General features: G+C 41.6%; 3 protein-coding genes across 5 annotated transcripts in view; 2 read left to right on the top strand and 1 right to left on the bottom strand.

The window, feature by feature from the left end:
• Window positions 1-3,376, top strand: part of LOC308172128 (leucine-rich melanocyte differentiation-associated protein) — a gene marked incomplete at both ends in the record, with an annotated part of 6,773 nt that extends 3,397 nt beyond the window's left edge. Inside the window, 2 exons of the mRNA XM_080547038.1 lie at window positions 1,507-1,584; window positions 3,232-3,376. Of these exons, the coding sequence (XP_080403164.1) occupies window positions 1,507-1,584; window positions 3,232-3,376 (223 nt within the window). The remainder of the gene's footprint in view (window positions 1-1,506; window positions 1,585-3,231) is intronic.
• A 10,464-nt stretch (window positions 3,377-13,840) lies between these two features.
• frem1a (Fras1 related extracellular matrix 1a) lies at window positions 13,841-41,707 on the top strand (the record flags this gene model as incomplete). The annotated part of the gene is made up of 36 exons (XM_080547037.1): window positions 13,841-14,083; window positions 15,982-16,076; window positions 16,190-16,500; window positions 16,697-16,893; window positions 17,128-17,451; window positions 18,357-18,465; window positions 18,631-18,762; window positions 19,773-20,117; window positions 20,328-20,470; window positions 21,022-21,218; window positions 21,306-21,396; window positions 21,862-22,029; window positions 22,518-22,726; window positions 23,102-23,195; window positions 23,395-23,647; window positions 23,820-24,023; window positions 24,716-24,901; window positions 26,006-26,202; window positions 26,566-26,785; window positions 28,633-28,777; window positions 30,190-30,335; window positions 32,479-32,673; window positions 32,802-33,066; window positions 33,453-33,870; window positions 34,185-34,386; window positions 34,957-35,101; window positions 35,872-36,001; window positions 36,902-36,974; window positions 37,109-37,258; window positions 38,447-38,658; window positions 38,890-38,937; window positions 39,465-39,656; window positions 40,051-40,182; window positions 40,338-40,453; window positions 40,556-40,641; window positions 40,971-41,707. 36 exons carry the CDS (start codon window positions 13,841-13,843, stop codon window positions 41,171-41,173), a joined length of 6,576 nt encoding a protein of 2,191 aa, XP_080403163.1. The 3' UTR covers window positions 41,174-41,707.
• Window positions 41,708-43,412: 1,705 nt separating this feature from the next.
• aco1 (aconitase 1, soluble) lies at window positions 43,413-60,426 on the bottom strand. Of its 3 annotated transcripts, none has more exons than XM_080546620.1 (21): window positions 60,284-60,426; window positions 56,493-56,615; window positions 55,989-56,157; window positions 54,558-54,695; window positions 54,357-54,426; window positions 53,815-53,998; window positions 52,778-52,917; window positions 52,368-52,539; window positions 52,016-52,116; window positions 51,659-51,775; window positions 51,000-51,159; window positions 49,840-49,975; window positions 49,127-49,211; window positions 48,888-49,044; window positions 48,573-48,697; window positions 48,371-48,475; window positions 48,131-48,273; window positions 47,739-47,886; window positions 47,061-47,183; window positions 46,222-46,407; window positions 43,413-45,273 (listed from the first exon to the last, which is right to left on the bottom strand). In XM_080546620.1, exons 2-21 carry the CDS (start codon window positions 56,587-56,589, stop codon window positions 45,157-45,159), a joined length of 2,673 nt encoding a protein of 890 aa, XP_080402746.1. In that variant the 5' UTR covers window positions 56,590-56,615; window positions 60,284-60,426; the 3' UTR covers window positions 43,413-45,156. The 3 variants fall into 3 exon arrangements, with proteins under 3 accessions (XP_080402746.1, XP_080402744.1, XP_080402745.1); XM_080546618.1 differs by lacking the exon at window positions 60,284-60,426 and adding an exon at window positions 57,565-57,697; XM_080546619.1 differs by lacking the exon at window positions 60,284-60,426 and adding an exon at window positions 57,574-57,666.
• Window positions 60,427-65,000: the final 4,574 nt, after the last annotated feature.

Raw genomic sequence — 65,000 nt, 5'->3', positions numbered from 1 at the left:
GCTTTGGAATAAGGCGTCTGCTAAATGCCAAAAATGTAAATGCAAATGCAAATTTGTCCCTCTCACTGCATGTGGATATCGTGGCCTTATCAATCAGACACACATACCTGTAGACTACAGACACAGAGGTGGAGAAAATATTGTGGTTCTAATAGACAGAGCAAAACTATGGCTTCAGTAAAACAAATGTTATGAGCCAACAGTAACAGTAGGCCAGTGTTTAAAAGGTTCATACTGCCATGGCAACGGTGGTCTTGCTCATTGCTGCTGCTGCAATTTGTGAAGACCTGTGAAGTGCTGCCAAAAGCCACCACAAGGTGGTGACAAGAACTGTGAATAATTATTGACGGTGCTTACACACACACACACACACACACACACACACACACACACACACACACACACACACACACACACACACACACACACACACACACACATGAACATGTAACTCTTTTAGAGACTGTATTGTTGGACTTGCCTACTTGCCTTTATCAGTATAGCATGTCGATAACTCCTATTTGACAAGTCAACGTTTATTGGTCATATGAACAGGATACAGGTTCCAGGATAAAGGTATTCCTCTCAGAAAATATGTTACTAGCAGATCACAGGCATGTAGAATTCACATTGTAAATGAATTGGTGTGTCCAATGTTTCATGTCAATGTTACGTTCTTTTGTCACTGCATGCCAGAACAAAGGAATATGGATGAACTGTCCAGACTGTGAAGGTGTCTTGAGGATAAGATTGGAATATTATGATAATGGTTAGTTTGGTGGAGTTTGGTCAACATACATCTCTCTCCCTGTAGTACAGAGGTCAGACAGCAGTGAGCTCTGCACTACAGGGAGAGGACGGCATTTTCAACAAACTCCACCGAACAAGTTTCAATGTAGGGAATCATTAATGTATGTATGTTAACTGTATGTTTCAATGTAGGGAATCATTTGGGGATTCTGTGTAAACTGCTCCATTAATTGACATACCTGTATAAATAAATCTGGAATAAAAATGTGCGGGGGTACTTTACTCCTTAAACTCGTGACCTTAGAATTATAAGGTTCTATCTCCATTTAGGGTAGTTCAGAGATATTGAGCGTCAAAGTTTTTACATTCCATTATGTTCTGTGAGATGGAGCCTTTGTATTTTATTAATTACTAACAAAAAAATGTCAACATTTTAAAAATAACACCACGCAGGCATTAATAAACACCTAATGGGTCAGATTAATCAGATTATGTAAAAAACAAAAGTTTTACAAAAATGGACCTTATAATTCTAACGTCACAAACGTTACATGTTTATGTATAATTATGTCCCATCATTCCTCCATTATGGTCTAACAATGTCATTATTTACCTTCTGTAGTAGTGTAACAACACTAGCTAGTAGTAGTTTGAGCAACAGTGACTGAATCCTACTAGCACCATATTTGCATGTCTTGGTTCTTTTGAATGAAACAGTGATGTCGTGTGACTCCATGTTGTTACTATCTCTATTAGGATTCTCAGCATGATGAACAACGAGGCAGCACCCAGTTACTTCAACGGAGGGACTTTGACTCAGTACATAGATTATAGGTGAGTAATAATAATAATAATAAACATACAGTGGGAGAAAAAAGTATTCAACACATCAACAATTTGTTATACAGTATAGACCAGACATTGGTATTAACTCAATAAAGCTACACAGCTATAGAAAATTGTATCAATCCATAAAGGTTATGTGCAATAAAAGGGAAAGACGTATCACACGCTACCTGAAATGTATTTAATACTTGGTGGAGAAGCATTTGTTTCGAATGACAGCTTCAAGACGCTTCCTGTACGAAAAAACTAATCTCTCACAGTGATCAGGTGGGATTTTGGTCTATTCTTCAACACAGACCGTCTTTAAATCTTGAAGATTCTGAGGGGCCCGCTGGTGAATCTTGATCTTCACTTCCTTCCACAAATGCTCTTTTGGATTTAAGTCTGGCGATTGACTAGGCCAGTCCAACACCTTTATTTTCTTCCTTTTGAACCAATTAAGAGTCTCCTTTTCAGTATGTTTTGCATCGTTGTCCTGCTGAAAGGTCCACCTGTGTTTCATCCTCATCGACCTGGTGGATGGCAACAGATTGTTCTCAAGAATTTCCTGGTTCATGGCTCCATTCATTTTCCCTTCGATAATTTGGATTCCACCAGTACCATGTGAAGAGAAACAGCCCCATAACCATGATGCTTCCAACTCCAAACTTCACTGTAGGTATGGTATTTTTTAGGATCATATGCTGAGCCATTTGTCTTCAAAACATGGCGCGTCATATTGTTGCCGAAAAGTTACAGTTTTGTCTCATCTGACCAGACTACATTCTCCATAGGCTTCTCCAAATGTTCTGTAGCAAACTTCAAACAAGCTTCAACATGCCTTTTCTTCAGTAACGGAGTCTTCTTGGGTGATTGCGAATGGAGATAGTGGTGGTGGAGTGCATTGTCTATTGTTTTCTTTGTGACAACTGTACCTGCTGCTTCCAGGTCTTTCTGGAGCTCTGCTCAAGTGGCCCTTGGCTCATGGGATACTCTTCTGAATAACTTTCTGGCTGCCCGGTCAGAAATCTTGCGATGAGCTCATGTAGCCGGTTGATGGTCGAGTGATGGTCCTTCCACTTGTGGATAATGGCCTCGATGGTGCTTATAGGAACATTTAGGAGTTGAGCAATCTGTCAGTAACCAGTGCCATTACTATGCTGCTACTATACATGCATGAGGCAGCCTCAGGTCTTAAACCCCTTGGCTCGGTTTATCACTCTGCTCTAAAATTAATTTCTAGGAACCGTTCTCACACCCACCATTGTCTTTTGTATCAGTCTGGGTTGGACGTCTTTGAGATATACTTTAACAGTGAAAAAAAAAAAAAAACAGCGTTGGGAGTGACACTTACTACTGTTAAATAATGTGGTTGCCTTACCTTACACTTGGATAAGCAGTTTGGGACATCAACGTGCCAATGTTTGCAGCCGTGTTGAAAGCAAGCGAGTCTTGTTTTAAATATGTATCTAAATATGTACCTAAAAATGCCAGGCTAATGGAATTGTCCACTGCTCTTGTCAGACCTGATCAAACTGCTTTTTGTCACAGGAGTTGCATGTGTCACAATTTCAATCACCTTTCACTACTGGTAATAATGTAATGTTCCTATATCTTCTTGACCACTAAGGCAATCCTCATCCTCTGTCTACCCAGGCAATATGTGATCAGTCAGATTCCATGCCTGAATACCCTGGATGACACAGATGTTCTGAGGAAGGAGAGAGCCCAAGCTAAGAAGACCTATAGGATACAGAAGGCCAGGGAAGGCAGTAAAAGGAGGAAGGAACTCCACCAGTGAACCCTATTGCATCTGGACTCATCAGTGCCTGGTGTTTCTGAATGAATTATAAAAAGATCCATTCTAGTCAGGTTAACTGCCATTTTGTAAGACAATGACCTTTAGTACTTTGGACTAATTACAAGAATACTTAATTCACCTTATTCCTGCCAAAGAACTCCCACCAAATGTGACAGGTTCTGGTTAAAAGGCCCTCAAGTAGGCATGGTCATTTTTCAGATTATGAAAATCCGCATTTTCAAACTTTAGGACGTGTTCAAAAGCAAGGACTGTGTGATCATCTAATTGTGTGTAGTAGCATGTTGATGTTCTATCAGCATGTTGTGATGTGCTAAACATGCAGTTAGATGTTCATAGCGATGTTCCTTTTTAGCGCTAGCCTACTAGCAGCTGTTTTGCGTGTGTTTTGATTCAGAACGCGTTTCTCCGCTATTTGGTTGGAGGTTAACCAACATTAAAATAAGCATATCTTCTTCAGATTTCAATGTATGACACATCATTTGGAAGTTTAGAATCTGTACTTTTATAATCTGGAAAAACAGAAAAATGACCTTGCCCATTTTCACCAGACCCTGTCATATACACACACACACACACACATATATATATATATATATATATATATATATATATATATATATACATACATACATACATACATACATACATACATACATACATACATACATACATACATACATACATACATACATACATACATACATACATACTGTATATACACCGATGAGCCAAGACATGATGACCACTGTCTGGTGAAGTTACATTAACTTCAATTATCTTGTTACAATGGCACCTGTCAAGATGTGGGATATATTAGGCAGCAAGTGAAGTGTCGGTTCCTGAAGTTTATGTGTTGGATGCAGGAGAAATGGGCAGGACAAAAGACCTGAGCGAAAGGGCCAAATTGTTATGGAGGAAACTAGATACAGCTAACTTTAACAGCCCAATGGGATCCTATGATTTAGATTTTATTTGATTTATTGACAAAAAAAATACAAATACATAGGCCAAGCAATGATCCTACTTGTAATTGTCAGGGATGGAGCGATAAAGTCTGTGACTTGTTTCCGTCGTGGTCCCTGGTGTTAAAAAGGTCCACGAGGGGATGGGGCCGTACCAACAGCCACTCCCATACAGTACAACAGAACAGACAGACAAACAGGTCCTTGATTAGGATGTGCGACGACGAAGCGCATCAAAAACAACAAACAAAAAAGTAAAACAATAAAACAATAAAAACGTATTGTGTAACTTGTTTATATTATTGTCTATTAGGAGCTCAATTAGGAGTGCCAGAGTAACTGGTCTGTTTACTTACAAACAAACTGTCTAGTCTCTAGTAGGCTGTATATCAATGATTTCCTTTTGTTTTCATTTTCAGACAATGCATGGATAATACAGAATGTTCACAGAATGTTTACATGAACGTTTTCAAATGTTCTAGGAGTATTCCCTCCCATTGCAACACTACTTAAAACACACCTCCACCCACTCCCAGAATATAATGACAAAGATGTTGTCCCAATCACCAGACCTGGGAGCACTTAAAGAACCCTTTGATGTTGGATGTCAGTGTTTGGGTCTTTCCGTTCCGACTGGCCCCTTTTATTTTTGGTCAGCTGATCCTTCTCCTCCCGATGACTGCAATGGGGGCTTCCCCACCTCCTTCTTCCTCTCTCTCCTTGCTCTTTCCCTTACTCTCTCCCTCTCTGTGAGGGGTGGAGACTGCCATAGTGAGCCAGGGTTTCTGTATTTTAGATAGTTGCTGTTGGAATTGGAGGAGCCCACATTGAGGGAGCTCCTGATGAGAGAGAAAGGGAGACAGAGCAGATCAGGTAAGGGCACGTCTTTCACTCTGGTTTGCTGGTTGATTAGCAGGGTTACTTGCAGAGTATTACATATTATTCTCCTAGAGACATACTGTGCAATGATCTGACTAGGACTTTAAAAAGAATTTGTGCTGGGGAATAAAGAAAAGGTTGGTTTTGGATGATTGCATGATTGGATGATTACACCGCTGTAAGTTTATTTGGAATTCAAATCTTCAAGTTACCACAACATTGAGAATGGCAGTCTTGTGCAACCCCCTCCTCTCCTTCAGACACACACATAAACACACTCTACTGTATGAAGAGAATGTGTTTTCTTTGTGGGGGAATCACATTTTTCAAAGCAACAACCAAAATCACAACAATGTGGTTGTGCAAAGTTTGAAGAGTCCAAGGCATTGTTTGTTCAAATGTAATATGTACTCATCTTCTTTCTTATGCTTGTGTTACTAGTTAGGAGAGATGGTTAGGAGTCGGATGATAGATGTGCGACCACAACATCATTTATTATACAGTGACTTTGAAATTGTAGTATTTTGAATTTTAGTATAGAAACAACAAATAGTATGATATTGCTCATTTTCATATGATTCCTCATATGGATGTATACTGTAATTCTCAAGCCACTCAATGAAACTTAAACTTGTTGATAGTTCAGTTTTTGTTGTAATTCAAATATTCAGAGATAGCTGTAATGATCTCAATAACTAACACACACACACACACACACACACACACACACACACACACACACACACACACACACACACACTCATGCCTGCAAAACATCGTTACTTGCTTTTGGACTCAATGCTGGGTGGCTGCCAAATGGAGGTTGGGGATGTTTAGAGTAGGAGATTTTTTTCCCTGCTTCTCTTTCTTTGGAAATTGCTGGCTGGTGAGGACCCTGTCATTAGTGAGATGAGAAGCACTGGTGCTGCTGTTAGCTGCGGCAGCTGATCGGCAGGTATTCTCAGCTGTGGAGATGACCCACTGGTCAAAGGGAAGCGCAACATTCCCCCTTTGCAAGACTAAAATTGCATGCTCTGTTGAATGTTGTCACAGGAGTGATTTGTTTGTTGCTCGTCTTTGAAGAGGCATAGTTGCAATTACTTATCCTGAGGTGATGGACTCTTTGGACTCCTTACTCCTCCTTACTAAAGATTAACAATAATATCCTTTTTGAGTTTAAATATTAACCCATTGGTCAGTTATTAAGATGCCTTTAGAACTAAATTGACTGATTTCCCCACAACTTTGACCACATCATGCCAACCCATTCAAAGCAAATCCTGATACTTACAGTTGGGCTTGGCATGCTGTCAGTGTCCACCCATACATGTCTGTCTCCCACCTAATCTTGATTACCGTAGTGGACGTTCAGTTTGGTAGAGGCCACCCACCCAGCTTGCCCAGGGCTAGGCTGCTGCAAATTGCAGGATTACATTAACCAATGTGTGGCCCACCCAGTAACCCCCCGCTGGCCAACTTACACAACCTAACCCTCAGATGATTGTTTTAGTATAAAAATAAATGGACATTCATTCTCAGTCCCCCAAACTGGTCTGGTATAGTGTTCTGCTTGAGGATGCCTTGCCTCTTCTTGCAGCCAAAACATGTCACAGCTAATTGTAGAATGCTCCTTTACACCAGTTTAATTGATAACAAGATACATCTACTTAAACTGATTCCAGGTTGTATGTTAGTCTTAAAGAAACATCTAGAACATCTAATTATGACACTGCAAGTGCAATGTCTGGCCTTGAAGAGCTGCAGGCTAGGGGTGATGACAGAGGTTTTGCATCAACGTCCCAGTGGGACCGTAAAGCTCAACCGTCATGGCCATTCTGCATTTGACTCTGTGCAGACACACATTTATGTCTGCATTGCACATGATTGTATTGTGAGCATTCTGTTAGAGAGGAAATGGTTGTCAAAATGACGAGTACTTGCTGATAAGAAACATTCAGTCCAAACAGTCAATTCATTCAAATAATGTGGTAAATACAATATATTATATAATAGAATCTACACATACAGAGGTCCTTGAGGACATGTTCCATACACAGGTTATTGCAATGCTGACTAATTGAACAAAGTTGACAGGAAACTAGGCCAGGTATAAGCTTTGGTTATCATTAACAAGTGACACATCAGGGTCTCTAGGGCATACTATTTTGGCTTGAACGTTGAACTCACACACTTCAAATGAAATTGAGATCCTATTGAGCTTCAAGCTAAATGTGTGCTATGTATCAAATCGAGCAAACAAGAACCATGATCAAAATGCAAATATGGACTAGACCAAAAACAAATGTTTATAGATTAAAGACCCACTTGGAGTTATGTTCGCTTAACAAATAAATGTCTGTGTGACCTAGTATATAAGCAATTTCTTTCTTGCAATTTCAGTGTTCCAAAGCCCAAACAAGGTCCCTTTCAACACTTATGCATTGAACTTGCGCCAGACCTCCCACTGCATGCCTTGAACAGAGGTGAACCTTGTAATCAGAGTCAGGGTTTGTAAAAACATGTTGCATCTTGCTGCTCTCTTAACAATGCCAGTGGTTTTGTCCTGGGAAGATCATGTTCAAGGACTTTGGGGAAAACAGTGTCTTAAAGGTGAAGCAGTAGTTTTGTATGTTACTGCCACTACTGGCCACACTATTTTTTTTTTTTTAAATGTGCTGTACATATGCTACATGTGCAGACATTTGCATATCCCTGTAAATAAACAAAATGCTAAATAGGTACGTGCCAGAGCCTAACCTCGACATCAGATTTCTCTTTAGAAAGCTCTTTGTTTGGACCAAGACAGCATTCTTCACTGAATGTTCTTCATCATGTGATCTTATTGCTTGATCACTACCGATTTATGATAATAATTTAGCTCTATTTTAAAGCAGAAATCATTTTATATATATATATATATTATATATAAGGCAGTTAACTATATGTGTAAGAGATCCAGAAGTACGTAAGTTTTCATTCAGCTTTTGAGCCATGAAAATATTATTTGTATATTATATATTACTATTTCAAGTGACTATACCTTCACCAAAAACGAATATGTTTTTCAGACATCTCTAGACATCTTATGAGAATTTTGTATCCATTGAATTTTAGAATCTCACCCTCTTGACCAAGACTATGATGATGTCATCTTATGGTCATTACATTACTGGCAGATGACTTAACAGCAGTCATGACTTGGTGTAAACGTTGACACAATATCTATCTATCTATCTATCTATCTATCTATCTATCTATCTATCTATCTATCTATCTATCTATCTATCTATCCATGTGTAACACCAGATTAAACACCAAGAGTGTCTACATACAGTGCCCTCTGTAAGTAATGGGACCTTAAGCATTTTTTAATCTTTTGGCTCTATACTCAAGAAGTTTGGATTTTAAATGCAAAACTTACTATGAGGTTAATGTGCAGATTGACAGCTTTTATTTATGGGTATTTGTGTACATGTTGGTTGCATTATTCAGAAATCACTTTCATTGACAGCTCTTTGGTCCAAAGGCAAATGCAAAACCTAGAATCAATACTAGACTTTGACAGCTCTCTTATGCTGCACAAATGATGTGACAGGACACGCCTAACTAACTGAAACACCTGTCAAGCCAATTATCCCATTACTTTTGGTTCCCTGAAATAGGGAGGCTATGTACACTGCTCAAAGAAATTAAGGGAACACTTAAATCACACATCGTGGATCTCGATGAACAAAAGCCAAACTGGCCATGCTGGATGATGTTGCAGGCAGCATAACGTTTGCCACGGTGTCTCCAGACTCTTTCAAGTCTGTCACATGTGCTCAGTGTGAACCTGCTCTCATCTGTGAAGAGAATAGATAGATAGATAGACTTTATTTGTCATTGCTACAGTACAGGTACCAAACAACGAAATTTAGGAGGGGAGGCTCCCCTGGTGTTTAGGAGAGGAAAAAGAAACACATTTTGGAAAAAGCATAGATGCATAAAATCACAAGAAGGTAAGGAGCTGGTTTACATCAATAGAGGCTATGTACACAATCCACTGTACTATACTGCACAGATAGTCAACTAGGGTTGTCATATTTCACAAGAAAGTATTTTTTCACATTATTTTAAAGTGTCACAGTTTGCAGGCTTGAAAATGTACATGTTTGTGCCTCAGCACTAGCTGCCATACAATCCGTCCGGACTGTCCTGGGCCCAGAACTTAGGCCTTTTCTGTGTTCAGGGCCTTGACGGCCCTGTGGTAGAAGCTGTCCTTCAGTCTGTTTGAATGGAGCGCCAATGGCAAACCTGCCAATTCTGGTGTTCTCTGGCAAATGCCAATCAAGCTGCACGGTGCTGGGCTGTGAGCACAAGTCCCACTAGAGGACGTCATGGAGTCTGTTTCTGACAGTTTGGTCAGAAACATGCACACAAGTAGCCCACTGGAATTCATTTTGTAGGGCTCTGGCATAAAATTGCCATTTTCCTTTTTGGCACTTCCTTTTGTTTTGAAATTTGGCTTCACCGGATCAAATTAGCATCACCCAGATAAGAAAATGTTCCTGTCTTCTTTATGTAAACATCTAGCCCTGCTACTCTCCCTCAATTAAATCCGTTTTTGATGAGTGTGAGAGGTATTGCATCCGTCAACTGCTAATCTTATACTCAAATAGGATGCGTGCTCTGGGCCATAAAACTCAATCAAATGAACCAATTATATAATTTGCAGGTACAGATATCAGCTGAGACTAAATTAAACTGGCCATTTACAATGTTGTGGTAAAATGTAGTAAGACTGTTCAGAATACAAAAATAAGAAAATGATGTTGTTTAAGTTCGATGTTGTTGTTTGCTAATGCACAGTATTGTGTTTTCACTAGGAAGCACCAGGCTTTTAGCACGAGCTGGCCACCTAGTAAGCCTTGTCACGCATTAGTACCACTGTTGAAAAGCGCCTAATGTACAGACTAGAGAGCAGAGTGAAGACCAAAGGTCCGTCTTCATACCTGAGGTAAAAGTAGCTGAATCAGTCTGAGAGAGCAGGTAGTCCACCACTGTCTGGCTCACATCAACCTGTAAATACATAAACACACTGTAAAGTACTCATCAGTATATAAGTGCTGTTTTTTTTCCCCCAAACCATTATCACTGCAGTGGGACAGAGCACTCCACTAATCTCACAAAGCCCTGAGGTTTAGCAGGCCTAGTACGATATGTTTACCCCACAGAGAGCCTCTTTGTGGGGATGCAGGATATGGGCCAGATGGTTGGAGTGGACAATATTGATGGAAAAGGTCTTGGTGTTAAGCTGCCTTGAATGCTGTAAGGAATTTGGCCTTTTTTTTTTTTCTTAATCGGGCCTAATCCTCTCTAAGTATGGAACCTCTTCAACCCAGAGAGGCTCCCCTTACAGGACACAGGAAATGGTATTTAAGGCACTTCCACGTGCTTATCTTACATCCTGGACTGATGTTTTAGTTGAGTTCCTTTGCAAGTAAAATTGGTGCCTTTTTTTGGTGCCGCATGAAATAAAAAAAGATAAAAATGAGCGCAGGAAAGATGTTTACCTATAGGACACCGGGACTGTAGTCCAAATCTCCACTTTCTCTGTGAGGTGTGAACTCATTAAATCCTGATGCTTTTCACAGTGTTGGGTTTTCACTATGACTGATTGCAGCCAGAGAAGTGTTTGTGGGCATCAACACTAAAAAGCACTTAAACCCGAGACGTGCGGTCATGGCAAGCCCATGTAAAGAAGCCCCAATGCTTCATAACAAGTGCAAATTAGCACAAATGCAATAATGTCATTGCAAGGGCACACTAGTGGTGGTGTTCAGATGGGAGTACTTATGACCTTCTTATCATTAGTCCAGTTCACTAGCCACAAGGCCACCATTCTGTTAGTAAATCAAGCTTAAACAGCTACAGAAACATTTATGTGGCTTGCCTCAGTTTTCTTTCCTACATTAATTACTCTGTGTCATTCAGAAACAAAATATACATCCCACTACTGGTTGAATACTTCTTGTCTTGGCTGCTCATGACTTGCTTTCCTCATTAAAAAAATGCTCATGTCAATGACTGAGAGATTTTAACCTCCTGTGACTCATCAAATTAATATATATTTTTAAATATTCACAAATTCATGATAAAGCATTCAAATATTCAATGTCTTGCTTTGGTTTATGTAGTAACTCTTCTGTCCTGACCAATATCTTGATAGAATTGTAGCCAGCAAAGTAAAAAAGTACAAAAGGAAATACTTTTAAGTAAAAAAGTTGCCAGCAGAGGTGGAAGAACAGAGTGATCTTGTTAAGGTTTGGAGTTTGACAGATAGAGAGAGGTCTGTTTCCCCTTTTCTGCTCTGTCTGCAAGCACCAGGTTCTTGAATCTGATGTGAGCTGCTACTGGGAGCCGGTACAGGCTGCGGAGGAGGGAGCTGACATGAACATTAGAGAGCTGACTTAGGAACACTTTGGGAGATTAGAGGGGCTGCCTCATTCTGGATGAGCTCCAGAGGTCTGAGGGCAGGGAGCCTGGACCGAAATGAGTTGCAGTAGTCTAGGCAGGAGATGACGAGTGCCTTGACCAGGAGTTGCACTGCCCTCTCCCATCAGGAATGGCTGTATCCTCCCTATGTAGTAAAGGAAGAATCCACAGGGCCTTCGGTGTGATGTTCGCCACACAGGACAGTGGTTTGGACTTGGCTGTCTGGGAGGGGGGATAGTGTAGTTCTCAACAGTGATGGAAAAGTGTTGGAGCAGGCAGGCTTTTCCCAGGGAAGAAAAGCAGCTCTGTCTAGTCAAGATTGAGCTTGAGGCGGTGATCAGACAGAGATGTCTGTGAGACATGAAGACATGTGTCGCCACTTCTATGTCAGGGGGAGGAAAGAGAGAAGTAGTGTCATCAGAGTTGCAGTGGTAAGAAAAACCATGTGAGGAAATTACAGAGCCAAGAGATTTGGTATACATGTATTGTGTAGTATGTGTCGACTCGAGATGTTAACTTTAACAACAGGTTGGGGCTCTTCTGCCTCCTTTCCGATGCTCTGTAACTTGGACCAGCACAGCTTGTGGTAATGACACACTACTCCCTGATGCAACCTGCTTATTTCCAAATGCGTGTCAGTGTTTACACAAAAGTCGTCTGATGCCCGGGGCTACTCTGACACACATAGTCCTGCCCTCCAATCTCCTTGATACCAGTTCTAACAATGTTGAGGGGAGGGGCCAACATTTAGACAATCTGAATGTAATCTAAGTGCTATGATGTGGAACTGTTGTTCAGGAGGGATTTCATAAATCCCACTGCAAAATTGAACTGTGATTATACTATTATAATTATAATTGTGATTATACTGGCAGTAGCATAAGAGGGATAGTTTTTGTACAGATGTACAGTATGCCTTAAAAGCACTTGCATCAAATGTACCATCACAACAAAAGAATAGCGACATTACTGCATTCAGTAGGGAAAATCTACGAAAACCTACACAGATTTGTAATGGTTCAGTGTACGGTGTGGACCCAGGTGCAGTGCAGGACAGGAAGAGCAGACTGTTGGCAGCAATTGGCAAAACAAAGTTCTCTTTACTGAGACGGAAAAATGCTAAGAAAACAAACAGGGAGAACACATCTCTAACTCTTTGTAAAGCATACGATTAAACAGAACTACAGCACACGCTTTCTTCGAGGAAACAAGGAGAGATTAGCTGACAGGGAGTGCAGGGAAGTGGGCAACATAAACACAATGGTGAACCAAACATAAACAGGTGCAACCCATCAGTCAGTGATGATGGGGAACAGGGAGTGAAGCAGTGCCAGTGGGCCGCCAGAGGGAGGCACCAAGGAGTCACCAAGGAAAAGGCGACCCCGTCCGTAACACAGATTAATGTGTAACAAATCCAGCAAAAACAGTTGCTGTTGGGGTGGGGTGGGGTCTTTGCCAATGACATCAGTGATCACTGTCTTATTTATAGTATTAAAGATACTACACAAAAAAATACTGATCCTCGTATAATTGAAGAGATTTAAACATTTCTCTCCACATGCGTTTCTCCATGTAGACCTCAGATCTTTTTTTAATCAGCTGCATACCTGAGCCTGATTTAGCTCTAGAACTTTTCTCATCTATATTTATATCCCTGGCAGACGAACACATCCCCTTTACACCCTAGAATTATGTAAATAGTAAGATAGTGGTGAAAACGGTAAAACAGTGCTGTTCCCACACACCGAAGCACATTATGTCTCCTGTCTCCAAAATGCTCTACAATATCATTACATGAACTGGTGGGGGAAATATTGTAAGTTAAGACCGTGTGAAAGCCATAGTGTGTGGCCTCATTGGCTGGTGTATTTGACTAATTATGTGTTTTTACAATCGTATCTAATGTTGATCTTTTTCAGCTCCTGTCCGATCACAATTTACCAGTGAGTACCATAGAGGATGGTGGCCACAAACGTCTGAGACCACCTGCAAAAATATCTGCACCACTATCAACAGAAATAATACAACTTCAACTGTAGCGTCCACTCTCCCGAGTGACAGCTGAAACTCTGCTCCCTCCTTCGTTGCTCATTCTCAGAACAAGCAGGTGGGCTGCAAAGTCACAGTGATGGATTTACCAAGGGGAGCACTGAGGTGGGCCCTGCTACCCATGCTGCTTCTAGTAGTGGCTAAGACCTCGTCTGGTTCCCTTGTGAAGACCAATCTGGGGTTGAGAGTGAAAAGGGGCCAATCGGCCTACCTTCAGGAGGGGGACCTCGAGTTTCACATCCCCCGTGAGAAGGACGCCTGCAAGGTGGAGGTGGTGCTGAACGAGCCTATAACCCAGCGGGTGGGGACACTGGCCCCTCAGGTAAATACGATAGGCTTCTTCACCCATTTACAATGCAGTGGTTTTGAGGTTCAGATGAACAAATCAATATAACCTTTGCTCTCTGAAAACGTTAGAGTGAATAAGTTAATGGGTTGAATGCAAAATGTAAGTTAAAATCGACTAGAAGTCATGGATGAATGTTTGAGGGTTTAGGGTATTACAGTGCCTTCGGGAAGTATTCAGACTCAGATTTTTCCACATTTTGTTGTGTTATAGACTCAATTAAAAATGTATTAAATTAAAAGAATTTGCCATCAGTCCACACACAATACCTCAGAATGACAAAGTGAAAACACGTTTTTAGAGGTTTCAGTACATTTATTAAAATGTAAATAAAGAAATACCTCATGTACATACAGTAAGTATTCAGACCCTTTGCTATGGCACAATTAAGTGAGCTAACATGCAAAAATGTCATCGACAAATCACTCAATAAGTTGAATTGAGTCCATCTTAATGCAAGGATAATAGTTCATGTCATTTTGGAATTAATATCTTTGTTTTTATAGGGTCTCTGTATTTGCATATACACTGACATATGATGACATATCTTATAGTGATAATTAAAAGCAAACAGAGACAACTAAAAAGGAGAAACAGAATGGATGCATTAATGGTAATGGGATCCCCTTAAATATAGGATTTTTCTTTTGATGGAGAGAAAGACCATTACATTTATGTCATGTCTGACTCAGAAATCTAATTAAGCCTTGTCTGTGGGGAGAGTCAGGCAGCTTGCAGGTATAATAAAGGTGTGCTGACAGATACAGCAGCGTGATGCCTAGGGCATTTAAGATTATTTCTTTAACAATTCCACTCCCCTTCCGTATTTTATTTGATTTTTTTAGGCAGTGGGAAAGTTGAGATGAATACATAGGGGAGAGACAGGGCAGACTGCCAAATCCAGATCTTTAACCCATCACCATGGGTGTTTTATATTGTGTAACAGTTGTGCAACAGTCAAAAACTAACCTAAGGCTGTAAGCCATTATTTTAAGAAGATGACGATATACTGTAAGGCTAAGTACCAGCTGATAAGGTCCAGTATGTAGATGTTTTAGCTTTAAAATAGTGCTAAATGGCCATGATTAATCAGTAGCCATCAAGGAATGGGATAACATGGACGTTCAGTGAAGAGTGCAATATTAGTCCAAACAATGGCTTTCTAAAGGACAATATATATGTTACGGTACATGTGGGAATACGGTACATGTGGGAAAACTAGGGTTAGGGTTAGGTGCTAGGGTGCTAGGTTTAAGGTTAGGGGTAGGGTTAGGGTTAGGGTTACGGTTAGGGTTAAGGTTAGGGTTAGGGTTAGACATGCCAGCATGTACCAAGTCACCCTAGCACCTAACCCTAACCCTAATTTTCCCACATGTACCGTATTCCCACATGTACCGTAACATATATATATATATTATTATTATACATTTAAAAAATCATTTAACCCATTTAACAACCTCCAACATCTAATCTTGGATTAGATGTGGAGCCATGGATTGGAATATCTGGAATGTCTGCAAAAATATTTTGGTTTGTGATGAGCTTTGCTCTGCTCACATGCTCTCTACCTGTTATATAATGATGATGAAGGAGGAAAAGACTTCACACTATTTCACTTTCATCTGGTGGTTGTCGAGGGTATTTGCTACAGTGTGAAATTAGCTATGTAAGTATATACAGTATATACAGTATGTGTATCTGTGTATTTAGAGGCAACTGTCAACTGTCATTTGCTTCTATATTTCTATTCCCTCAACTTCTGACACCTACTGTATGGAGCGATTGATTTACACATTGAATAGCTCATGATAAGGAACGGTATCTGGCTTGGACATCTCAAATGTTAATTTGATATCTCCCCATCATACTCGTAGGTATTTGACTGCCACTATCTGGCTGATGAAGTGAAGTACATTCATAACGGCTGCCCGATATTAAAAGAAGATACTGTCAAGCTTCAACTGTACAGGTACCTGCACCTACGTTAGATCCGTTCTGCGTGTATTCTGATGACATTTTGCATTTGAACTGGTGATGTTTTCAGTGTGACTAGATGTGGTAAAATGTGGTTCTTTTAATAAGGTTCACAGAGACAGAGACGTTCACTGAGGTGTTCTCCCTCCGCGTGGAGATTATGGAACCAGACTGTAACATAATCAAGCTCGGGCCTAAATCCCTGGAGGTGCCCGAACTCTACGGCCTGTCTAATACGCTGGACGGCAACGTGGTGTCCTTCCACTACGAGAGGAGGCTCAGCCTGGAGTGTACCGTCCGCGTGGCCACCCACGAGACACACCTCCCAGGCCATGGCCAGCTGGTCATCGGGGAGCCTGACAAACTGGAGGCCAGAGGGGACGAACCGGACAGCTTCATCCCGCTCCGCCAGCAGCTAGGTATTACATTGAAGTCCAATCCAAGAAGAACATAACCATATGATGTGATTTTTAAAGTTGTTGAAGGCTTTTAAAGTAAAACATATATATTTGTGTCTGATACGGACCCAAATATTCATAACTGAAATGTACTTTTTACGTGTCTCTACTAGTCTGGCCCTTGAACATATTAAATGTATCCCCGGTTGCTGTACAGATAACAAAGCCAGGGCCATGTGTAAGACTGAGGAATGCTTGAAAGGACTGAGGCTGGCGAAAATCACCAAAGTGTCTTGTGATGAGTTCCTGGTAATGGGCCTGAGGTACCAGCACATAGACCCCCCATCCCCAGACGTAGACTACATTGGCATAAGACTGGACCTCACGGACACCAGGAGTAGCAGCATATACCAGGTATTTTATATTTCATATACAGATACAAAAATATGTGTGTCACGGCTGTCAAAATCCTGCAACATGCAAACTTGAGGTCTGTGAAAAGATATATCTTTGTTATTGCAATATTCTGTGATAGTTGTATCAGCAATTGTATTTCCAACGGGCAGAATTTGAGCATGTACACTGATCCCATGTCTGCCTGCTACTGTAGCAGCACAGTCTCACAGTCTTATTTGGTTGTGTGTGCAGTCGGAGTTTGCCTGGATACCGGTGCTGATTGCAGGCGCAGTTCCCAACCAGCCACCCAAGCCGTCCTTCATGTCTATGTTTATTCTGGAAGTGGACCAGTTCATCCTCACGCCTCTCTCTACTGCCACCCTGGACTGCGAGGATGAGGAGACCCCCAAACAGCTGCTTGTGTTTAACATCACCATGCCCCCCCAGGAGGGCTTTATCACCCACCTCTCTGACCACACACGGCCCATCTTCTCCTTCACATGGGCGGACCTGAACGACATGCTCATCGGCTATCAACCGCCCAACTCCTCTCACACCCAACGCAAGAACTACGAGGTGCCCCTTTCCTTCCCTGCTTAATCCATCCAATCCATCTAATCCATCCAATCCCCAGTATTTGAATGCAATTGCCATGGCAGTTTTGTGGAATAAAATTAGAGAATGCACAGTAACTGACCATGCACAACTTTGTCACTTCAACTTCAGTCCCAGGTCAAAATAATATTTGTTCTTTCAAACTTTAGAGGGATGTAGTTGGATAACAAAGTTATTCTGCCAAATTATACTTATATTATTAGATACCGGTACTATAATTACACCAAATGTACTATGGTATATAGTATCACCGTGGCAAAGACCTCACCTGAGACATGACTATTAAAAGCTGTGGTTTCCCATAACAGTTAACTAGTGAGATTGGAGAATACCCTTGTCATGCAACATTTTCCCTTAGAAATATTCCCTATTAACCGTGAGAAACAGAAGTTGAAAATTATGTTGAAAGAGATGATCTTTCACATGATGTGTCAGGTGACACATGGCAATAATTCTTTGTGCTGTTACCTTGAAGAGAATGGAATGCAAACTTTAGAGCCAAAAGAAGAAAAAATGCTTCACTGTGCCGTTATTACACAGGCCAGGGCACTGTAGTTCAGCGAAATTATGAAATCCTAAAGAACCAATGGAACTCAATTGACCCTAAATTAGCATGTTTGAAATGTCATGCCAAAATAATCTCAAAGGAAGGAAGATCTCAGCATACTGTGTGAGATAATTATATTTGTATTTAACAACAACAAACAAAAAAACGCAAGCAAAATTACGTATTGTGTAAAGTATTTGAAAGAAACAAATATTATTTTGACCCCAGGTCTTTTTTGTCAGACCTATCATTGTTTCTCTGTATTTGAGTTATAGTGGTTCTCTATTCCACAGCCATCAGTTGCAATTTCTCTCAACAGGTTGAATTTCAGGTCCATGATTTCTTCTTTGAGAGAAGCTCCTCGATTGTAGTTCATATGTCAGTCAGGACGGCAGACACCAACGCACCCAGGGTGTCATGGAACACGGGTATGTAACTACTGAAAACACTACTAAGAGTTGAATGTCGTTAAACTACCAACATGCTACAGCAAAATGTAGTGGATGGAACACCTCCGCAACACTGATCACCGGTGCAATATTGAAATGAGATTCAAGGCTTTCATATCATTCATTGAACAATGCTCTTTATAGGCCTTAGTCTTCTAGAAGGCCAGTCTCGCCCAATCACATGGGAGCAGCTCCAGATCGTGGACAATGACAACCTGAAGGCGGTGCGCATTATAACTGTGGATGGTCTTCAGCATGGAAGGTTAACTCTGAGAGGTAAATAACACATCAATTCATGAAAAGTATTGCCTCTTTGGGAGTATTTGGGGTTCGGTAATTCAGTTACACTTTTACTTTACCTACATTACAGGTATGTGCTGCATGCTTTGGTATAAGCATTTAAATGTATTTCAGCGTTTATTTTTTTAAATCAGATTTTATCCCTTTTTCACCCAATTTGGTATCCAATTATCCCCTGCCTATTGCGTAGGATCCGCCGCACGACCGGCAGCCCCAGAGGAGACCGCCAGGCAGACTAGCTGACTGGCTCCTCGAGCCCAGCACCGTTATTCCGGCACCCCGGGGGCGCTGTTGCGCGACGGATCCTTGTCCAGAAATAGTCCTATACCGCCCTCTGGAGCGGCCGCTCAATATGCCGCTCCCTGTGTGCCTCGGCCATATCTGGGTCTGGCGAGACGGGGATTCGATCCCAGTCCCCGGTGGGCAGCTTGCACTAGTGGTTAGTGCTTAGACCGCTACGCCACCGCGGGGCACTGCGTTTAGGTTTTTAAAGGCTGTGGCTACAGATACGTGACTGTATCGCATTCTCATAGGCTGTGTGTCTGACTTGACTGTAATGCAATCCCTAACTCTAATTCTAACCGTAGTCCTTAACCTAACCTTAACCCTAACCATCACCAATAGTAACAATAACTCTAAACTTAACCAATACCTTACTGTAAAGTTTGCTTAGTGTTTTAGACTAACACTGTAGTATCTAACTAACCTTAACTCTTAATCTAACCTTACTCCTAACCTGAATGGGATGGTTCAGCCTTTATTAGGTGAAAATGCATCTTATACTGCGTTGTCCTCATAGGCCAGTAGTGAAAGCTTCTCCTCTAAACCCTTCTCTACTTTACTACCACAAGCAGAACAGCATCCTGTCCAATATACTATGTTTCCCAGTGACCCAAGCAGTTCCATGGCTGTTATTCAGTGTCAATGACTTCTATGTCACATCCCATCATCACAGTTGTGTGTGTGTGTGTGTACGTAATATACAGGTGGCAAAGGCTTCATGTTTACTGTCAGCGACATCAGAGCGGGTGCGGTGCGCTATCACCATGACGACAGTGACACCACCAAAGACTTTGTCATCTTCCGCATCACCGACGGACGCCACCAGACGAGGCACAAGTTCCCCATCAACATCCTGCCCAAAGACGACAGCCCACCGTTCCTCATCACCAACATGTTACTGGAGCTGTCCGAGGGCCAGACTGCTCTGCTGAGGGGCTCCATCCTGCAGGCCTCTGACATGGACTCCAGTGACGACTACGTCCTGTTCAACATCACCCGCCCTCCTCAGGCTGGCGAGATCATGAAGATCCCAGGTCCTGGGCTTACAGGTGAGAAGGGGACCTCCACTGAAAGATCCATTGTTTACTAATGCATTTAGACAACAGATAGCAATTAGTTCAACTTTACTATCTGATTATTCTCTATTTTGCAAATGAAAGTAAGTGCAAGTGAAAGTTATTGTGATTTTACTAGTTACTTGCATACTTAAAACAGAAATATACATTTACAAATGATCCATCCTTCCCTTTGTCTTTCAGGTTATCCTGTAACACGTTTCCTGCAGAGGGACCTTTTCCTCTCTGTTGTCTATTACAGGCATCTAGGGAATGAGGTGTTTGATGATTCCTTTGAGGTGGTGCTCTCTGACTTCAACGACCCACCCAACCTCTCTGAACCTCAGGTGTGTGTACTCTTACTGGAACATGCATGTTAAAGGCATTACTTACTTGAACCCTGTGCTATACTCAGCACACATGGCATCCCCCCCTGAAATAAAAACGGTCAACATCATCCCCCTTCTAAAACTGCCATCCCGCCTTTCCATCCCTTATGTCATTTTATCAATGAACGTGGTATTACTGCTATTTCACTGAAGTCACTGACGCTGTGGGGATGTAAAAATCATTTTTTTTACTTTTCCGTACTGCTATTTCAACATTTAGTTTTGCGCATATTGAGTAAAATACTGTGGGCGAGGGGGAACGCACACATGCAATGACATTTTTACCAAGTCACTGACACTGAAGACACTGACGCTGTGGGGATGCTAAAATTCTCCCCATATGATAAAATCCACCATCCCCCCTGATTTTCTTTTACGACTTGAGTACTGGTTACACTTCATGATTGTAACCAAAGAGTCGTCACCTCTGTCTCCTCCACTGGATGATCCAGTTGATGTTCCTTCTCCACTTGTCACTGAACCCCCCCTGTGGATTCCCACCAATCTAGGTAATAGTGGTGCACATTAACCCCGTGGCTGACCAGCGACCGAAAGAAATCCCTGGAGTGAGTCGGTATCTTGTGGTCAAAGAGACAGAGGTGGTCCACCTGACCAAGAAGCATCTCCACTTCATTGACCCGGAATCACCTGACAGTGAACTGATATACACCGTTACCACTCCACCATTCTACAGCAGCACTTATGGGTGAGCATCTAAACAGAATCAGGCAGAGGCACAGCACCGGCGGACACACAATCAGTATTCACAATGTTCACTTTTCCTATTGGCCAGGCATCCCGATGCAGGGAGGCTATTCCTGGTTGACAGCATCCCCAAATTCACCAAAGATCCTGACGCACCAGTTCTAAGGCTATTCACCCAGGTACACTTGGACACATTTCCTCACAATCGGTGTGCATTGTCTGTGGAATGTTTCTGTTTATTTTTCTGTTCGTATATATATCCTTATTCATTCTGTTAGATATTTGGCATATGTAACTATTCCATTACAATCCATTACACTCATTGATATGTGCGTTCTACCATCCAGTATCCTTACATTAAAAAAAATCAGGATAAGCCAGTATAAAGCTATTTTGCAGTTTTTCTGTGTAGGAGGCAGGCTAATTTACAATACGTGGTCAACTAGTGGTCGTTGTGTGTAAATAGCAGCTTTCCATTGTAAAGACTATGGTCATTTGACCCCCGAGGCGGCTCTTATAGTAGGTAAAAAAGGCATGGTCAAAAAGAAAATGTTTCTATTATGTTAGGGTTAGGGTTAATTGATTGTGTTAGGGTTACGGTTAATTAATTATCTAATCTATGCTTTAAATTTGTTTCTTTCCAGCATGCAGTTAACTTCATGAAAGTAGCCTACATGCCACCCATCGTGGATGTTGGTCCTTACCCCCAGCACATCCAGTTGATGCTCTCTGTGACTAACCAGGAGGGGACCACTGTCACAGGCATATGCTTCAACATCACCGTGCAACCAGTTGACAACCTGGCTCCCGAGGTACAGCATTGAACATCAATCAGGTCAACGGCCTCCGTTGTTGACATTACCAACGTGTTAACCCCATCACTAACCTTATGTCGCTATCCAAATCCCCATTTTGCATTGCACTTCTTTGCTCTCATGACAGTAATAAAAGATGATACACAAACAGATAAAGGCTTCAGTGGGTTCCGCCACGGTTGTAATTTGTAATATAATATGTAATAAATATACAGCGTCCTGTGTAAGTAAATGGGACACTTTTTGTACTACAAAAGTCTGGATTTGAAATGAAACAATTACTATGAGGTTAAAGTATAGATGTGTGTTTTTATTTGATGGTATTTGTGTAAATATTGGTTTCACCATTTAGAAACACTTTTTATACATAGTCCCCCTATTTCAAGGCACCAAAAAGAATTGGACAGTTGGGCTAACTCTTACTCTGCTCAGGAGTACATGAAGCAGGTTTAAGCTTGTATACTGTATAAATATTGCCTCCTCAGGTGAACACAAATCGTCTGACCGTAGACGAGGGGGGACAGTGCTGGGTCGGCCCTGACCATCTGCTGCTGTCAGACAGAGACTCCATGGAGGAAGCCCTGCGAGTGGAGCTGAAGAAGGAGCCTCGGCATGGGGCTGTCCAGCTGGATGGCTCCCCCATGAAACCAGGGCAGGCCTTTACTTTGCAGGACCTGAAAAGCCTAAAAGTTAGGTCAGACATCATAACCCCTCATTCCTACACTGTACCACTGCAAAGGTTTTCTCATGTTTCCCATGCCAGATTGTATTATGTGTAGCACCTTTAACAACTCAACGTTAATGCCAAATACTGCCTAACCACCATCATTTTGTGGAACCACTATTGCTAAAGTAACACAAAGAAGTTCACGTTATGGTAGCCTAGCTTGTACTATTTCTTCTGCCTACATGTTTCGCTACGAGACACACTTTTACTGAAAAATGTATGCACTCACTGCAATGTAAGTCACTTTGGATAAAAGCGCATACTGTATATAACTCATCAACACTAACTGATTTAAAAGCAAATCGTTAAATGTTGTTATCTGTCTGTGATTTGTTTATGCAGATATAATCATGACAGCTCTGAAACGGTGGAAGATGACATCGAATTCATTGCCACAGATGGAATCAACGCAATCGACTTTGTTTTGCATGTTAAGGTACTGTCACTTTGTTGTATACTTGAGTTATGGCTATTTCCATCTGTGTGGGAATTACATCTTGTGCGGTTATCGATGTGATCTATCATTGGATGTGATCTATTATGCACATTTTTTATGATCAACTATTGTTTTAAATGTTAGTAACAGATAACTCAAATGCCCGATGAAGCATGACAGACCTTATCTTCATCAACAGGTGATCCTGGTCAATGATGAGGTTCCGGTTCTGATGCCAGGCCTGAAGCCTGTCCTGGACTGTGCTGAGGGACAGGAGGTTGTCATCACCGCTGAGTATATATATGCCACCGACACAGACAGTGACGACAGCAGTCTGGCCTACATGATCGCTCGCCAACCCTACCATGGAGTAGTGCAAAGAAATGCCGTTGTGGTCGATCGCTTCATTCAGGCAGACATTATCGCAGGGATTATCACCTACAGACACACTGGTATACAGTATATCTTAATTTCGTATATTATTTGCACTCCGACAGTTAATTATAATGGAATCGGGTGGTTCTCTCTGTGAAAATCGAGAAAAACATTACATTTGAGATGGTCATGATCATGTTATGATCGTCAATCTTTGAGGGATATACAGTATGTGATCTTGCCCCGTAGGAGCGGAGATTGGACTGACCCGGCGACACGACACCATCACATTTGTGGTCTCTGATGGAGAGGAGGAGAACCCTCCTTCGTGCTGCGTTGACAGAGGGCCCATGAATAACAGTGGCACCCCACGTCTCAGAGAGAGCCTCCCCGTGTTCGACCTCAAGGTCACAGTGTTTCCTGTTGACAGTCAGCCGCCTTCCATCCAAACCGGTAATTGTGGCTCAGTAGCCTGCTCAAGCTGTGGTTGGTTCGTTGTACAGCATGGTCAGTTAGACTGATAACATGGTAAAAAAGTGGAAGCTCTAAATATTTGGCTTATTGTTCATCTAAAATAATCTACAGTATAGGCCTGGAGATACTGCAATCTAGATCAGCAGTGGCTAACCGAACCATGGATTACACAGAATTTACACTGTCTGGGCACGTGTGCCAATGACACGTGATTGTCGCGAAATTCTTTAATGTTCCCATTCTATTCAATCATTTCAATCACACCGCATTGGGTGCCTCTGTTGAGGGTCAGAGACCACCTGTTTTCCCCCACATCTCAAAAAGACACAGGTATGTTTGAGATGCTCCACACCAAGCGTGCACCCTCGTCGGCCCACATGCGTTGCCAATGTAGTTTCTGTGTTGCAGTCTCTCCTGGCCCGTAGACTACCTTAAAGTAAGGGACCATCTCACTTACAGTATGTTGTGATTTAGGGGAACTATGCCTACCCACATTAGCCCTGTGGAGATGACCAGTATACCAGTTACACGGTTGATCTGCTCGTTTAGCCCCGAGTCCTACCTGGCATCAACATTAAGTGATTTGATTAACTTTTCAGTAAAAGCTATTTTCTAGCATTTCAGATGGTCATTCCATGTCTTCAATATCAATGTCTTCCCCTCTGTCATAGGAGATGTGTTTGTGGTGGATGAGGCGGATATGGGCACTATAACTGTTGCCCATCTAAAGGCCTTTGATGTGGACACTCCTCTGGAGGAGCTGGTGGTCAGCCTGGTCTCTCCTCCCCTGTTTGGCTACATCGAAAATATCCTGCCAAGCCCTGGCTTTGAGAAAAGCAACATGGGAATCAGCACTGGTGAGACACCACCTCTCCCCTTTGAATATGCTTATGAACGAATGAATGAATGAATGAATGAATGAATGAATCTTTATTTCGAACATGATTTAAAATAACAAATAACTAATATGTAGAGTTATGACTTATGTTGCTGCTTAAGACCTTGCTTTCCATGTATGTACAGTATCAACTAGCCAACTTTCACAAAGTAATAGACTAATTCTTGGAGGTAGATATGCTTGACACTTGCTCGGCAGATATACACCCAAAAAAATAAGTAATGTTTCTGCCATGCTGGTGTTCATCGACATGAATTTACAGAAAGACATAGTAGCCATCTAGAATAGCATGATTGAGTAGCTGGTATGCTCTTATGATGTTCTCTCGTTGATATTTGAAAGATAATTTCTCACTATTGCAGCCATGTACTGTATGTGCTAGATTATTTGATTAGACCTACCTGGAGGCAACAAGTTACAACAATGTTGATGCCAACATGCTAGCGACATTGCAAATGGCCCCTGGCTTAGCTGTATTAGCACTGCAGCATTCCACCTCAGCCTCCTTCTCTTACAGAGACATAGTGCATCATGAACACTTCTGGTCTCTCCTCAGCTTCCTTCCCTTATAAAGAATTATACAACAGTTAGTTCCAAGTAATTTGATTGGACAAGAGGCATTCCATGAGTGCTGATATACAGTATAACAGCACTGGGACTTTTAACTATATGTATCACTCCGCCGCACAGATGTTCTACTAAATGACCGTTAATTAGACTACATGGTTGTGTTCAGGTTACTAGGCAACAGTCCATTTGAAGTTCAGTTGCGGAACTATTTTTTGTTTATTTTTATGATTAAATAAACAAACAAAGCATAATCTGTTGTCGCTTATTACTGTTATCTAATAAATCGCGCTGTAGAACTGTTGTATAAAAGCAATATCACACACGAGGTCGTGCTGTTATACTGAATATCAGCACGGCTGTGATCGTCTTCGGTACTCGGCCTGCGGCCTCGTACCTACGACCGAATCACAGCCATGCTGATATTCAGTATAACACACTCCCTCTCGTGTGATATTGCATAAATAGTGCATGAACACCCCTGGTATCTCCTCAGCCTCCTTCCCTTACAGAGACATAGTGAATGGACATGTGAACTACGTCCAGTCCAGACACCAGGGGATAGAGCCCACTGCTGACCAGTTCATGCTCTGTGTGTCTGATGGGAAGCGGAACTCTGCTGACATCCCTTTCTACATCATCATCAATCCAACGAATGACGAAGTCCCAGAATTCCTTGCCAGGAACATCACGGTGAGTCACATGTCAATTATTTACAGTAACACATCATTTTTAAAGGTGCAGTCTGTCATTTTGTTTCTTGTGGCCCCCCCGGATAACGTTACGGTCACATTTGTTAACGGTTTCTAATTAGTTAATAAATCACTTCTAACCAGTTCATAATTAAATTATAAACCATTTACAAACAGTTATGACTCATTCGTTTAGATTGTTCGATATCACTTGGTGCTTGCCAAATAGCGAGTTTACAATCAGGAGCTTAGAATATATATATATATATATATATATATCATTTTTACACCCTAATGAATGGAAGGATTAGCAGTTGTCTGTTAGACTGATTGATACATTTGCTTGACATCTCCATATGAAAAGGTGCGAGAGGGGCAAATGAAGAAGCTGGACATTACAGTTGTAAATGCTGTGGATCTGGACGTCCCTAAGAACGAGCTGCTGTTTAGTGTGGTCCAGGCCCCCCAGCATGGCACCATCATGGGCCGTTCCAGCAGCAATGACGTGACGCCGAATGGAAGGCCTGTCCACAAGCGCAGGGATGCAGAGGTGCTGTACTTCACCATGACGGAGCTGAGGAATGGTGTGGTAATTGTATTGGTTCTTTAGACTGATTGGGGAAACTAGTATGTATAGTATATGTAATACCATGGAATCTTACTTTTTGGGGGGGGTCAAATCTATGGGATTAAATGTATTTTTAAATAGATGTGTACCGTATTTTCCGGACTATAAGTCGCACCCGAGTATAAGTCGCAGCAGGCCAAAAATGGGTCATGAAGAGGAAAAAACCACATATAAGTCGCACTGGACTATAAGTCGCATGGTTCAAGGGAACGGGCTTGGCGGAATCAGCGGGGAAAGAAGACCCTGTTGAGCTTGACTCTAGTCTGGCACTGTGAAGAGACATGAGAGGATTTGTAAGCCCAGGAAGGACATAATTCACGTTAAAACTTCTTCTGAAAGGTTAGAAATACTTAAATTATCGAGTGTAAAGCCAGGGCTAGCTAGCGCGTTGCTAACGAAGGTTAGCAAAATGGCGTCGCGGGAGCAAGCAAACAGGATGGAACAGCCTCTGAAAGGTAATAAATGACTTTAATATCGTGTATAACGTTCATAATAGCGTGTATAACGTTCATAATATAGTGCTTAATGTCCACATTGTCGAGTGTAACGACTATTTATCGTGTATAAGGCCATGACAAAGATAGCTTGGTGAAAAACGGAAGTAGTTAGGATGAAGGGCGGCCTACAAACAATGCAACATTGAACAGCCTCTGAAAGGTAATAAATGACTTTAATATCGTGTATAACGTTCATAATATCGTGTATAAGGTCCATAATATCATGTTTAATGTCCACATTGTCGTGTGTAATGTCCACATTGTCGAGTATAATGGCTATTCTATCGCGTATGTGGCGCTAGCGGAAGTAGCAAAATAGCCTCGCGGGGGTAACTTAGCAACATAGAACAGTCTCTGGAAGGAATAAATGACTTTAATATCGTTTATAACGTCCATAACATTGTGTATAAGGTCCATAACATCATGTTTAATGTCCACATTGTCGTGTTTAATGTCCACATTGTCAAGTATAATGGCTATTCTATCGTGTATGAGGCGCTAGCGGAAGTTACTCCTTGGTTCATGTCAGTCAGAGATTACCGTATGTCAGTTCATGTCAGTCAGAGATTATGAATTATTGATATATAAGTCGCACCTGACTATAAGTCGCAGGACCAGCCAAAGTATGAAAAAAACCGCGAAAATACGGTACTCCTGAATGTTTACATTATGTGGAAATTGTTGTTCATAAATGAGGTGTAAACTGCTCAGAGACATGCACTCACCGAGTACCTTATACTAATACTGGTTAGGGCCTCTCTTTGCTCTCAAAACAGCCTAAATTCTTCGTGGCATTGATTCCACAAAATGTTGGAAACATTCCATTGAGATTCTGGTCCATGATGACATGATTGCATTATGCAATTCCTGCAGATTTTTCATGCACGTGGTCAGCAACAATACTCAAATAGGCTGTGGCATTCAAGCGATGATTGATTGGTATTAATGGGCCCAAAGTGTGCCAAGAAAACATTCCCCACACCATTACACCACCTCCACCATGAGAAGGTGTACAGCTGTTCCTAATAAAGTGTTCTGTGAGTGTACTTGAGTGAGTGAATGCATTCATACATGTGCTGACATTATGGCGTCTCTCTGATCTCAGAACTGTGTCTTGCTGTTTTATCTTATACGTTATGATTATTTAAAATGTTTTACATTATGATTTTTTTTTCTCCCAAATCATTCTATGTAATGGTGGCTTATGTAACTTCTCGTATTTTTTATGGATTTTGTTTCAATTTGACTAAAGTAGATATATATCTCGCTGTCCATTGAGGGTCTGAATTTCTCCCTTGTACTGCAGGTGAAGCTCTGATGTACATGCATGATGACTCAGAGAACATGGAAGACAGCTTCACCATCCAGCTGACTGACGGGAAGCACCATCTTCAGAGACGAGTCATAGTCAAAGTGCTCCCTGTCAATGATGAAGAACCTCAAGTGATACGGTAACGAATATGACTCACTAATCACTGGGCTGAACAGGGTGGATTTGAATATGACTCACTAATCACTGGGCTGAACAGAGTGGATTTGAATATGACTCACTAATCACTGGGCTTAAAAAACATTTCATACTGTAGTTGTATTGGTTTGTGAACCACAGGTGTAATGCAATCACTGTCAAGCAGTGTCTTGGTTAAACTAGAGATTGTCAGCTTATATTTGATGGTATATGTGTACATATTGGTTTCACCAATTCAGAAACACTTTTTATGCATAGTACTATTTCAGGGTAGCCAAAAGTAATGGGACAATTGGCTTGACAGGGGTTTCACATCATTTGTGCAGGCATAAGAGAGCTGTCAATGTATATAATTGATTATAGATGTTGTGTTTGCCTTTGGAGCGCTATTGGTGTCTGTGAACAACCAAAGAGGTGTCAGTGAAAGTCAAGGAAGCCTTTATTAGGCTGAAAATCTGAAAACAAACCAGCAATAAACCCCAGAAATATAGGCAAATCTTAGGCTTGCCAAAATCAACAATTTGGATCATTCAAAAGAAAAAAAATGCAAGCAATTGCAAACAGGCTATGGCATACTTCTCCAGTGGATGGCTGAATAATGCTTTCACAATGATTAAGAAAACCCCAAACAACCACGTCCCACTGATTAAGAACACACTCTTCGGGCGCTTAGGTGGCGTAGCGGGTTAAGCGTTGACCATGTAACCGCAGGGTCCCCGGTTCGATTCCGGCCGGGGACATATCCTGCATGTCATCCCTCCTCTCTCTCTCACCCATCCTTCCTGTCTAAATCTCTATGGTATCTGTCAATACAATGAAAAATATGAGTGGAACTGCCCCACTCAGAAAAACATTCTTAAAATAAAAAAAAGAACACACTCTTCAGGAGCTAGGGGTGAATGTGGCAGAGACCATCCGTACCATCCGTATTGTGTGCTGCATTTTGAGACATTATAGCCTCGGTAGGCTAAAAAAGTTTGGTCTAGCTTAACTGTATCTTCAATTTTGCCTGTATTGAATATCCAATAAATCTGTTCAACCCAAGACACCGGCAGTCGCTAAACAAATCACTGGAAGGTTGGTGATACATTTTTCTATTTACGGGTTGTTCACATGTTTTCTAATACCACCCCCAACTTTCCACTTGGTTGTACCTCACTCTCTCTCTCTCTCTCTCTCTCTCTCTCTCTCTCTCGACTCATTAGTCGTGTGATTTAACTACATTTTTAAAATGTTCTGCTTGTTGTCTGAGTGTTTGTCTCAGAGGAGGTAGATTGTTACTACAAACAAACAGTATCCTTTATTTAAGTCAAACCCACCACCTTGAAGAACTGTGGTGACAGATTGACCGTTGTTTGGGGTTCTGTGTGAAACTATTGGGTGTCTTCACTGTAGGAACACTGGACTGGAGGTGCAGGCTGGAGAGGCAAGGCTAATATCCAGTGCTATACTCTTTGCTCAGGACAAAGACACCCCCGCCCAGGACATAACGTACATGTTTGAGAGTGTTCCTACTAAGGGACTGCTTCAGGTTAAGGTCAGTGCATTCCCACACTTTGTTGTCAAATGTGTTTTTTTTGCAATGTTCATTGACCTGCAAAATCCTGTTTCTGAAGTGTATGTTTTGCATTAAAGGCACAATCCGTAATTGCAAATAACATGGAAAACATTGTGTTGAGCTTTAGTAAGTGTAGTGGTGATAAATTGATCTGCATTGTGTTTGTTGAATGAAAGTGCAGTGTCAGGACAGTTTCAACAGACTGGGAAGATTTTAAGGGACACACACTCCAGGTCACTTGTAACAAACATGTTATTTTAAAAGTTTTTTTTTTTTTTTTCCTTTCCTAACACCAGGGGAGCCACCCCTCCTAAATTTCGTTGTTTGGTACCTGTAATGTAGCAATGACAATACAGTCCATTCATTCATTCATTCATTTAACTATAATTTATTACCAGGGCAGTGTCATACTTTTAGACTAAACCCACTTGCGGCGAAAGTATGTCAGGGTCTAACTCAGGTGCAATTGGACGCACCTGCGCAACAATGCTGAAGGTTTAATCTCACTGGCAATGTATCTCTTTCAGGTAATGGCGAAAGGGATTATGTTCTACTAACTTGCACGTGCAACACGTTAGACCTTGACATTCGAGGTTTACAACTGTGCCGACAAGTTCAAAGTGCTACATTGTTTGCCCAGCAAATCTGACTACATACTGCAACGATTTTAGATATCTCCACATCCATGCCAATATATACAGTGGGGGTATAAGTATTCAACAACAAAAAAATGTATTCAACATATTTCCATTGCAGCTATTAACATGAAATTTAGACCAAACATTGGTATTAACTAAATAAAACTACGCAAAATAAATTGGAACACTCCAATCCATAAAAAAGTGATGTGCAATGAAGTGGAATGACAATGAGAAGTATTGAACAACTGACATTTTACTGAAATGTATTTAATACTTGGTGGAAAAGTCTTTGTTTCCAATGACAGCTTCAAGAAGCTTTCTGTACGAAAAGAACGAATCTCTCAGTGCCATTATTAAGCTGCTCAACAATCTTGTTTGCGAAGGTCTTGGGAGAGCTCTTTGCTCTTTCTACCCATCATGACATTTCTTGCAGGAAGGTTTGGTGACAAATTATTTGTTTACTTGCATTCACAGGTGGGAAACCCTTTTTCAGAGAGTGGAAGTACTTACCCACCAACATGCACTAACCCAGCTGATTCTAATTAGCACAGGTATGAGAACTCATTAGTAAGCATAAGCTGGTTTAGTGCTTTTTCTTGCTGTGTTCAATAGTTTTTTTTTCTGTGTCATTCCACTTTATTGTACATACCTTTTTTACGGATTGGAATGTTACCATTTCTTTAGCTGTGTAGTTTTTATTTCATTTAATACCAATGTCAGGTCGACATTTCATGTGAATATCTGCAATGGAAATATGTTGAATTAAAAAATTGTTGAAGTGTTGAATACTTATTTCGCCCACTGTATGTCATTGACTATTATAGTATATAGAATATATAGGCTACATATATTCATATACATGTATATACAACGTGTTGATTAGAACAATAATTGGCTGAGAGGTGTTAGTGAGAGGTGCTTTATTCCCATATATATACTTTTCCTGTTTACCATACATTACAGTAATATCCCTGCTCAGACACTCAAAGTACGAAGATTTATTTAGAACCAACTTACCTTGACAACGGTAGTCGTTTTGAGAATAAGTCGGGTCATTTAAAAAAATTAGATGGAAGCGCAAACACCTCTGGGCTCCACCTCCACCTGGGCCACAGAGAGGCAATAGCGAACTGGCCATCTGGAGCCCTGGGTGGGCCGGTTGATCTGTGGGCTGTGGGGCCGTTTTACCCTCCCAGTCCATCCTTGTAGAGAGGGGTGTGTCGTTTTCACAAAATATACGTATACGATATTCGCACCTCACGCTTCAATTTTCAAAAAGACGTGTGCACATATGCCCCTGGAAAAGGCGCACCAGGTTCGGATATGGCGCACCATACAATATAAAATAAAATATATAGGACTCTTTACAGTTTTAGTAGATGCTTTTGATGATCAAGTCATCGGAAAATCTTTATAATCAAATTCATTGCTGTACCTTTTACTGTTGTTCTGTGTGTAATTGTGCATGGGCCCCTCCTCAGATAGGCCTTGACTGGGTGACCCTTACTGCTGGGATGAACTGCACCCAGGAGGCAGTGGACATGAACCTCCTGCGGTACCTCCATAGCGCCTTCCTAGGGACTCACATCACAAAGGATTTCTTTGTTTTCTACTTGTTGGATGGGAAGAATCGCTCGCCTGCACAACATTTCCATATCTCCCTCAAGGACATGGAGAAGGGTGGGTAGAAAGACGATGAAGTGGAAGACGGCAGCGTTATATGGATGAATGACGTTAAGCTGTAGTCACAAACTCTTAAGTCTCCAACCTAACCCTAACCCTAACCCAATATCTATCATGATTCCCAGGAAACATTGCCATCTTTGTGAAACCAGTTAAAGCCAGCCGCGGGGAGCGCGTGGTTCTGACCACAGACGTCCTGTTGGCCCTGGATGGCACAGACAAGGCAGAGGAGCTCCTCTACGTCATCACGGCTCCCCCCGTCCACGGCCACCTGGAATACATCAAACACCCTGGGCTGCCTATCCACACCTTCAGCCAGATGGACATAGCTGCTAACATGGTGTGCTATGTACACGACAACAGGGCCACAACACCCAAGGAGACACTTCAGTATGAAAACCTCTCTTCTATCACTACTGCCTTAGGGGATGATGACAACATGATTGTATATTGTAACCATTGTTATTCCAGGGACATTCAGTGGTAATTTGGGATAAAACATTTCTTTAAACATTTTTTTAGGGGGAGGGGGGTTAGTTCAGGCTTGCTCCAGCAAATCCAACGATTTAGATCCCTGTTGCATTGTATTAGTGGGCTTGTTTTAGAAGTATGGCGACTAGCCTCAATTGTGACAACGGTAGCTTAATATACTGTGTTACATTCAGTGGATGCATGCAAACCGATTCTACTGTAGGTGGCTTACGTATTACCACTGACCGCTGTGAGTTACACTCACTGTAACTTGGTTATTATGATGTTATTTCATGTTTTGCCAGGTTTGTTGTGAGCAATGGCAAGGCCACCCACAATGGAACCCTGGAGATCAGCATTGAGACAGCAGACCGCGTGCTGCCATCACTGACCCATAACAATGGCCTGAGAGTCCCTCAGGGCTCCTCCATGGTCCTGACTCCTGACGTCCTGACCCTGTCTGACCCCGACACCCCGCCCGGTGTCCTGCTCTACCTCCTGGCCCAGCCCCCGCAGTATGGCACACTGCTCCTAGGTGGCGCCCCACTCATTGCCGGGTGCAACTTCACACAAAGGGACTTGGAGGAGCTGGGCGTGACCTACAGGCACGGTGGCGGCCCCTCACAGATCGATCGGTTTGCCTTCACTGCCTCTGACAGCACCAACTACGGCTTCCTGATGGAGGGGAGGGTGCAGACAGAGCCTGTGTTCTTCACCATTCAGGTAGGCCACATTCTCCCCTGATCACACACCTCTTCCCAGACAACAGGCATTAAGACGGCATGACATCATTCGTCCGTTTTATCACTGCCGTTAGTCTTCCACACATCTAAAGAGTCTACCTCTTCTCTTGTCGTCTTTCACTGGTATGTATTTTTGAGACAATTTTTTAGGCGATGACATAATATGTGACGGCAGCTGGTGAAACCGGCAGCAAGTCGGCAACCAATCAGATTGTTCACTTTTATTCTGGAAAAAAAGTCAATAAATGTCAATGTTGTTGAAAATCAATGGCACAGCGTGTCTGTGTGTTCTAGATTGAACCCTTGGATAGCTCGGCCCCTAAGGTAGTGAAGCTGCAGTCCCTGTGGAAGGCCGAGCTCCTGGCTGATGGACGCTACGGGATCTGTCTGTCGTCCCGAGAGCTAAGGGCTCAAGATGCAGAGACCAAGGATGAAGACCTGACCTTCCACATACTCCGTCAACCCTATCATGGCTACCTGGAAAACACTACTACAGGTAACACACACACACACACACACACACACACACACATACACATATATATACACACACAAACACACACATATACGTATATACACACACAAACACATACACACACATACACATACGTTTTTGGCTTTGAGAAGGGCTTATCATTGGATTTTATTTGTATATAAAAAAAACTATTTTAAAACTCTAAGGGCCGGTTTCACAGACAAGGCTTAAGCCTAGTCCTGGACTAAATCACACTTTCAATGTAAAATCTCCATTGAAGATGCTTTTTAGTCTAGGATTAGGCTTAAGCCTTGTCTGTGAAACCGGCCCTAAACGTTTTATTTGATGGTATTGTTTCCACAGTATCAGTATATAGTATTTACAAGAAATGGTCCTTTGGTCCTACTGAATTCAACACATTTGCCACCTAGGCGAACCTGGTACATTCCAATGAAACAAAATATCATACCGGTTGTTTTTGTGTAATGTGACCATTACTATGTGTTTTTAAGTAATGATCAGCAGTCATTTCTGTACAGTAAATTAAGTGCAAACACAATTCCTCTAATGTGTGTTCTTGCGCTTGTGCAGGAGGCTTTGTCCGGCAGCATTTTACGCAGAGAGATTTAAGCCGGAGGGCGATAGTGTATGTCATTGACACAGCGCTGGACGCCCTGTCTGATAGTCTGGAGTTCAGAGTGTCTGATCCTCTGGGGAACGCCGGACCCTCTCACATGTGAGATGCTACTTTTGTTACCCTACAAATACCATTCATATCTACGACATCCATCAGTCGAGGTGAGAGTGAACCAACACCCAGCTGAACGCTGTTCTTTTACTGGATGGTACACCGCACCAACATTCCATATGTAGTGTTGTTTTGAAGATGACCCTGAGAGTTTTGAGAGTTATGAGATAATGCTCTGATCACAATGACAACCCCAATGTTGGTCTCCATATAGATATGATAGATATGATATGATCACTTTTCAAAAAATGCCGGTCGAGAGAGGAATCTAAAGTGTTGGCTAATTGCAGTAGCCTATACAGAGCAGATTGTCCTACAAAGACACTTAGATGTAGTAATCTAAAAATTAATTAGACCCCTATAATCTATCTTGTTTATTTTTTTGTTTCTTTTTATTTTACTACTCGATCTTTTCAGTTCGTAAAGTGTCTTTGAGTGTCTAGAAAAGCGCTATATATAAGTCTAATGTATTATTATGGGGTAGTGGTGGTCTAGTGGATAGTGAGTTGGACTTGGGATCGGAAGGTTGTGAGTTCAAATCCCGCCTGAAGCCACACCACTACTAGTGTGCCCTTGGGTAAGGCACTTAGCCCTCAGTTACTCCAGGGGGAATGTCCCTGTAATTCGTAATTGTAAGTCGCTTTGGATAAAAGCGTCTGCTAAATGGCAAAATTAATTAATTAATTATGATTATGATTATGATTATTATGTAACAGATGTCCTTGTCTGTGCTGTCCTTGCTCTATGCTCTCCTGCAGCCTGGAGTTTCACTGGTCCCTTGTGGAGCTGTCTCTGTCTGAGTATCATGCATGTGAGGACCAGGGGGCTATCTCACTGGACATACTACGGAAGGGCAACTTGTTGGAGTCCTCATATGTCACCATCAAGGTCTCTTTGGTTTTAACTTCTTATAGATACAGGAGTGTCCTCTCACTGCCTTTTTTTTATGCATGACATTTAAATTGTTTAAATGTTACATTTTTAAATCACATCAACATGACTTTTGCCCTTTCCACAGTGAACAACTGGTTTTTTTTCTTCTGTGATTTCATTTAGTCAAGAAGGCTAACATACATAATGTCTCCACATTCAGAGGGCAGTGTGACTAGCCATACTTTTGAAGACAGTTGGGGTACCCCAGACGATTAACATCGAGCAGTTGATAACAAAATGAGTTTTGTTATTAGAACATGATCATCAGATCACCATTCAATTACAGTGAAGTGCATCTTCAGTTGGTGTTAAAAATAAAGAAAATGCAGCTTTAATTACAGTCAAAAACCCAAAATGGAGTAGTGGACCCAGCAGTTCTGCGTCCAGAAGCGAAATGGCACTCTTATACAATGTGTCCCTTGGACCATCTATAGCTCCTGATGATCAGAATTGTATTTAGACATTTTGGGTTGTGTGCTTGTTCAATTATACAATGCCAGAACCTTGAATTCAGTGTTGAACTGTGAACTCCAAGCATTAATACTCTACATGCATTTTTTGGTATTGTATGTACCTTTTCTTTAACAATGTTTTTAAGAAAACAGTGATTATTCAGTGAAGTAAATAGTGTGAAAATGTATTGCATGCCACACAATAGCTAACAGTAATATTCAAAACTTTTATTGGATTGTGTTATTCCATTGTCCGTTGAAGAGTCTGCTTATCATGGGCAACGACTTGCTTTCTTGACATTTTTTACTCAAGGAAAAATGCCCATAGTCTTACCATTGTGATTACATGTCATGTTCAAAATGTTGTGTATGATATTCTCATTGTCTTAACATCTTGATATAGGTGAGGGAGGTCACAGCAACTGTTGGAAAAGACTTCATTTTGAGTCCTTCCCGTTTAATTCAGTTTGATTCTGGTATGTGCACACATTTCTAAACAAGTGACAAGAATGAGTGGTTATATCCACTGTTTTTGTGGACATTTCTTTGTGGTTGTTCTAAATATAGATTGTAGGGAGATTCAAGGCAGACATGTGTGCTCTCTTTTAAGGCGTGTCAAGTAGGAGCTGGGGGATCAAAATTCCCCAAGACCACCTAGAGGAGGCAGAGGAGATGTTTGAAGTGACGCTGGTGTCACCTGAAGGCTCAGTGCTGGGCAGCACCTCCAAAGTTCTAGTTAAGATCTGGGACTCGGGAAAGGGTGAGTACTGCTGTCGTCTTAAGCACATCTTTACATGGTATTAAAAACAAAGGATTTTCCCCTACACTTTTATTTCATTGGCTGTGCTTTCGGTGGATCGATCGCATCCACACAGAGCAGAAACACGAACACAATGTGTCCAAGATTACCTTCAGAGGTGGTCATAAAAGTCAGATCACAATTTCTTCCTAATGCATATTTTTATTGTCTACATCTGTCAAATACTGTTGTGAAATGTTCACATGGGCTAACTCTGAATTTGCTGCCGAGAGCATTATTAAACAAAATGAAGAATTTCATTTGATGTGCCATTGCTGTCAAATTTGCTGTGATAAACAGCTGCGTTTGAGATAAGAGATGTTTTTGGTGGGTCTTAAATGTTTTAAGACCCACTGTCTGCTTGCACTGTCCGAAACTGGAACTTTGGCACATTTACAAGCTGATATTGCCAACACGCTTGACACGTCAACAATACCATAACCTTGCGCCCAGCCACAAATAGAGCCCTACAAGTAAAACAGTGACGTTGGCCGCGCTTTTGAAGTTAAACATTTGTATAGCTCCGTTATGTGGCCGAGTGCAGCATGATCTACTAGACGTATTCAGTCAACAATTTGCACCATCCTGTCAATTTTGTTCTCTGTAGGTCTTACAATGTATCTGTAGCTATTCAAAGATTCTAAAAATTATAATAACCATTATAAGACAGTTCCAGCCCCTTTGGGGCTTGGACCCCTAGTAATAACACACAATGTGGGACTAGTAACGCTGAACTTTGCACTCTGTGGAGATGCCTGTGGTCAAATTGATGCAATTACCTAATGTCTGTGTAACCGAGTTGGGATGGTAAACTCACTTCTCAGGTTGAAATACCCCTGCGCCATTGATTTACTAGATTTCCGAAATTCCGGTGGCATAGCTGGTTAACATCGGGTATTTGGGAGACGGTCAGGTTGTGTTGGCAATACAGAGGACGCAGGTTTGAGACTCCTGTGAACTCAGACTGGGAAGAAGAAATACTGTTTGCAGAAACGTGACTTCTGTTTCAGGTGACATGGCATGCAAGACAACTTGTTGCACTGTTTCCCAAGAGCATATCGTTGGAAAGTCTAAGGAATAGTTCACTATACTTTATTCAGTATAGTATTGAAATAGACAGAAAATGTCCTCGAATCTTTGCATTTCTAGGACACTGTGGACACAATCAGGCCCCTGAGGGTCCCAGCTTGGGAGGAAATCAGGTTCCATCAAGAACCTACACCCAACATGGGTCCATTCAACTGGAGACACTTCCCCTCACCCTGGAAGATGGGGTGTCCAGCACCAGGGGTGATGGCCTGCCCCCGTCAGTCTCCACTACCCCCAAGAAAAAACTCAGAGCTATGGGAAATAGGAAGACGGTGAGTTTTAATTTAATTTAAATTTTATTTTTGGCGGGGGGGTTCACAAATTGTTCCTTGTTCCTTTTTTACCTGACCCTGTCACATATTGGTTAAAAATCCCTGAAAGCATGAGCACCAGTACTCAAGTAGATACAATACAAAAGAAGTTTCATAGCCCCAATGCAGAATCTGTCTTGATTAAATATAATCTGTGAGTCAACCTTGTTGTCATGTATTTTCATCTCACAGATTCGGCCATCGTCAGTTCATCGCAATGGAACAGACACGGTGTTCACGGTAAGCAGAGACTAAAAGGTTTTAAATGTTCAATTGAGGTGCGAACGCTAGTTAGTCAGAAAATAACATTTACAAGAAAATGTACACCTATGTGTAACACATCACTTATGTTAGCTGGGGAAAATGTATGGGGATTTTCCAGATTGAACCAGAAGTAGGTTTACTCACTATATTTTGACGAAAACTCTGCCAAGTTGTTTTTAGAATGCTATAGTTGCAGCTCACTGACAAAGAAATGAGAAGTACAGATGGCTCGAGTGGCCACCTGTTTTCGCATGAAACGTAAAGTGACGTGAAAAAAGAAATCGGAATTTTTGTTTTCTTCTCATTAGGAGTTAATAGCTAATGTATGTCATTGTTATAAAAAAAGAGTGTAAACAAATTGGTTGTCGGGACTCGTGAGCATGGCAGTCTTGAGCGCAGAGGTCTGGAGATGCTGCAGCTGGACCCTTCTCAAACCTTTTGCCCAAATCTAACCAAGGGACTGCAAATACTTTCTTTCTCCAACTGTGTCTCTGTGCTTGCAGTACCATGGGATCATGTCGATGCAAGTAGAGGATGATGCCTCTCCATCCAGGAAGAATCGAAAGGCAAATGTACATGTGACCCGAAGGGGGCAGCAACAGCAGGCGTCCCCCAACTTAAAACCTCAACCTTTTCCTCAGAGGAAGGTTGGAAGCGTGCGCTCTCAAGCAAAAACTGAGCCACCCAAAGGGAAGGTGAGTCCTTTTAGTTTTTGCTTGTAATGGTTTGTTTATACCGTTTTTATATACAGTGCCTTTTATTACAGTGCCTTCCAAGTAATGGGACAGTGAAGCATTTTATCTTCTTTTGGCTCTATACTATATTATAAGCATTTGGATTTTAATTCAAGCAATTACTATGAGGTTAAACTATATATTGCTAAAGAGTATTAGTGTACACATTGCTTTCACCATATTTTAAAATATATATATACTTTATATAGTAAGTAAGTACTCGGCAAGGCAATATAATACATGGTGAATACACTCTTCTCATCTAATTTCTGTAGTATTGTTTTGAACAAAGCATTTCTGCTGGGAACACTGTAATACGTTTGTAATTAGTAATTTGATTGTGTCTTGTCTGCAGAACCTGCCAGGAAGCTCTGCAAGTAAACCCTGCGTCCCAGAGCTGATGGGCCTCCTCCACTTCAACCAGAGCTCCGGCCAGCTCTCCCACTGCAATGGGGTCTCCTGGAAGCCTTGGGCTCCCACTGATGAGGTAATAAACAGGTTTTAGAGTTCACATCTAAATGTCTTATGTGTCAAAAATTACTGTGGCGGTGTTGTCGTGCTGTATGTTAACTGGACAAGGACAAGAACTATTTCAGTAATGTCTTACCTCATTGGTGGCTATTTTCCCCTTCTACAATGCAGTTAGTTAGTGCTCAGAAATGCCCTCAAACCTGGACCTATCACAGTGGCTCGTGCTACTTCCTCAGTGCTGAGCGCAAAGCTACATGGAGTGCAGCCACCAAGGCATGCAGAGAGAGGTGAGGACACTGGGGGAAATAGGACCATCTGTTGATAGGAAATACCTTTTTTGCCATGTTAATTATTTGTCTTATAATGACTTATTTTCATTTTGGGACCAGTCACCATGGCAATCTTGTTAGCATCCTCTCCAAGACAGATATGGAGTGGCTCTGGAACTTCGGTGGAAGGAAACCATTCTGGATAGGTAATAAGGTCACCTGTTTTTCATCATTGGTGCTCTCATGGCTGAAAGTGACAGGCAAAAACGGTTAAAGCAATCGACCGATACTGATTGCTGACCGATCAATCGATGCATCACTACCCACAACCCTTTAACAAACAGAACAACAAAAATAGACAGTACAACAGAAAAACAGAAATAGCAAATGGCCAAAAACACATAAAACATATGTTAGACATTAAATAGTCTGTCGACAACATGTAAGATGACATTTATTTAATGAAAGTAATAAGTAAATGTTAACTTAGTTTCTAGTGACCACCTCACTCACTGTGCTCCTCTCCATCTGGCAGGTCTGAATGACCGGGAGAGCCGCGGACGCTGGGAGTGGGTGGGCGGAGAGCCCGTCACTTACACTAACTGGAGGAAGAGCCCCCCTAGATCAAAGAGGAAGGGTACCAAGAAGTGTGTCCTGGTTTGGAGGAGGGCCAAGTGGCAAATCCGAGACTGCAAGACAGGCAAGGGTCAACGCTTTGTTTGTTACGTCAAGATGTGAGCAAAGGGAGAGTGTATTGTTTCTTGTGAATAAATCAGAACTCTATTTTCGATTGAGTTGCAAACTCCGTAAGAAAACATCTCATACATGCACTGCAATGGCTAAAGATCTTATTAGTACGGTAACTTGTTAAACACTGATAGTTCTTGAGATCAATAAAAAAATAGGCTTAATGTTCAGTGCTTCTTTTCAATGCATAGAGTACTGCTCATCAATGTAACATAATGTAAAGCTGTTGTTTGTTTGTCAATAACATTTTCGGATAATGTGTGGTGCTGTAATGAATTAATATTGTTGCTATTGCGCTGCTGCATTTTCCCTGTTGCCAAGCAACAAGGAGTATTCTCTCCAGGGAGTGTAAAAGACCTTCCTGTAAGTGGGGGGGGAGTGACAATAATTATGCCACTCCAATGTATGAGCTACTTCCTACTCTGAGGGCCCAGATCCTAGGGTGTGTAAACAACAGGCAGTACCGACCTGCTGAAACGTCACCTTCCCATTATTTGTCTTCTCTTTTGAGGGCAATAATCTGTCGCTCTGGTTTCCCTTTCTGCTTCTCTAAACGTTTTATTGGGACATCCTGAATCCCAAAAAGCTGGGGAGAGACAGTGAGGTATTAATATCACAATATCAGCCAGGAGACGTCAAATCAGATGCCTGCATTGGCTTTGGGCTGTTGTCCAGTAATATTGTATCGGTATCCAGTATTATTTAAAATACCTCCAGTATGATTTTCAAAACCTTAATAACTATTTCTTTGAGGTTGCTATATTTCTATACAGTATTAATATTTGTACTGTTTATGGTAATCTGCTATCAACTGTACGGGTTGCCAGATGAAGTAGAGCTTTCTTTACATTTCTGATATAGTAGATACTTTTTAAAATGTGTATTATTGAAAGATAGCTTATTTTAAAAGGTCATGGATTCTTGGGACTTTCTGTTGTATACCGCATGTATCTAGCTGTATCTGTTATATGTTTTGTGTCAATTGTGCTGTTTTATATTTAAACGTTCTATACTATTCTATTTTATACATTTTGGAATTCATGGCAATTTACCAATTAGTGATTATCTCACACCAAATGCTGTCTGATGGTGCTTGTTATAATTAATCCCAAAGAAACAAATAATTCAGAGGTTATTACTGTGTAATTACATTTGACCATTTAACTAAAGCGCAACCACAATGATAATATGCATTTGGCACATCTTTACATAGCTCTAGTAATCCAATGCATTAGAGTAATGCATACTGTTTAAATGTGTTATTGTATCTCAAGCATCATTTGAATTCAAACATTCTTGAGCAATATACAGTATGTAGGACTTACTATACTTGCACAACACAACACATACAGTATGTCACTGTCAAATGGACATCATCATTAGGTGTGTGTGTGTCAACAATTTTTAAAAAGTCAATGTATTTTGTGTGAAATGATAGTTATTGTTCAAGATAAGTCATGGCACTATCCTAGTGGTAGCAAGGTTATATGGTACTGTCTTACTGAATGAAAAGTCTTGGAAAATATTTAAATAAATGTTTTTTTTAGGTTCATAAACTGCTTCATATGTTGTTTCTGAACGCTCGTACAGTCTACTGTTTACTAAAATGTGTACCACATACTGTATGCATCTCTGTATATATCTACACCATTCCCCACACCATTCCACCACCTGAATGAATGAGAAGGTGTACAGGAGGTGTTCCTAATAAAGTGTCCAGTGAGAGTATAATATACAGCTCTAGAAAAAATGAAGAGACCACTCCAAAGAGAGAGACTTATTTACCGTGCTCTGCCATCTTTGACAAATTCATACTGTACGTCAAACAGTGACCTACTTTATAGCTGTCAAATGTCATGCGTCAAGGGCACATGGGAAAACGTTCTAGGAGGACCTAAGAAAATAGAATGTATATCCCCAAAATACACTTTGACCTAAATGGCCATTTCCGGTCTTAAATCATTGAGCAATAACATTGTGCAGCCCCAGGATGTCATACATCAGCTCAAAACATAAACATGACTAATTTGTTCATTTAACAATTATAGCCAAAGAGTGGATTGCACTGTGTTCTTGTCCAGGGACTGCTGACAAGGTAAGGAAACAAATATGGAATTTTGTCACTTGGGTAAACTATCCCTTTCACATAGTCAATCTTTCAAAAGCAATAGCTCAATATATCTACTGTATTGAAACGAAACATAATGACCCATTTGAAAGGACAATGCTGCACATGGTAAGTTGGAATGTTTATTAGAGAACATTCATTCAGAGTTACAACTGAATAAGTGTACAAACAATTAGCAATTTGACAAACATTAAAGGAAGTATCAATGGCGAGTCGAAGTGGGTTCAGTCCAGGACTAGGCATAATCTGTATCTGTGAAACCACCCCTTGGTCTACTCTGCCCCGGAGCCTTGGCATAATGGCTGACATCATCACGGTTGTTAAAATATATCATTAAGCAAACAATGAAGACAGGACGGTTGAACACAAAAGGGTGGATGTTTACCAAGAGTTTCCCTTCAACTACGGTACTCAGTTGTTTCTGGAGCCGCTTATACGCTACAGCCAAGATAACCAGGCTGATTGGGCCAGAGAAATGTAAAGCCAAAAACCATTACTTCCTCTTTGCAGCACCTCTGGGTATGCACTAGCATGTCTGCTGAAATACACCTCTCATAAGTGAGGACTAATATCTCCAACAAAACCATTTAAGGCAATTAGTCATCTGAATGTATTATTATACATGGCAACGTTTTTTCATCATACAATGACAACAAGAGGGCCCAGTGTCTGCAGTTGAGCTTGTTCAGTCCATTTAAGCAGCAATGACAGTAAAATGACAAACATCAATACAAACAACCTGTCAGAACCAATGACTTCAAACACTAGACTGGCAGTCATCAAGATCATGAAAAAGCTATGTTGGTCTTTATCTTTATTTATTTTAAAATATTATTTTCTAAATGCAGTAGAGTACATACTTAACAAACACACTAAACATGAGTATTATTAGTATTTATACTAGTTATGCTGTTAGCTGTTGTTTTGGAGAGGAGGGCATATTCCATTGAAGAAGAAAATAAGTGAAAAACAGTGTTCAACAATTTGTATACCTTGACTGTCAAGTAAAGCAGTAAAATCTCTCAATCCTCTACATTCAACTGCTTTCAAAGCCTGTCCTTTCTCACCACTGTAAACACATTCACAACCGATGGTGACAGAGAGCTTTATCATGTCGTATACTTCAATGTAAGAATCAATAGTGTAGTATGGGAAGTTTCATCTTGGAGAGAAAGACAGTGAGACGCAAAGAATTTGACCATGTGTGATAGCAAAATGTGAACATTTTCTCCGGGGTTCATATTTTAGAAATCGATTTGATGTCCTAAACAGGAGTCTAGATTTTAGACGGTACTCTGTTATCTTTATAGAATTTTGACATGATTCTGGATTCTAACCTGAATTACTATAGGCTTCATAATTTGGACACAAATTCAATAACTATGTGTACAAGTTTCAAAACGATAAGAGAATTTGAGTATCAAATGTCAGTGCCTCTTAACACATATTTGATTGACAGAATTCAACACAAATAGGAAAATCGCTTGTTCATCAGACCCACATCTCTGAGGGTGGAATACGGGCGTGTAACTCATTTGCGTTAGTCTTGCATTGTTGTCAATGGGAAATGTGCGTAATGACTCGGCTTAAATGTGCGTCTCTCGAGTTAGGATTCCGCCCTTATAGAATATATACCGTATAGGCTATGTTGACTAATCCAACAATTTATTTAAGGATCCTTAAGAACCTTCAAATTATTCAGAAAATACTTGTAAATATCTTTATGGTTCCAGGAAAGATCTTAATCAATATGTTTAACTAAACGATCAAATAAAACAAATTTAAAAAAAATCCCCCTAATGGATGCTGTACCTCTTCAGCTTGGCTTTTCTTGGCAGTGCTCTTTCTATTTCTCCGACATCTTGCGGATCATGTAGTTCAGGATGCCACCGTTTCGGAAGTACGTCAACTCCACGTCTGTATCGAACCTCATCAAAGCCTGGAATGTTTTTCCGGTGTCAAGCTGTGATGGCAGAAACGGACAGTCGTGAGTCGCTCTTACTAAAATGAAATCAACTAACACAACAACAGAATACTCCTCTAAAGTTTGTCTGCATTCCTTTTCAGTCTGAAAGAAATGTATATGTTACGTAGGGCTGGGTTCAAAAAATCGATTTCCCGATTCTGAATCGATCTTCATTAAATGAGCGATTATCGATTCATAAATCCCGAGATCGATCTTCTTTTTTATTTATTTTTTTTGCTTGCAGCTTCAACCCGCAACGAGATCTCGTGGCCAGATCTCGCGCTACAAGAATTTATCATATCTCACGCAACGTGAGGTCTCAACACTAAAATCTAAAAACATGGCGATGGCAGGGACACTCAAGTCACCACCAGGCTTAAAGTCAGATGTCTGGGTGCATTTTGGATTAAAAAAATGTGACGATAGAGATGAGCTGGACAAAAGCAAAGTCATATGTAAATAAAAAGTACATTCATGTAACTGCTTTGGAGTCAATTCATTGATATGTTTAACAATGCTACATGTTATAGGGTTCCTTGAACCATTTATAGCATTAGTTCGGAGAATCTCTTTCATATTCAAGCCAAAAATGTATATTGTAACTAGATCGAATCGAAATCGAATCGAATCGAATCGGGAGCTGTGAATCGGAATCGAATCGTTTTGGGAAATCAGTGGCGATACCCAGCCCTAATGTTACGGTACATGTGGGAATACAGTACATGTGGGAAAACTAGGGTTAGGGTTAGGTGCTAGGGTGACTTGGTACATGCTGGCATGTCGAACCCTAATTCTAACCCTAACCCTAACCCTACCCCTAGCACCCTAGCTCCTAACCCTAGTTTTCCCACATGTACCGTATTCCCACATGTACCGTAACATATATATGTATTTTTGAAATGACAATGGATTTTTAAAACCAATGCATGCTACTGCTGGGCATACCTTAATGTCCACCGTCATCCTGGGTGTGATCTCCTCAGGGATGATCACAGTGTAGCGCTCCCTGCCTGTCAGGCCCAGGCTGTCTGCCGTCTGCCCTGCCAGGTACTCCAGAGGGATCACCCCCATGCCCACCAGATTGCTGCGGTGGATCCGCTCGTAGCTCTCTGCTAGGACTGCTTTAATACCCTGAACAAGGAGTACTAGTATTAGGAAGTACAGTACCAGTCGAAGGTTTGGGACACACTTCCCCATTCAATTGACTGCCGCCGCCGCCAAAACGTGTATGTGCGTAAAGGTGCATCGTCCGTTGAAAGGAGGTCACAATATTATGTGCAATGAATCCAACAAATGACGTGTGTGTACTGTATGCTGTACTGTATACCGTAGACGTGATTGTATTTACAATTCTATTCAATTACAAGGTTTAGCCATATATAGGCCTCCAAACATTTAATTTGCAACGTTATGGTGCTCAGCCAGGAAAATATCCTTTGTGATAAACTGTTGAAGGCAAATCGAAACTAAGGCAACACTCATATTATCAACATACCGTGAGCTTAGAATGATAAGGTTCTATCTCCGTTTAGGGTACTTCAGAGATATTGAGCGTCAAAGTCTTTACATTCCATTATGTTTTGTGAGATGGAACCTTTGTGTTTTATGAATTACTAACTCAAATTTCAACATTTAAAAAATAACACCACACAGGCATTAATAAACACCTAATGGATGAGATTATGTAAAAAAACTCAATTTTGACAAAAATTGAGATAGAACCTTATAATTCTAACGTCACGATACGGACATTACTGACTTGTCTAAACAGGGCAGAGACTCACCAGGAGAAACGGCCCTTTAGCCGCCCAGTCCCTGGAGCTGCCGGAGCCGTACTCCTTCCCTGCCAGGATCATGAGGGGGTGACCAGCCTGCTGGTATCTCTCCACAGCATCAAATATATCAAGCTGTGCAGAGAAACAGGATATACAACATGACCAAACAGATTCAACTCTATAAACAGGGTGCAATAGACAGACAAAACACCAAAAACAAACCCTTAACACTACTATACTATTAACTACTACTACACCCTACTTAAAAGAGGACCACATCAATAGAAGCCTACTACTAAGCTTAGTCTAAACGAGTATATGATATACATTAGGTCAGTGTTAAAAAGGGGTACCGTGACAGAAGTAGTGAGTCAACTGGCCTTTTCCACACATTTTATTTGAGGTCATTTCACCATCAGGGGGCATCGTTGGGCAATTCAAATGGTTCGGCTTGTTGTGAAACAGTAGCTCATATCTGCGTGTTCACTTGCCCCATTTGTGAGCTGATATTAATTGTATATAACAATAATGGCAGCCTGGATAAATTACGTGAGGCTATGAGTTAAGTGTTTTAATTTGGAAAAGGACAAATGTTTTTTTGTGATGATTGGTAGCCCACCGTTGCGATGGCGGTATGGACCTTATAAACACTGACCTACTGAACAGCCGAGGTAATGTGCGCCTTACTATTTCATCTGAGGGCAAGTGCAGAGTGCGTGGTGCCTGTTTGTTCAGGAACTTATTGAAGAGACGAATGTTGGCAAAGGTGCCCCTGGCCATCACCGCATCATTGCCACGGCGAGAGCCGTACGAGTTGAAGTCTCGTGGGTTCAAGCTGCAAGGGCAGAGTGAGAGGATTTAAAACAGCACCTCAGTCCACCAGAGCAATTGGCTTCCAACAAATTAACCTAAAAGCAAACAACTCTTTCACCACAAAAGTCAGCATACAGTACATTGAGGGTTACTGCCTACAAGCACAGTACCTCAGTAGGTTGAGAGAAAATAACAGGATTGTTAGGATAAATCCTACGACTGTTAGGATGCGTTAAACATTGAGTTTTTGGCATCCCCTCACTCACCCTCGGCTGGTTAGGTATCGTGCAGCAGGGCTGTTCCTTGCAATGTTCCCTGCAGGGGAAATGTGGTCTGTGGTCACAGAATCGCCAAAGTTCAGTAGCACATAGGCATCGGTTATGGGCTTTAGTGGCTGCAGCTCCCTGGTCTGGGTAAATGATGAGAGATAACATGATGATGTTACCTGAGACATGGCATGACCAAATTCCGACATTTACAACTATAAGAGTATTTTGTGTTTGTACCAGGCCATCAAAAAACGGTGGAGACTTGATGTAGGTGGAGTTAGGGTCCCAGGTGTAGAGCTTGTCCGAAGGGGCCTCAAGGGAGTTCCAGCGTTCATTAACTTTCTGCAGGAGCAGAGTAGAACAGTCACGTATCAAAATGAAAAACCAGCAGAGCTCATCACTCCAATAAAGATACAGAACCCACAGAATTTGAGGTTACCTCAATCTTCTCATAGACGTCTTTGAACATCGTTGGAATTACAAATTCTTTCTCTACCGCCTGGATCTCCTCCCGGGTGGGCCAGATGTCACTAAGGAAAATCTTTTTCCCTTCAGAGTTCACAGCTAGACCATGAAAGACCATATGGGGACGCAAAACAGAGAAACCATCATCAGCACCAAAAATCCAGTCTCCGACATTACATGACCAGAGTGCACCAGCACATGTGAATAGTATTATAAGAACACAACACCCAAGGACCAACTTCACCCTTGTTTTCCACTTTTCAACAAGCGTGGGCTTGGTTATACCTACCGATTGGTTCTTTATCAAAGTCAATCCTCACAGTACCAGCGATGGCATAGGCAATAACCAGCAGAGGAGAGGCCAGATAATTGGCTCGAGTATTGGGGTGGACGCGCCCCTCAAAGTTCCTGTTACCAGATAGGATCCCAGCAGCAACCAGATCTCCCTGCAATAAAAAAGAAAGTAAGGAGCTACAGACCACGTATACTAACAATCTAGGTGTGGGAATTACATGTTCAAAGTTGTACCTGAGTGATAGCCTCCACCACAGACTCTGGGAGGGGCCCGCTGTTGCCTATACAGGTCATGCAGCCATAGCCGACCACTTCAAACCTGAAAAGAAGACGTTCTATTTTATCCAACAATCCATTGGATTGTTGAGCAAAGAATAGATGGCTGACAATATATTTCCTCTCTAAAATAGAATATTGTATGCGGCTTGCCAATTGCAACTGATCTATGATTTGAAGGAATTGATGTAAAAGGCGGGCAGTAGCGCTGGGCGGTATATACAGTATAGGGTTACCATAGTTTTAACAATATATCAAGTTTTAACATCAGCTATATACTTTGTTAGGGCAAAACTCGAAACAAGAAAGAACTGTCATTCTATAATTTTCCTTATTTCAGGCGAACACTGCGTTCTATCAAAACAAACAGACATAGGAATTACATTGTACATTGTAAAGTATATTGTAAATGCAGACTGTTTCTTTGAATAAGAACTGTATTTGAACTTAGGCGTTAGACGTTGGCCAGTTTTGCTAACCTGGGGGTTATAAACCCTTCAGTTCGAAGTTATAGTATACGTTACAAACAGGTTACGGTTCTACCCATTACTTCAACACCAGAGGGTTTGAAAGGTTTACACCATTATTGTTCTAATTTCAGATCAGATTTGTGATCATCAAAAGTCCTATAAGATGTTGTACTGATCAGTATTCAAGTAGGAGCGACTTACCCAAGCTGGAACAGATATTCCATGACTCCACTCTCCTTCAGGTAGGAGGTGACCACCCCACTGCCAGGTGACAGGCTGGTCTTTATGTAGGGCTTCACATTCAGGCCACACTCAATGGCCTTTTTTGCTAGGAGCCCTAAAAGCAACACGGCACAATGTAACCTCATTAGTAGTATCTAGTAACCTAACAACAACAGCAACATCCATGATAAAAGTACATCTACATCACATCAGCTGATAGTAGAAAATATTACATCACTAGCCTAGATCCTAGTCTAATAGGGCCGGTCTCCCAGACACAGATTAGGCCTAGCACTGGACTAAATAACATTCTCTACAATCATACTGTAGGAGCCATTTATGTTTACTGTTGTTAAAGAATTGGAAACACATTCATCTCTTTGTACAACTGCTTGCTACCTCAATAAACAACAAACTAAGCTGCAACCACTGACGGGAAAATCTGTTGTATTGGGTCATACAGTCATGTAAGATCACTCCTAGCCTTCCACTTGCGGATAATGGCCCCGAACGGTGCTGATAGGAACATTTAGGAGATGAGAAATCCATCAGTAACCAGTGCCATTACTATGCTTACAACAACACAAGCCTATTGGCTGGTCTGAATACAATCTTGTTGCAAAGGTCTTGGGAGAGCTCTTTGCCTCTACTACTCATCATGAATGAATGAATGAATGAATGAATGGTCTTTATTGTCATTGATATAGTACAGGTACCATACAACGAAATTTGGGAGGGGGGGCTCCCCTGGTGCTAGGAAAAAAATACTAAAAACAAGAAGGGAAAAGAGCTGGTTTACATAAATAAAGGCTATGTACACTATCCACTATACTATACTATACAAATAAAACACTGTGCTGTACTCTATGCTATGCTATACCTATTCTAACATTTCCTATATCTGAACCTTATGTACCCGAGGGTTGTCACATTGCACATAGTGTTATTGCACATTCATTTAAAGTGTCGCAGTTTGCAGGTTTGAAATGTTCACAGTTGTGTTTCAGTGTTGCACTTGATTACAATCTAGTAGCTGCCATCATGAGATGTTTCTTGCAGGAAAGCTTTGTCACTTGCAGGTGACAAATTATTTCTGGGTTCGTTGGGTTCGGGCTGAAAATAAAAGCTCCATTACTTACCGGCCCCGAGCATGACAGAAGGGTTGCTAGTGTTGGTGCAGCTGGTGATGGCGGCGATGACCACAGAGCCATGAGAAAGTGAATATTCCGTGCCGTTAAACTGGAAAGGAACCTCTGCGTTGTGACAGTCCAAAGGCACTTGGAAACCCTTGAAGCCTTGCTGGAATTGGATATATCACATAAATTCACATATTTAAAGACGGCTCAATATAACAATAGGACATGTACTATCAGCTAGATACAGTGGTTCCCAACCTTTTTGGACTCAAGGCCCACTTAAAAATCTCTAAAGTATTCACGGCCCACACAGGCATTTTACGCACACGTAACCTACATTTTTGGGGGGCGTCTCATCATTATTATTTTATACATATTGGATATTTCATATGCATCATCATACAAACAGTGCAGTAGGCCTAGTAGTATCACACTGATGATGCATTTTTGTAAGGTTTTAAAGAAAAAAATACAGTACCATGATTTCTTTTTTTATTATTAAAACGTTTTTGTAAAAAATTAATATATATTTTTTTTGCCCATGATTTCGCGGCCCACTTGCAGTACCCTCGCGGCCCGCCAGAGGGCCGCGGCCCATAGGTTGGGAATCGCTGAAGATAATGACATTTGAAGGTAAAGCGTGACACAAGTGTTGAATGTACCTTCGCCCCCAAACAGTCTTCAAAGTCCTTCCTCATGTCAGACACAGCGACCCTGTCCTGGGGCCTCTTGGGACCACTGCAGCAGGGGACAACAGTGCTGAGGTCAAGCCCGAAAACCTGCATGAGATGGATAGAAAAAAAAGTGCAGAATGATAGGTGGAGCAAAAGTAGGAGAGTAAAATGGAGACAGGGCAACCATTTTCTGAATACATTTAAGGTTCAATTCAATGTACGGTATATGTCCAATCATTTCAACATGACACATAAGTCATAACTTACGACCATGTCAAACAATCTTCTATCCCCACCAAAAAAGATGTTTGAATAATCATTTTAAAATAATCTACTCTGGAGTACCTGTGTGAAGTCTGGATCCTGAGCTGCATTGCTGTAGTCTCTGAACATGGCCACTGCTTTCAGGTACTTAGTGAGGTGGTCCAGCTTTTCAGCATCTCTTCCTGGCCAGAGAGAACAGGGATAAAATGGCGGTAAGAGGGACTATGAAATTCAGCCTAGGGCATAACATATTTGGTTGTCAGCAGAAGAGATTCATTTTGTTCCAGTTAGAAGTAGTTTGCATTGAGCAAAGGGAGGGAGAGAGGAGACACGATTCAATTCACAATTGTCATTGCAATTCCTACTGCAGTGAAAAGAGGCCGCAACCCTGCATATGGAGCATTTAATCCTCGCAAAGCATGCAGACACTTACCAGTCTGCTCGAGGTACTGAACACTGATGTGGTCCACAGGAAAGAAGGCTGCGGTCGCTCCGTACTCCGGACACATGTTAGCGATGGTGGCTCTGTCAGCGATGGACAACTGGGCCACGCCGGGCCCGAAAAACTCCACAAACTTCCCCACGACACCGACCTGGCGCAAGTGCTGTAGGCACAGAGGCACACGACGGGTCACTCAGACACAACAGCCTTCATACAGTATATGAAATACTATAGTAAAATGGTGTTTATTCATTAAAATGATTGTGAAATGACATAATGCATAAAGAAGTTAATTGTTAACACGGTGCCATGATGGCCAGGACGGTGTGGTTAAGCCCAGGTAAGAGGAGAGAAAATGTTTTGGCGTACTATTTGAAATGGAATGAAATGCACCCAGTTACCTTGGTGACGGTGAGGACGATGTCAGTGGAGGTGATGAGCTTGTGTGGGGTGCCATCAAGCCTGTAGCCAATAACCTCAGGGAGCACCATGCTGATGGGTTGGCCCAGCATAACTGCCTCTGCCTCAATCCCACCTACACCTGTGTAAAGATGTCAGACAGCATATGGTCAGCAGGGTCATTCGATGCCAAATCAACAAGCCATGACACCCACCATGGTTAATCTGGCAATCTGGAGGTTGTCCTGTCCAAAGGTGTTAGTCATTGAAGTCGTGTGACTAATGTCCCATTATACAGTGTGATAGTAGCAAAATATGTCCACTAGAGGGAGCTGTCCGTGCTAATGAAATTGTTGTGGATTAAAAAATAAGCAATGGAAATACACTCACTGAACACTTTATTAGTAAAACTATACTAATACTGGATAGGGCCTCCCTTTGCTCTCAAAACAGCCTCAATTCTTCTTGGCATTGATTCCACAAGATGTCGGAAACATTCCCTTGAGATTCCATTATGACATGATTGCATCACGCAATTCCTGCAGATTTTTCATATTGACATTTACATTTTTGGCATTTAGCAGGCACTTTCATCCAAAGCAATTTACAACAAATACATTTGACAAAGTGAATCATCTATCCACCTTTTGGAAGTCTAGAGAATTGGAAAATGTGTTTGAATAATGGCTGTGAGCAGCCACATTTCGATTGGCTCTGAGTAAAAGCAATATCCCATTTTTCGTTCCTCTTGAGAATCGCAAATTAGTCCGATTTGGTCATTAACTCAGCTAACATTGCTGGCAAGTTATATATTTTAAAATGGACTTTGATGACGTTTTTTTATTTTTCCTGTAATTACTATTCGGTTGTTTGAACGCTTCCAGCGTGGGGACCAGTGAAAATGACTGGCTGTTCCATTTTTAGCTGCCTATTGGCTGGTCTGGCATGTGGCAATCGCTTTAGAGGTCTCCAACTTTCTACCTTGAACTTCTCCAGGCTAGAAGATGGTGAGAAGAAAGACTGGGGAGATATGCCTTACCCCAGCCCAGCACGCCAAGGCCGTTGATCATGGTAGTGTGGGAGTCTGTTCCCACCAGGCTGTCAGGGTAGTAGTAGCCGTCCTTGTCAAACACCACCCTGGCCAGATACTCCAGATTCACCTGGTGTACAATCCCCGAACCAGGAGGAATGATTCGCATGTTCCGGAATGCTTTTGAACCCCACTATGGAAACACAAGGCATAATTCAATTCATAGAACTGAAGTTTAGGGACTTACACTGTGTAGCGCAAAGAAACATGATATCAAGGGCTAATGTAGCTGCAACTGCAACTTCATCAGAGGCTTCCCCCTGGAGGTGCACACATATAAATAGACTAAAAAGGGAGAAAAAAAACATGTCTGCACTAATCTACTGAATAAAAACCTGCTTTAAGGTACTGGTTTGTCGTGTTTTTCTTTCTTGTTGAAATCAAGTTAAAATACTCAACAGAAACTATGTTGTTTATTTATATTTGTGGAAAAGAGTGAGAAGCTTCTGGTAGAGTTGCAGTTGGAACTAGAGCTAATATGGGTGAGGTACCTTTAAGAACTCAAATCGCTCTCTGTTTCTGTCAAATTCCAAGTCCTGGTTTTTCTGTAGGCTGTCAGACCTTGGAAAGGGGGGGGGGGGGGGGGAGACAGGACATACTTTACTCCCACAAAAATCTAATTAGTTAAAATCAAGTACTTTTAACATCCACCCCCACAGACATATTTGATCAATCTTCCCCTTTAGACCTACTTCCTGTTGAAGTCAACCTGAATGGAGTGATCAATGACAAGGTCAGCTGGGCAGACAGGGTTGATGTTCTCTGGATCCCCATTCAGTTTCTTAACTGCATCGCGCATTGCAGCAAAGTCCACCACAGCAGGCACACCACTGCAAAGGAGAGCAAGAAAGCACACAATCAAGTCACATTCTGCAATTCAGAGTAAAAGGGAAAACAACACAGCCAGTATAAGGCTTGAGACAAAAAACTGGAGGCAATGTTATAGACAGACACACAGACACACAGACACACAGACAGACACACACACAGACAGACAGACAGACTGACTCAACTTTGTCATTGCACAGAGTACAAGTACTGAGACAATGAACTTTGTCATCTAACCAGAGTGTAAATAGTGGCATAGTGCAAAAGGCGTGATATTACAGTATGAGAGTGAGTATAAATAAGTGAATGAGATGAGATGTCAGTTCAGGAAGTGATTTAAATTCACAACTGAAAAATATTGAATGTAAAAAGCTTTTATTTTTCAGACCCGTGACAAATCATTACCGGTAAATGTCTTATTCACAATTATTGAATAGTTATTACTATCTAGACTACGTCTTGACTGTCACTTAGGGCTGCAACTAACGATTATTTTGGTAGTCGACTAATCTGTCGATTATTTTTTCGATTAGTCGCGATTAGTCGTGTGGCTTTTCGCTGCGCGTAAATGGCGACGCAGAAGCATAAATCCGGCTTAACTAGCTATCTAACCTAACGTTACGCCAAGCTACAGCTGCTCACAGAGCTAGTTGACTGGCTAGCTAGCATTGCTGGCTAGACTACAGACAGCTCACGTTAGTAGGCTACGCTTGGCGCTGTTTATCTTACAGACAGCTCGCTGGTGGACTCAACATAATTGAAATAGCATTCACTTATCAAGCATCATTCATGATCATCCACCATGACTACCTGGTATTTTAATAGCGACCACCCCTCACTTCATTTCATCTCGCGTTCTCCTGGCTTCAACATGGAAAACCCCTGCTACGTAACGTTACATACAAGCGCCTCTGTCTGTCACATGCGTGCCACAGGGCAAATAAATTAATAGCACAAACGCTCATAGCATGTACAGCCCTGTCCATGAGACGTTGTTTTCCAACATGTAACAGTAAAGCTAACATAAACATTACGACCCTAACAATATAACGTTAGCCAGTTGGCTAACAACGTTAGCTAAAACTTACCCAGCTGATTCTTGCATGGCTCCCGTTTTAAAAAATAAAAAAAAAAAAACGTTTTTTTAATATATATTTTTAATGCGATTAGTCGACAACAACATTTCACGTCGACGAATTTTCGTAATCGATTAGTCGTGACTAGTCGACTACTCGTTGCAGCCCTACTGTCACTGAATTGAAATTCAACAACCCCCAAATCTGGGTCAGACTCACGTGAAGTCCTGCAGGATCACCCGGGCAGGCCTGAATGGCACCTCCACGCTCTGAGTCTGGGTCTGCTTCCAGTTCAGAATACTCTCCACATCCGCCTGCTTCACCAGGAACCCATCACAGTTCCTGACCGCAGACTCGAGCAGCACGCGGATTGAGAACGGCAGGCGCTCTGGGGAACAGAAGGGTATACAAATCAGCCTCACTGTAAATACAGTATATCAGAGATGGGGGTCAAATTCATTTTACTATGACAATTCAATAGTTAAGTTATGGAATTTTTTAAAAATGTTATGAGAACTATTTCTCAAATGTACAGAATACACTGGGAGGGTAGAAGTAACATGCTAACATGTAACAAGTAACATGCTATGAACTTCCCATTCTAAAAAGACAAAGATGTGTAACTACATCTCTGATGCAAGGAACATATAGTAATAGTTCCCATCATGTGTGTGTGTGAGTCATGCACACATTCAATTGCCATCATTAGTTCTAACCTCTTACCATATCTGGGATCTCCAAGTTTTGAGAGATTGTAGAACTTGTGCTCTGGGTCGTTTGGGTCCAAAGCCTCAACTATGTGTATGAAAGGGTTACTCATGGCTGTGGGTTTGTTCTCCCTCTCACCTGGAATTGAAACAATACATGAACAATTATCATTAACAAGAGCAAATATGCACCATGTTAGTTCTCGAGGCAAAAACAATGTTGGCATAACTGTCATTTCTCTCCAACATGAGCTATGATAATATGCATACACTATTTACATTGACAGTATTTCATATTTAAAAAAATATTAATTTAAGCTTCTATTCTGCCAAATATGTGGTTTTCACTTGTATTTGACTAAATGGCTATACAGGGGGAGCAGGATAGGATGGTAAAAACGTTCTGTGTATTGTGATGTATTTTGTTGATTCTCAATAAAAAATAAAAATAAATCAAAAATTAAAAATCCAAAAATAGATACGAAGCCCAGATTACTCCTTTAATACTGATGAAGTACTGTTTTATTTATTTACTTTTTGATAATTTCTCTCATTCACTCATACTCATATTTTGCCTTCTTCTATTAACCAAATATTTGTCATTTTATCAGTCACTGTTTTAGTCCATTTCTCGTTGTGTTAAAGTCAGCTGTCTAGCTAAACAGTGATGGTCTCTGCAAGATCATCAGTGTGACGATGGCTGCTCTAGACAAAACAATAAGCAATCCTTGAGGAACGTATAAAAACCCTTATTGTTATTCTTTGAATCCTTCCTACCACCTGCAGTCAGATCTTCCCACCCTATCTGTGGCATTCAACCACCTCCAAGCACAAGAACCCCAACCCTTAGTCCAAGCTACTCAATCCTCCTCCATCTTCCCCTAATCACCTTCCATCCACCTCTGGATGAAATCACCTTCCTACCCCACTATTCTCTGACACACCACGAGTACAACCCACTCAGCCACCTTGGCAAGATTAATTTCTGCTTGTACGTGGGAGAATGACTGCAGTCCTAGACCCACCATTTACATCTCAAATCGGTATCTCCCCCTTAGTGACTCCCCTCCTTCCCCCAAAAGACTCACCACTCTCACCAGGGAGAAGGTGTTGGTGATTGGAGATGTCCAAATTGAGTCCCCCACTGTGACTTGTCTCCATGGTGCTAGAGCCCGTAACACTGAGGCACACTTAAAACTTGAAATGGCTAAGGGCAAGAGAAGATTTCACAATAGCGATTTATGTTGGAACAAAAATGATGTGCTGAGGTTATGAGAGATTACAAAGACGAACCTTGCGTTTGTCTATTAAGCAAGGCCACAAGATGAGCCAACAGGTTATCTCCTCTGGCCACTGCCTGGCCAGTCCACAGGAGTGGCGAGATCCACAGCAGGCCAATCTCTTTGATTCGGTGGCTTTCCAATTTCTCAGAATTGGCACTTACTGAACAATTGGCCAACCTTCTGAGGACAACCTAACGTACGTTTGGCATGATGGTCTCCACCCCAGCTATACCAATGCACGTATGCTCTTGTGTAACCTTGTCCATGCCCTGAATTATTACAACTATCATACAGGCCTGCACTCAGTTCTCATTGCACTGGGCCACCAAGTACACCATCATCTCAACCACTTAGCCTCAGAAGTCAAGCCTCAGTCCCCCTCCCAACTTCAAGTGTCTGACCCCCGCCCTCTCCAAACGGCTGTTATTAGCTCAACCTGCTCTGTTGACACTGTGTCTCTTCTTAAAGGGGCATTTCACCCCTATTATTTTCTTTTGCAATCGTTTACATGGCCTGTAGTTAGCACCCCTACCAAATACATGTTTTGTGAGACTTTTAAAAATAAATTTTACAACGTTTTTACCATCATTAGTTTATAGACTTGACACGCGTACATTTTACACACACACACACACACACACACACACACACACACACACACACACTTTCATGAGAATCTGTCGCCATGTTTGGCAAAGTCCATCAGTGACATAACCCTCTGTGATTGTATAACCATAAGTCAAATAGTGTAGTAAGAGTTGTGATTTGCCCCACGAGAGAGGCCAAAGTCCTGATCCGTCACTGTGTCAAAGGGGACATCTGCCTTATTAAAGCCCTCCAGAGATGTAGGGCTTAACCAGGGCTAATTTACTATAATCATTTATTTTTTTTAAATAAATTATGCATTGCAAATTATTGTTGGCATTATTTGCCAATTTTCAATTACTTAACTCTTAACTCTGCAACGATCATGGAAATGGTTTGTTTATTAAGAATTTTAATATTTCAGTATTCCATTTTGGCTTGCCTTAATAAGTAAACACATTCCCCACGAAGAATATAGTGCCCCTACTTATGTGAAAATATAAATGGGCGGAGCTTATAGGTGCTTATGAGAAAATTGTTGCCTATGAATAAAATATTGGCAATTAACTTTCTCTGCAGCACTGTGTGCTGAGATAGGCACTTAATGCTTTATGTCAGAATTCTTTGATTCTACTTTTTTTTACATAGCGTTACTTAGCCTCAGGCAGATGGATGTTACAAATAGGCCAAATTTCTCAAAAGTCTGTTGAGTTCTCAATCCTCACCTCATTCTCAAAACATTAGAGTAGAGAGAATGAGGTTCCTCCTCTAGCCTACTCTTCCCTTGCATTTTGAGAAGAGTCAAGGACAGCAGACTTAAGGAATCAAATAAAGACGTGATATTCTGCCATGGAAGATTTGGGGGTCCAAAATCGGTCCATGACAGAATAGCAGCGCTCTGTAGGGTTAGGGTTAGCAACCCGTGCTCCTACCCTGCCAGTCTGCACTGATATCAGAGGAGCGGTAACAAGTGCAATAACTTCGGCTGGACTTTAGTTACATTTCGGGCGTCATATGCCATCAAAGGGAGAAACGTGACATGGACATAATGTCCAAATCAAATGTGGGACTGTCATGCACAAATCAGCCTTAAAACATTGTTGTAACGTTAGCTAGCTAGTTAGAGACATCAGCATACTAGCGATTTTTGTGTTATGCTTATTATTAAGAAAAGGTCTATAATGCATCGAAATGACATGAAACTAAGATAATACGATGGTTATGATAAAAAATATATATATATTTAAAAGAAAATAATTACATTTGTTGTTTTCTTGCGTGTTCTGCCACTATCTTGCCGATGATTCGAAAGGCATTCTGGGAGAATTCAACACTTAATTGTAACCCTCCGTTTGGAGGGGCCAGCAGTACCCTAACCACTCCGACCAGCCAAGGGGCCAGGGGGTGAATTGGGATTGGGCCTTTGCCTCCAGATAGGAGATATACAGCGATGCGCGATTACGAAGGGGCAAATTAAAAAAAGGGGCACCCCCATTCGTTGGCAGCAAAACGATGGTGCAACACTCCAAACATGCCTTTCACTATCACATGTACGCAGAGTGTGCAGGACAGGTGAACCAGAGGGTGATTGTCTAAAGTCTAAACACCGCAAATGAAGAAGCAGATTGCGATGCAGAATGCCGTCATCATGCCAGAGTTTTCCAAGGCTTGACATGATTGGGTAATGACGAGTATAATAATCTGTATGCGATATCTCGTGGGGCCTGGAGGCAGGTACAGTAGCAGAAACTCATCCATCACCTTTGTATGTATATACGAAACAGCGGCAATTACTTTTCAATATAACACGAATTCCTCGCTCGTCTTTAGTCGACCAATTGTTTAATCTACCTGGAGGAGTTACGTTAGGACCAGGATGTGAAACATACGACCATGACAGTGTATAATAATAGCACAAACACTAACTTCAGCAACTTACCACCTTTATCCGCACTGCTGAATAGATAGTGTTGCTGTTGGAGTGGCTGTCAAGCGGGACTGAAAGCCAACCAGTTCAACAACAAGTGTTTTCCGGGTACCTATGACGTAAAGCCAAAGACACGTGGAAAAAGCATTTCCGGTTTGGTGGAAACTTCAAAATAAAAGCCATTTAATTTAATTTAATTAATTATTTAATTTTGCCATTTAGCAGACGCTTTTAATCCAAAGCGATTTACAATTACGAATTACAGGGACATTCCCCCCCCCCTGGAGTAACTGAGGGCTAAGTGCCTTACTCAAGCCAAGGGCACACTAGTAGTGGTGTGGTTTCAGGCGGGATTTGAACTCACAACCTTCCGATCAAAGTCCAACTCACTACCCCACTACACCACTAAATCGCTCCCTCGAAATATAAAACGTGTAATATAACGTTCAAAAATAAATATATTGTATTTCCCCTGCTCTTCTCCCATTTATCCACTGATACAGCATCCTTCTTCCTGTCCACTCTCTCCTCATCCTTCACCTCTCTCTGTCCAGTGTCCACTGAACTCAACGTCTAATTATGTATCAAATCAAATCAAATCAAATTTTATTTGTATAGCGCATTTCTTACAAGATGCAACTCAATGCGCTTCACACAATGAAAATGTTCAGTCAATCAGTCAATCAATCAATCAATACTGACAGAGCCGCGAGCAGGCAAAAGTAAAAAACCTGTATACTATGTAGCCAGGAAAAAATTCCCTTGCAGCCCTCTACCAATAGAGCGACTACTAGCCAGTTTGCTTACCAGTACCCAGCGGTCCCCCAGGGGAGGCCAGGACCACCGGCACAAAGCAAGCAAGCAAGGGCAAAAACCTGTACACCATGTATCCAGGAAAAATTCCTTGCATATTATCGGCGTACACACTGTCCATAAATTTTGTGTTGTATTTGCATCGTTCTGCATCCAGTATGGTCACAGGTCCTGCCAAAAGAGAAACTTAAGCACAGTTATAATGCAACAACACAATAGAGACAGTAAAGATGACAGCAATACAACCTGATGGTGGTCCTGGTACACTCTTGTACCGGTTCCAGTACTGCTCTAGGTGCTATTTGGAGCTGACAGTGCCTCATCAGCACCCGGGTAGCGCTTTTCTAGACACTCAAAGACGCTTTACAAACGGAAAAGATCGAGTAGTAAAATTAAAATAAACCAAAAAAAAGATAAAAGAAAGTAGGCTACACGATTGTGTGTGTGTGTGTGTGTGTGTGTGTGTGTGTGTGTGTGTGTGTGTGTGTGTGTGTACCTGATTGTCTGTCGCTCATGTGTGGTTACACAGAGGAGGGGTGCACTTTGCTTTGAAGTGTGTGTGCGTGTGTGTGTGTGTGTGTGTGTGTGTGTGTGTGTGTGTGTGTGTGTGTGTGTGTGTGTGTGTGTGTGTGTGTGTGGGTGTGTGGGTGTGGGTGTGTGTGTGCATCCACGCAATAATTACAAGTTAAGAGATGGGTAAGAGATCAATGTTACAGTAACATCAACTCATATAATTTGTCATATCATGTGAAATGGGGAATTAAAGACAAAGACCATAAATATATGCTCTTTTCTCGTTTTGTTTTTGTAAGCCGCCACTAATCTAGCTCTCAGTTCATGCCATAATCAGGATATTGATATGCAAGCAAACGCAAACATCTACACTACAGTATTTACGTCATTGGAAATAATGCATCATTTGCTATTAGAGTATATTATTTCTTCCACCAGGTGGAGCTATTTGTACTGTGTGTATTTGTATTAGATTGTTGGTTCTAGTTTTAGACATTTCTCTCGTAACACCAGTTTCTTGTTTTTTTACCTTCATATGGTTAGGATGTGGGGAGGGTAAGCTAATTGTAGATCTCTACCTAGGGATATTCTCTACCCAGAAATACTGTCTGGGACAGCTTCAGAACAGGATGGACGCTGTTCCATTGGGACCAATATAAGTTGTCACTCTCACTCAATCCACTCCCTAACTCTACTCACTATTGAAAGTTACTTCTAGACTGATGTGTGATTTAGTTTTTTCCATGTGTGAACCTAACCCAAACACACTCAGAGTAGTGGACAGGAAACAGGGTGTGTGCGTGTGTGTGTGTGTGTGTGTGTGTGTGTGTGTGTGTGTGTGTGTGTGTGTGTGTGTGTGTGTGTGTGTGTGTGTGTTTGTGTGTGTAGTCTTATCACAAGTGCAACCAAACAAAACGTTCTTTCACTCAAACATACTGATATGTATTATTTATGTCTTTGCCAATGCAAAAAAAACTTTATTTCACGCAAAAAATAGCTGCCATTTTTAATAATACAATAAAAATGTATATTTGACCACAAAAAAAACAACACAAAAAATATATTAACATATGTGTATCAATCATAATGAAATGTCATCAGTAATGTGATGTTTCTAGAACATTCCGTGTGCCTGACTTTCCAGTCTGGTCCTGTCGGTTCTGTCTCATCTTCGCTGGTCTTCGCCCGGCATACCTTTTATCCTTTGTATTTTGTGAAATACTATTTTGTTTATGTATCTGCTGTCTTTTTAAAGCTGTAAAGTGTATTGAGGTGCTCAATTAAAACATTCAAAATGAACTTAGTACCGGTAATGCAGTAATGCAGATCAGCTCTGAAACACACATGTATCTTCCAGAGTTTGAGTGATGAGGCGTTAGAAACAAGTGAGTCTGCTTCTGCCTCAGCCAACCAGTCCATCGTCTGGCCACACCACATCCCTGTTTCCTGGTCAGTGATCTATATTGTAACTGTAGTCCAGATTTGAGACCAGGCGTTTCATGGGCATCTTGTTTAACCCCTTAACATTCCTGTATAATTAGCCTAAAAGCAAGGCAATAAGCATATGGCGCTCGGGCCCGCCAGTGGGCCGTCGGATGGATGGAAGAGGCTACGATGGCACCTTTTCAGGGGTTGCCTCTACCTCCTCCACCTTGGAGATCTACGATGGCACCTTTTCAGGGGTTGCCTCTACCTCCTCCACCTTGGAGAGGCTACGATGGCACCTTTTCAGGGGTTGCCTCTACCTCCTCCACCTTGGAGATCTTCTTCTCCACATGTTCAGATGGCAGGATGGGAGGGGAAAACTGAGACACAAATGAGAAACTGTCAATTATGTTTCTTATATCACAAGGTTATGGTGCATGGGGGTATTTGGTATAAGTACAAGTACTGTATATTAAATGTCTGGTGAAAAAGTCCCCAAGTAGGGGACATTGTTTTTTTTTTTAATAGTTGAAGAAGATATGCTTATTTGATGTTGGTACACCTTAAATGGTGAATTGGAGAAAATCGCTCTGAATCAAAACATGCGTTTGCAACCATCGCATTGGTAGCTACCTAGCAGCTAAAAAGAAAACATTGCTATGTGATAACATCTAACTGCATGTTTAGCACATTAAAACATGCTGATAGACCATCAACATGCTAAAAACACATAACTACACATCATTAGATGATCACACAGTCCTTGCTTTTGAACACGTCCTAAAACGTATGGTTTGTTTAAAAGCCATGTATCGCTAACCCAGTAGCCTACGAAGCAGGATGGCAGATGATACAGTGAATCCAATATTAAAATTAGTAAAAAAAGTATTTATTGATCCTAAAACTGCTGTTTGTTATTGAATGGGCTCTTCAACACATGCGACATGCAGACCATTTCACCAGACCATGATGTCACAAATAGTGGTTCAGGATTAAGCAGCAACTGTGTGTGTGTGTGTGTGTGTGTGTGTGTGTGTGTGTGTGTCAGTGTGTGTGTGTGTGTGTGTGTGTGTGTGTGTGTGTGTGTGAGTGTGTGAGTGAGTGTGTGTGTGTGTGTGTGTGTGCGTGTGTGTGAGTGTGTGTGACTGTGTGTGCGTGTACGTGTGTGTGTGTGTGTGCGTGTGTGTGTGTGCGTGTATGTGTGAGTGTGTGTGTGCGTGTATGTGTGCATGCTCACCTGGAACAGGTCTTCTCTTTCTAGGAAAAGTTTGATTTTCAAGGGGGGGCGTGGTATGGGGGGAAACAGACGGTCATACACCCTAAAACACAAAACACACAAACAAACACCCACAAATACACAGGATTTGGTGGTCATTCAGTGTTTCCCCTAGTATTATTTTGGCAAGCTGGGCCACCTCGGCGACTGCCTGGCTGACTCCACTCCAAGTCAGATAATGTGTTGTTGTATTTGTCATATTGTCGTGGCGAGTCCCTGACATTTACTCGCTAGAAGCAGTCACTGATGCGTCTGTGTGTTTCCCCTTTTGTGTTCTTCCGATGGGTGGTTTCCCCAGCGTGTTTGAGGAAGTGGAGTTTGCTTTTTTTGTGTGTAGTCAGGCTACTGTGAGCGGTCGGGGTGGTCTGAGGTCTGACAGTCTCACAACTCGACTAACAACAAGACATTCTAATACAGTCGGCACTTTTTGTTTCTTGAGAAAGACAGAGAGAGGGAGGGAGTGAGGGGTAGAGAGGGGGAGACAGAGAGAGAGAAAGAGAGGGGGAGAGACCTGTACCTCTGCGTACGGAGCAGCAGTAGCAAAGCCAGGAGGATCATAGGTATTCCCAGGGCGATACCGATGATCACCAGCAAGTTGGGCTGATTGGGCCATTCAGACGGGTCCACCTCTAAAACAAACAGGACACACACACACACACACACACACACAGTTTGATTGAACTCCTCCAGCCTTTGTCACAC

The sequence above is a fragment of the Nansenia antarctica genome (genome assembly GCF_963989245.1).
Source record: "Nansenia antarctica genome assembly, chromosome: 16".
Classification (NCBI taxonomy): domain Eukaryota; kingdom Metazoa; phylum Chordata; class Actinopteri; order Argentiniformes; family Microstomatidae; genus Nansenia; species Nansenia antarctica.
This window is presented reverse-complemented; position numbering and strand designations above follow the sequence as displayed.

What these genes read in the sequence shown, in the direction of transcription:
- aco1 (XM_080546618.1), bottom strand. Translation starts at nt 57,637, where the DNA reads ATGGAGACAAGTCACAGTGGGGGACTCAATTTGGACATCTCCAATCAC. An exon ending in ACTTGGAGATCCCAGATATG is followed by an intron (nt 56,158 to 56,492) that starts GTAAGAGGTTAG and finishes TCTGTTCCCCAG; the next exon opens with AGCGCCTGCCGTTCTCAATC. An exon ending in AGGATCCAGACTTCACACAG is followed by an intron (nt 51,776 to 52,015) that starts GTACTCCAGAGT and finishes CATCTCATGCAG; the next exon opens with GTTTTCGGGCTTGACCTCAG.